This window comes from Mytilus californianus, unplaced genomic scaffold (assembly GCF_021869535.1).
Source record: "Mytilus californianus isolate M0D057914Y unplaced genomic scaffold, xbMytCali1.0.p SCAF_4, whole genome shotgun sequence".
In the NCBI taxonomy this organism is placed as follows: domain Eukaryota; kingdom Metazoa; phylum Mollusca; class Bivalvia; order Mytilida; family Mytilidae; genus Mytilus; species Mytilus californianus.
This window is the reverse complement of record NW_026262690.1, coordinates 15829128-15901216: the sequence shown is the minus strand read 5'-3', so window position 1 is coordinate 15901216 and position 72089 is coordinate 15829128. Positions and strand designations below refer to the sequence as shown.

At 31.9% G+C, this 72089-nt stretch overlaps 1 protein-coding gene across 1 annotated transcript; it reads left to right on the top strand.

Moving 5' to 3' along the window:
• The first annotated feature begins 43274 nt into the window (after positions 1-43274).
• On the top strand, positions 43275-66675 carry LOC127737566 (acid-sensing ion channel 1B-like). The gene is made up of 8 exons (XM_052248399.1): positions 43275-43613; positions 46199-46748; positions 54453-54551; positions 55019-55169; positions 58144-58200; positions 62303-62453; positions 64718-64812; positions 65850-66675. The coding sequence occupies exons 1-8, from the start codon at positions 43486-43488 to the stop codon at positions 66023-66025; spliced, it is 1407 nt and encodes a 468-aa protein (XP_052104359.1). The 5' UTR covers positions 43275-43485; the 3' UTR covers positions 66026-66675.
• The last annotated feature ends 5414 nt before the right edge of the window (positions 66676-72089 follow it).

The following is a 72089-nucleotide window of genomic DNA, read 5'->3' as shown; positions in this document are numbered from 1 at the left end:
CGGAAGAAGCAATTGTACAGTAACAAAGCAGCGATACAACATCTATGTAACATCTCATTGTAAAACGGAAACCAGTATTTATTAAAAATATTTAAAGGACATGTACTATAAGCTGCAAAAATTTCTTAACAACAGCCGATTTTACCTGGATGGCTGCACGCGCCTAATGATTTGTTTAGCGAAATATAGCGTGAATATATAAAATATAACAACTATTGTCATAACACTCATTAACGTGTTAAAGTTACATTCTTAGGCATATATATTACATCATCTTATAAGTAAGGGGCTAGGAAAGGCTCCTCCTTTTTTTCAATTATTTGGGAAAAAAGTAAAATAACAAAAAAAAAACGAGCTCCAAGGAATTTTACCACGGGAAGTCCTACATAAAATGGCAAATTTATCTTTACCCTTTATATTCAATTTTGATATCAACATCCTAATACAGAGATGACCTTAAATAGATTCTTTTTATGTCCCGTTTAGTCATTTAGCTCCTCAATTATTCAAGTATCAAGAAACTTGTGACTTTTGAAGTATAAGATTTGGGCGTTCTTTATGATAAAGGTAAATCCAGAAATGCGTTTCGGATGCACGAAATTTAGAAAGTTCTAATTTCGTTTTTCTAGATTGGTTTTTAAAACAGATTTCGGATATTTATGAAGGCGATATGCATAGAAAGAAGGTGTTCATGTGAAGACAGACATTGGAAATATTCCACAGTATAGTTTTATTTTCAGTTTATAAATAGGACTTGTTTTGTCATTTTGTCAAATTACTTTCTTGTCAGTCTGCTAGCAGGTATGAATCAAATCGACCGTAGGTAAAATACCAAATTATTTCTATCAAATTTTGAACATATTAGTGCAGGTATTTGCCAATTATAAATACAAAATGACAAATCATGATATGTAAACACAACTTTAATCCGCGGGTGACAAAAACAAATGTGAATGTAACAATAGATGCATTCCCCTCCCTGCAGAAAAATGTAATCGGTTAAAACAAGTGTATACTTACATAGGTAGTTAACCGATATCTATCAAATAGCTAATAGTTATAAGAATCAAAACAGATAAATATTGGACTTGAAAACAAACGGAATCGCATTTAATACATACAGAATGAAACCGACCAGGTTGATGACAGGGTTAGTATCTGATATTAATAAATAGAAGGATCAATGGCAGATCTGAAATATAAAGAATGAGATAAAACTCTGACCCAACTTACTTTTGATCTTGGTATCCACATGACATAAAAATTGCATCTTAGACGACATTCAATTAAAGTGTCACTTTATTTATTACAAACATATTGATTGACCGTTATATAAGTAATTAATATAGATAATGTTCTTCTAAAATAATGTGTCAATATTATTCGCTTTACGAAATAGTCTCGTATGTTTTATCAATTGATATTGTAATTTTACAGCAACTGTTAACTTTGTAGAGTTCTTTTCATTCATGTTTACATTGGCTATCCTCCGGAAGACGGTGCTTTTATAGTTATCGTTTTATCCTCACTACTTGGAATATTTATCAGTTATTGAATTGATTTTCTGGGCAATCTGTGAAGTTCATACCGATTAACCATTTCAAGCCTTTGAGTAAATTGATCATTATAACTTTGTACCTTTTTTTTATTGAAATGCAACTTAAAATGGACAATAAACTAAACAGTGAATAAATTACTTAAAATGTTATTAACCCTCAAATAGACTATTCTAACTTGTAGTTTATGATTACGTCTTTGGCGTGCGTTAATTAGAAAATTTTGCTGTTAAGGCATATTACAATTCTTAATTTTATGATGTAATCACGAGTATAGAACATTGAACAGCACATGAACCACAAGAATTAATTAACTGAATTGTTGCATTGTTCAGTTTCAGTGCCTTAGAGTCGATTGTTTTTAAATTGAAAAAGTAGTATGATATTTTTAACTAAGCGAAATCAACTCGCCAAAATACCAATAAAATTATCAAAAGGAACGAGAAAAGCAATTTGAAAAATAAAGTCAGTTCGGGAAAGGTTTTATCGCATAGCAGGGTTTAAGAACATCAGTTGACCGACCTGCTAGTCAAAAGCGTTTTGTAAAAAACTCATTTGTTTTTTGGAAAATGTTCTTTGTGCTGTATTTATACCCCTCTACTAAGAAATTTGTTTTGCATGCACACGTATAAAAATTGCGTTGGATAAAAACCGCAATTTTTATATATATACAAGTCTAAATTGAAAACAACGTTTAAACCTATGATTGCGTTGGATAAAAACTGCAATTTTTATACGTGTGCATGTAAAACAAATTTCTAGGTAGAGGGGTCTGAATACAGCACAAACAACATTTTCCAAAAGACCAACATAGTGAAAAAGTATATTTTAACAAAACGCATTTGACTAACAGGTCGAACAACGGATGTTCTGAAACCCTGCTAACTGCCATTAGCAATTGCGAAATAAACGGATCACCAGTACAAAATGGATCTTAATATTAATTTAATACCAAACAGAAAACAATAAACTTGTGGAAAAGATGGTTTACCACAAACATGAGGTGCAAAATTTTAATACACCATATCCGGATTTCGACATTTAATGTCTCTTCAGTGATGTTAGGGATCAAACGATATTTGGAAGGCCATATTATTTACCTCAATTTAGGATAGACTCTTGAATTTTAAAGAGTCAAAATAGGATGAACGGATCATATCAACCCGAAGAAAAATATAATACCAGCCCAAACGGGAAAATATAAACAAGTCTAAATTGAAAACAACGTTCAAACCTTTGATTGCGTTGGATAAAAACCGCAATGTTTATAAGTGTGCATGTAACACAAATTTCTAGGTAGAGGGGTCTAAATACAGCACAAACAACATTTTCCAAAAGACCAAAATAGTAAAAAAGTATATTTTAACAAAACGCATTTGACTAACAGGTCGAACAACGGATGTTCCTAAACTCTGCTGACTGCCATTGGCGATTGCCAAATAAACGGATCACCAGTACAAAATGGATCTTAATATTAATTTAATACCAAACAGAAAACAATAAACTTGTGGAAAAGATGGTTTACCACAAACATGAGATGCAAACATTTTAATACACCATATCCGGATTTCGACATTTAATGTCTCTTCAGTGATATTAGGGATCGAAATGATGTTTGGAAGGCCATTTAATTTACCGCAATTTAGGATATACTCTTGAATTTTAAAGAGTCAAAATAAGATGAACGGATCATATAAACCCGAAGGAAAATATAATACAAGCCCAAACGGAAAAATATAAACAAGTCTAAATTGAAAACAACGTTCATAAATATGATTGCGTTGGATAAAAACGGCAATTTTTATACGTGTGCATGTAAAACAAGTTTCTAGGTAGAGGGGTCTAAATACAGCACAAACAACATTTTCAAAAAGACCAATATAGTGAACAAGTATATTTTAACAAAACGCATTTGACTACACTACAAACCAGTAAAAGTCTGAAATGGCCTATATCTGTACTCGACTGTACTGATTTTTACTCGACCAGTCTGAATTGGTCTGAATTTTACTCGACATTACTCGACCCCTGTCTTAACCATACTCGACTGTACTGATTCGTACTTGACCCTTATCTTTGCCATTGAAAATAGTCTGAACTATTACTCGACCAGTCTGAAACAGTCTTAACCCGTTCTCGACCTGTACTCGACCTATTTTTTTCAGTCTAAACCATACTCGACCAAAGGTCTCAACAATACTCGACCAGTCTGAACCATACTTGACCAAATAACCTCTACTTTTTCTAAATTTTAACTGTTAAAATAAATTTCTTTTTAACTGACATGACAACAGCCACAATAAAATAAAGATATATTATAAAAACAGATTTTTACATTCTTACATGATTCTCTGATTTATCAAATAGAGATAGTTAAATCAAATTATCTTATATTATAATTTAAATATATAAATTTTAAAGTTTTAGAGTTTTGTTAAAAAAAGATTTTCTTTTACCTAAAAACCACACCTATACTGAGGGTAATTAAACCTTATTAAGGTTCTTCTTGTTTTGCATGTGTTTTTTTTTAAATTAATTTTCCTAAAATCCTAAATAAAAACTACATAGGTTTCATGGTTACATACAAAAAATGTACAATAGTTATATAATTATCTTTTTAATGAGGTAACAACAGCCAACAAAATCACTGAAATTGTTTTACTTTATTTTAGAAATATATCTATTATTATAATTTGGGATATATTATATACAATATATATCAAAAAGGGATAAAAATTAAAGAAATTAATAAAATTGTTCTTTTGATTAGTGGTGAGTTATAAAGTAATACCTCCTGCTTGGGGCAAACTCATGAAAAAGATCACACCTGGTCAGAGAGTATTAAATTCTAAATAATATTAATTCAAAATTGCAACATCCTGTGAAACTTAAATCGCAAGGCCTTTTGAATTCACTAGATAAGTAATACACGAGTTTAAGAAAAATAGGGCTTTCTTTTTACCTGTAAAACACACATGTACTGAGGTAATTAAACCTTATTAAAGTGCTTCTTGTATGCCATGTCTTTAATTTTGACAAAAATTATTTAAATTTTATTGAAATAAATTTTTACTGTAACTTTGGAACACATTTCCTTTTTTAAAAGTTTATCACAGGATTACTATGGAAGTTCTATTTATATCATGATTATATTAAATTCTTGGTTTAACAAAACGAAGGTGTCATTTTTAAAATTTATTAAGTTGCTTTATATGCTATTTTATATATATTTTAATAAAAAAAATGTTCACTGCATTATTAACTAAACTCAACTGACACCATAAATCTATACGAGGCTTAAGTTAATGGTGAAAATTGTCCAGTAACCATAAAATATATCTGAAACATTCAAAAAATTTTGAATGACATTGAAAATACTAGTCCCAATTCAGTTTTGAGATTATTTGATCAGCTTGTTTTATTTTTATTTTAAAGGTGATATATATGTATCTATATAAGTGTTGATGAATATGGTGATGAAGTTATATTATGTTTAATGTGAAATTTTGGTTTCAATGCTATATTGAATACATTTTTAATTTTAACATTTCTTTTTAACTGACATGACAAATTGTTGTTCAAATTTCTAGCCAGGGGAAATAGCTGTTGTTAAAAACAGTTCCTAAATTGATGAAATACAATAGATAGATACAAAAAATAGGTCTAGGTTGGTTAAGACTTGGTCGAGTATGGTTCAGACTAGGTCGAGTATGGTTCAGACTAGGTCGAGTATGGTTCAGACTAGGTCGAGCATGGTTCAGACTAGGTCGAGCATGGTTCAGACCCGTATAAAATGGTTAAGTACTGGTCGAGTAAGGGTCGAGTACAAGTTCAGACTGTTAAGTATGGTTCAGACTACAGTCGAGTATTATCAAGTAAAATTCAGACCAATTCAGACTGGTCGAGTAAAAATCAGTACAGTCGAGTACAGATATAGGCCATTTCAGACTTTTACTGGTTTGTAGTGCTAACAGGTCGAACAACGGATGTTCTTAAACCCTGCCGACTGCTATTGGCGATTGCCAAATAAATTGATCACCAGTACAAAATGAATCTTAATATTAATTTAATACGTTTATATGGCAATCGCCAATGGCAGTCAGCAGGGTTAAAGAACATTTGTTGTTCGTCCTGTTAGTCAAATGCGTTTTGTTAAAATATACTTTTTCACTTTTTTGGTCTTTTGGAAAATATATATATATATAAATAAATCTGAATTGAAAACAACGTTCAAACCTATGATTTCGTTGGATAAAGACCGCAGTTTTTATTAAATATACTTTTTCACTTTTTTGGTCTTTTGGAAAATGTTGTTTATATATATCAATTTAGACTTGTTTATATTTTTTCGTTTGGGCTTGTATTATATTTGCCTTCGGGTTTATATGATCCGTTTATCCTATTTTGACTCTTTAAAATTCAAGAGTCTATCCTAAATTGAGGTAAATTGTTGGACTTTCCAAATACCTTTTCGATTCCTAACATCACTGAAGAGACATTATTTGTCGAAATCCGGATATGGTGTACAAAAACCTTTGCACCTTTTGTTTGCGGTATATCATCTTCTCCGCAAGTTTATTGTTTTCTGTTTAGTATTAAATTTAAAATTAAGATCCATTTATTACATCGGTGATCCGTTTATTTGGCAATCGCCAATGGCAGTCAGCAGGGTTTAAGAACATTTGTTGTTCGACCTGTTAGTCAAATGCGTTTTGTTAAAATATACTTTTTCACTTTTTTGGTCTTTTAGAAAATGTTGTTTGTGCTGTATTTAGACCCCTCTAACAAGAAATTTGTTTTGCATGCACACGTATAAAAATTGCGGTTTTTATCCAACGCAATCATAGGTTTGAACGTTGTTTTCAATTTAGACTTGTATATATATATATATATATATATATATATATATATACATTTAAAAATTGAAATTATGCAAGTACAGATAGATGAATATAAATACTTGTCAATTACCCTAAATGAACTGGAATGGCACAACGTGAAAAATCAAAAGCTAAATCTTTATGAAATAAAAATAACGAGATGTGGTATGATTACCAATGAGACAACTTTCGACTAGAGTTCAAAGAAAGAATCAATTATAGGCAAATGTACGTCCTTCAACAATGAGAAAACCCCATAGCCTATCTGACTTAGTGGAGCTGTAAACAGAACATTAAGAGTTCCCACGATGTCACAGAAGCTTTGGTTCAAATCCGGTTGATAGAAAGATGAAAATTAGCTTCCAAAATTATGCATATCACTATTGCTTTGCAATATTTGTGTGTGCGAGTGTTTCTGTATGTATGGCAACATGATAACGTAAACAAGATGTTAGATTGATATGCTATGAATATGTATGCTTTCGCTAAACGCTATATGCCAGATGCTACATATGGGTCATCAACTATTTTGATTTTGTCAAGTTTATGACGTAGTAGTAAAAGAACAAATGACAAGTCTGTAGTAATGATACAGAAATCATCCAATTCATTTTGCAATAAATTGAATAAATTTGAAATGTTTTAAAACAAGAAGTTCGATAAAATCGGTGATTTGAAGATTTTAGATGTTCTACATCAGTTATTATTTGTGTGAATGAACAACCCCAGTAATTTGTTCTTTAAACGCAGCCGGAAGTAAGTTGTGTCAATTTAAATAAGGTTAACCGGACTTTTTTTAATTTGCAGTTTTACCGCACTTTCTAAAGTAAATGTCCTTTAATCAAAAGAATCTCCACAAACAAGTAATGATCGTATTACATTGACTCTCTTTGACTGTCCATCATGTCTGAATATTGTAACATTTAGAAATAACCAAAGAACTATAAGTCCAATTCTTTTGATCGTTAATAATGAAAAACAAATAAATGTATTTACTATATTAGAGATCAAAACAATTTGACATTTGAATTAAATGTGAAAACGGTATTTAAAGCATGGTTTTCCAAAGAAATATTTAATGGTAAAGGCAATTTAATGATTTTCTTTATAACTTCTAATACTTAAATGTGAATTTTTCCATTAATTCAAGTCATCGTACAATTGTCCTCAAAAATTAGTGCGGCTATTTATTGTTCTTCTATATTACATTTGAATTTTATAAGTAGGTTATTGAGTAAATCTACCGACTTTATATCAATAAAAACTATGATAAGCATATGTGTTCTGTGCTTATTCATTTAAATCAAGTCACACGATTGTTATTAAAACAGTGTTTATTGAGTGATAAAACTTGAAACAAATACTCTTGCAAACATAAATGTTTTTTATTTCTAAATTTTATAATGCAGTAAAACATCAATATTTCTATGATGGCAGTAAAAAGCGACATATTTTTGTTTTTTGCTTTGTTTAAAAAACCTTAAGACTAATTGGTTTTTAAGTTGATTATATATACCAATACCCATACAGCTCTCCCAAAAAATATTAGGACGTAGTAACTTGTAAAAAGTTAAATCAGAAAATTCTAAACTCCGAGGAAAATTCAAAACGGAAAGTCCCTAATCAAATGACAAAATCAAAAGCACAAACACATCAAACGAATGGACAACAACTGTCATATTCCTGACTTGGTACAGGCATTTTCTTATGTAGAAAATGGGGATTGAACCTGGTTTTATAGCGCTAAACCTCTCACTTGTATGACAGTCGCATCAAATTCCATTATATTGACAACGATGCGTGAATAAAACAAACAGACATAATAGGTAAAAATGCCAAAATAGGGGTACAGCAGTCAACACAGTGTCACAATCTTAATCACAACAAAAAAAAACAAATATTCAACAAAGAAGCACAAAAAAGCATAAATCACATTTAACAACCTCGTTCATTGCTTACTTATTTTTGTATTTTATCTATGTATGCCAAATCAACCCATAAAGGATCGAGGGATTTTAAGCACTGGGACCGAATCGTAATTTTAACATTAACTCTGGCGTAGAATCGCGTGTTTGACGTCAGAATGTAAACGTCACACAAGTAGAGATATAAAATAATTTTGTCGTTCAAAGTATGCAAAAAATATTATAGAACAATAACACAATGGCGGGATGTTTAAAGTACAGAGACACGTCATATGTATCAAAGAAACATAAAAAGTCACACGGACAAAGCACACAAGTAAAAATAAAAAATAATACAAACAACACAATGACGGGAGGCATAAGAACAGAGCCACGTCAAATGTATATCACCAAAAACAGACCAAACAGTAAAAATAATATTAATAAAGACAAATAAAAGAACACTTTAACACGTTATTAAGATGATAAACAGTGTCAGTACGCAGAATCGATACTTCAAGACCATCATGTATTATTTGTGATAATGATACGGAATATTTATCAACAAGGTCTTGGTACCTTCCGATGATCTTTTTTAGTAAATTATCCATCAAAAAGCAATAACAATTTTCGTAAGTTGTTCTATTAATAGTATTCACTAGATTGATTGATTGATTGATTGATTGATTGATTGATTCTTGGTTGCTTCACGCCGCATTAGCACAAAAAGGTTATATCGCGGCGAGTTTTTACTAGACAATAACAGACTGAATTAAAACTGTTAAAAATGTTTAGAATGTGATAAGACACATTCAGTGTTAAGACTGTTAAGAATTTTTTTTTAAGACAAATTCAGTGTTAAGACTGTGAATAATGTATTAAGAAAATTTCAGACAACGTTGAGACTGTTAATACTCAGGGTTAAGAAAATTAGAATAAATAGAAAAAAATTGGGAAAATTTATACTTTTCAGAATGATGATACAAAATACATATAAATTAAAACAAAAAGATGTCATTTCAGAATCTGGTAATTTTTCATGATAGTCCCTAGAATGAAAAAGCACAAATGGTAACTCTTTCTAATAAGAAAAAAACATACTGGGATATCATAATTGATAAATCGGTTGTTGCCTTTTCACATGAAGTTCAATAACATATAAACTCTCACTTCCTCTTTCTTCTGACTGTAGATGCTCAGTTTATTTGAAATATCTTTCCATCAAGGAAGGCATTTTAACACATGGTAGTGTTAACAAAACAAAATTGAAAAGACAAATATTATACTTTATAATTATAATTCTATAATTTGAATATTTATTTTATTAGGCAAAGGAAATAAATGATTTTGGTTTAGTTGTAGAATATATAACCTATTGTTAATGGCTGTACCAAATTAGGAATATGACAGTTGTTTTTCACTTGATCCGTTGATTGATAGCGTTTGATTTTGTGAGTTTTTATGGACTTGCCCTTTTTGAATTTGCCTTTGCGTAAAGGATTTATGTTATACTTTTTGAACAATAATGATGCATACAACCAATGACAAGGAGATGGTTTTCATGCTATATTGCAGACAATTTTGACTAATTATAACATTTGTTATATCTCAACTTTAAGTCGAACAAAAAGTATGAATTTAACTAAAGTTGAATGTATGACAACATTGAGTGTAACAGCTGTACTGTAACAATGTAGTTGTCCTTGTAATGTCCAGTATTTGATACTTTAAACATGTAATGTATACTTTACAGATAAAGTTGACATGTGCTGCAAATAATAATAACTGTATATTGCTAATTAATCATCAAATGGTTACTGCATTGCTTGGCAACGATTTGGTTCAATTTAAATTGCAAAAAGGATAGCTTGTAACAATACACCTAATTGTTATGACTATGTAGTGGATTCAAATACTAACAAAAATTATGATATATTAGATTTCATAAAAAAAAAATTTCTAAAGAGCACAATGTTTAAGCATCAATACATTAATTTATCCATACATCAAAAAGTAATGAATTAGTCACAATACTAATTCGGATGCCCTAGGCCTTTGCTGAGAAAATTCCAGGCTTTCTTGGCGTTAAAGCACGGATGACAATTTTTTTTAATTTGATCCCATTTAACATGTTTGTTTTTCTTTCTTTTACTCAAATTGACCATATTTGCATAGTCTGCTTGATTGATTCTTTAGTTTATCGGTTTTCCTAACTTATAGAATTGCATTTCATTATAAGTAATAACATAGCAAATATTTGCAACTTTCCATTGACAATGAGAAATGTTCTCTAGCTACTATTGTAAATATTGACAAATTAGATAAAGGGTTCTATACGAATTAATTAGAATATAGAATCATACGACAGAATCCTAGACATAACCATCCAACTTGAGTACAGAAAATAAAGCGTCGTAGAGAAAACAATCCTATTCTAAACAGGTGTTCAAATGTTTCTACATGTCATCGGCTTCCAAAAGATGATTACCCTCTGCTGTATTGGACATGGAACATCTCCCTTTGCCGACCAATAATATTGAGCATATGTGGCTTCAAAACGTTAATCCGTGAATTTTCCGAAGCAAATCCTGTAGATTGAGCACACTGATAAGCCGCTCTTGAACTGGAGTAGTGACGCATGGCTATAACTTATATGGCGAGCTGGAGCTAGTCCATTTTGAAAAAAAGACGTGAACGTTGAATTGTCGAGCGATATCATTTTGAAATGACGGTCAAATTGTATTACGTGTAGCGAAGTCAAATCTTGTCAAACCGACATTTCGGAAAAGTAGGAATGAAAATCGCGAGTGATTTAACCACTCGTTTCCCGTGGAATAAATGAGAAGTTTTTCCTGCAATTTAACTGCAACCTTTACTTTTCAGGTTTTGTAAAATACACTTGTTCGCACCGGCATTTTGTATATTAAATACTCCTTTAATAAATTATTGCTTCAATATTTTATTGATTAATATTCATTTATTTATTGTCAATTATTTAAAAAAAATCATGTTTCGCTAAGCTGGGCATTGTAAAGTAAAACAGACCGAACAACACAGTTGCAAACTCAAAATAGATGCTCATTCTAGTCAATACATTTTACACAAGTCAAACAAAATACTCAGTCCGGTGCACGTGTGGACGAAATTTAAAGGATTAATAAGTACAACCTTTACTCATAAATTAGACTTTCTAAAATATTGTCTAGTCTAAGCTGTTAAAGCATAAATCAGTCTGAGGTCATGAACCAATTAGTGAAATATTCAAGGATCATTTGTTTAACCTTCACCGTACACGGTTAACCAATTCGGTATCAACAAAGGAAAAATATGCCACTATATGATATTGAATATGTGAAATAAGTGACCAAGTAAAATCCTTGAAATTTCAAATTAATTTGTATAATCACAGAATTGATTAGCAAATTTATAAAATTTCTGATTGGGTCTAGGGACTCTTTTAATTCCAAAAATATTCCAGGAGGTGTATAAAAATGCATTCTCTGGTTTCATTCAGGAAATGTAGAAGAAAAAAAAATAAATGATTTCTTTTATTAACAGTTTAACATTATTTATTACAAAATTCTAGTTTCTTTTTTACTTGTCCTCCCAATTGCAAGTTTGGTTTGCATTAACTTCCACCTTGCTTGTAATAGTTGATAAAAAAAGTCTTTGAATGTGGTCCTTATATTTTGCTGCATAGAAAATAAATATTGATTCTCGCACCAAACAAATATAGTAATGAAAAGGCAGCAGATTAAATGAACCAAAATACTTTGTAATGGAAAAGCATTTATAGACTGGTGATCATCCAGGTATCGTTTTGTTTGTATCTTTATCCAGCAATGGTTTTATTCTTTTGAATTGTTTCAAATTATGTTATCCAAAGGCTTTGTTTAACTTTATTTTTTTCAATAAGGTATTAATTTTGTACTTATTGAAATCCATGCCTGTTTGGTCTTTGATGTTTATAAAAGTAATCATAACACTTCCATTTTTTATATTGAAAGTATGCAGGTCGGACATTTGATATGTTGACTTTGTTTAAAGCCATATTTTAGATACTGTAATATTTAAAGTTCTGAAACTTTAATGGAAGAATATAAGGTCTTAAAAATGTACCAAAGATACTAGGCGTATGATTTTATACGTCAGACGCACGTTCGTCTACATCAGATTCACTAGCGGCGCTCGAATAAAAAACAGTTGGAAGCCAAAAATGAAGCACGAAGTTGAAGAGCATTAAACACCGAAAATTCCGTATTGTTGTCCCATATCGTCTTAAGCAACCTATGCCTCGGGGAAAAAAACACCTTAGTGTTTTGAATAATTCAACATTGTCTAAACAGTAAATTTACAGAAAATTAACATATCAAAGATATTTCATGTCAACACAAAAATGCTGAATACGTAGCTAGCCAAACGTCCTCCAGCAGTGGCATCGGCCCGTTTGTAAAATCTCATCAAAGATACCGAGCTTATAATTTGGTTTTGTCTACATCAGAGTAAATAATGACGTTCGATCTAAACAGTTAGAGGGCTAAACCATATACGAAGTTCAAGCGCAAAACGAATTTCAAGAGCAAGATTGTCGAAATTTTAAATAATATTCAATGTTTGAACCTCATTGGATGAAAAGAAAGATACATTAATCAGAGAATTTGATTTAATATAAGTATTAATTTTTGCTATGTGAAGATGTATGAAAGAATATTAATGATCAGAGTTTATAAGATGTAGATATCAAATATGTGGTAGATATTTACATAAGAAATGTAGTAAATTGTACAGAAAATTTGGTCGGTTATAGTACAGATGAAAATGGTCAAGGAGGCTAATAAAAAGTCATCTAGTTACATATATTTTGAAAGCTTTACGCATGCTATTTGTATATAATATATGAAATGACCATAACTGGTAATTTTTTTTTAAAGAGAATAGCTCATAGATGTTTTACTAAATTAGAAACATACACTTTCTGATAGTTGTTTATGGATTTAACAGTGTCTCTACAGTGTCTCTACAAGTCAATATAGCAAACAAAAACCGAGGGAATCGCATGGACTACAAAATGAGAGAGTATAATACGCCATGTCCACCTAATGTGTAATGAAACTATGTATTTTGAAACTAAATCATTACTAAATTTTAATGATTCTGTAAACTTTGATTTTGTAGTTTTCTGTTTGTTAACTTGAAGTGGTCAATATTCAGACGACTATGATGTTTGTGAATAGATGAAAGTCCAGTTATGAAGAAGACATTGTTTTAATTTAGTTTCTTTAATTCTTTATCTTATTTGCATAGCTTAAATGCAAAAGCTAGATTACTAATTATATGATTTGCATATCTACAAATTTTCGCATAGTATTGGTTCCTTTAGAAGTGTTTACACTTCGATAGACATGGTTTACTAAAATTATCCTTAATCTATGTAGGAGTAAATTCAGTAAAATAATTCTCATTGTCTTCAATCCAAACCTATTTCTTGAATTAAATTTATACCTGATTTACCTTTAGAATTCAGAAGTTTTCATATATCTACATCAAAGTTCAAATATAGCCATATCTTTTGAAACTATAAAAACATAAGAGTCATGCAGAATTTTGGGCCATTTACATGGCCTTGTGTACAAACACTGTATATTCGCACTAAATTCCTACACTGATCCCATTACTTTTCAACCTTGCAGTAAAATAAAAATGTACATTCAACATTCCTTTTTTTTTTTTTTTAACCCTAGTTTTGATCCATCTATATAAATATTTATTCAAAACATTTTCTATCAATCAGTGGCGCACAGGACATCTGTGTTATACAGAAAGCTCTCTTCCAAATGGGCGGTTCTTAATGACGTTTATTTATCTATTGAGTTTACCCCTGTGAACAGTATGTCGATTTCACTGTTATCTATTCATGTTATTGATGTGTAAACTAGGCTGCTGACTTTACATAAATTGGACTTTGATTCAGTTTGTGAGTTAATCGTCCCGATATACATCTAGCAAATTAACATTTTGCCATTGGAGTACTTTTTTGCACTCAAGTGTGTTTTTTTCAAAGAAAATCCGTGTTTTTGAAGAATAAGATAACATTTCTTAATTTGATAAAAAAAAAAAAACGTTTGGCCGTTCATTTCAATATCTTACCTTTTATTCTTATTCGTTATTTTTTACACGTTATTCAATATTTTCATTTCTGCCGACGTAAATTTTACTTTTGCGTCTTTTTGCCAAATTATATTAAGACAAGTTTTCATAAATATCAATGTAATAAATGGTCCATGTGCAGCGTTTAATGAATGTAACATCTGATTATAGATTATTCATTTGTCCTTGTTAGATATAACTGTAGATACCCTTAATATTTGTAATTGATAACTTTGATGGTCATAATGACAATGATTATTTATCAAATGTATACTGCATCTGGTGAAGAAGTCAAGTTAATATTCTACAATAGATGACGCCCATAATTAATCAATATCGTCATTGAATTTGCTTGTAATAGAATCTACATCTAAAATATAATTGAACGATGCATGTTATACAATAAAATTGAGAATGGAAATGGGGAATGTGTCAAAGAGACAACAACCCGACCATAGAGCAGACAACAGCCGAAGGCCACCAATGGGTCTTCAATGCAGCCAGAAACTCCCGCACCCGGAGGCGTTCTTCAGCTGGCCCCTAAACAAATATGTATACTAGTTCAGTGATAATGGACGCCATAATAAACATCACATTATACACAAACCTGAAAAAAATGAAAATAACTCTTTATAAATTTGTTTTGTCTGAAGCTGACTGAATGAACGTTATCTGGTAATAACACAATTGTTACTTTTACATTGTTACACCCACAAAATTTTAACATTCGGTATCCCCGTATCACCATCTTATTTGTAAATATGATGTTGCTCTAAATAATAATATTCGCATTTCACATGTATGACAGTCGCATAGAATTCCATTATATTGACAACAATGTGAGCAAAACAAACAGACATAACACTTGAAAAACAAGGACCAGTAAAAACAAACGTTTGTAATATGTGGCCGTTATTAATAAAAAGGTGCAGTACTTTTAAGTATTTTTTTCTGGTAAACGAACGACAACTCAAATCTATATATATCTCATCACCCATTAGAAATACATGTTTTCTGCTCTTTGGTTGGGTTATTGTCTCTTTGACACATTCCCCATGTCCATTCTCAATTTTATATATCTAATATTTTAATTACATAGTAATTGTAAATTCTATATTTGTGCATTTTTATTGTTTTCTTTTGATTTTTGTATTCTGTTTCTGTACATTTGTAACATATTTTAACAGTTTCTATTCTACTACTGTAATGACATTTGTACCTGATATACAAGCGATCGAAGCAAGCCTTCATTGTAGAGATTACATAAGCTCAATTATTCGTAATTCATTTTTTTTCTTGAGGACTACACAAACTAGACAAATAAGTATCAATTCCCGTTACTATAAAGGTCAGCGCTGAATAACAGCCAACACAATATAGATGGTCATGCGGCAAAAAATTGACTTAAAATGCAGTTGAAAAACACCGTTTATCTTTTCGCTTAAGGGGAAAGGCAATTTTGTAATGGCTCTTACGTACATAAATTGAATATATTTTGTACATTTTATGAAAATGAATTTAATTTTCTAGTTTTTCAACCTAAATGGATAAGCTTTCGAAAAGAAATAATTTTAACCCTGTATCATCCAATCAGGAGCCTCATAAGATTTTTTGCTGAGTACCAGCTAGGGGTAAAAAGCTTACCGGAAAAATATATATACGTTTTATACGTATATTTCGGATTCATTTTTGTACCTCTTTGTTACTTTAGATAAATACCACCCCTTCATAAACTTGGACATGTACAAAATGTTTACACTAAAATACTTACATTAAAACTACAAGCGAAGAATCATTTCAACAAACAAAATCTTGTCCTGAATCATGAAATCAAGCTATTACAAACAAATTTTGATGGGGAACCTTATCCGTCACTGTAATTTATCCTTTAATGTAAATTCAATAACGTAAACATTCCTTTACAACTGTTGTCTTTAAGGTTGTAATTACAACAGAATAAGCACAACAGAGGGGAAAGAAATACACACCGCTTTGGGAGCACGCTTACAATATAATCCACTGTAGCCAAAACTCGTGCCTGGTGTATTTTCAACGTTTGCTTTTGGAAAGGAATGTCTTGGTAAGACACATATGATGCTCATCATACGCGCCAAACTAAAGCAACGGCATGTTTACCATGCGCGAAACATTTATACACCAACAAGGGTGTGCTGTAAGATCAACACATCATTTACATATTGAACTATAACCTATCGAATAATAAGACCTGAGCTTTGATATTGGTTGGAATTACTAAGTAATTGAAGGGAAAATTCACAGCTAAAGATTTAATATTCGATAGATAGATTAGATTAGATATAAGATTTTCGATTTCAAATTCCATTCAATATTCAATAAATATGTATGCATTGTTTTGTTCTTTATGCACGCAAATACACAATGTTGATAAATGAATAAATCAACTAGCACTGCATAAAATTAACACTCATACTTCGAATGTCATACACTGTATCCCGAGATTTAAGTAACTGCATAACCTTCCGAAGCACACGAGTAAACTACTATTTTTGCTACTTTTTATCATATAGATCTTCGACTGTTTTGGTTTTTATACATCCTTGGCTTTCAAATATTCGGCTTTGGGCGTTCCTGATTAAGGTAAATCAAGAAAAGCGCTTTGGTCGCATTAAGTTTCTAACGTGCTGTTATCATTTTTGTCGTAGTGTTTGTGGACTGCATCTTGTCTTCCCTCTATTGGCCATGTTGTTGCTTTCTTTTTCTACATGTTGCTTGGATCCTCTGCTACTTTGTGATGTTTAGATTTCATTCATGGTTTCAAAGTATAACGCAATAACGCACTTGGTATGCATTGTCCATTTGCACACTTATTTGAGATGGTATGGTGTCATCTAGTTGTCTCATAAACACTATATATCAATAAAAAGATTGTGCCTCGGCAATGGTTTGTATGCTTTATTTTTCACCTTGTTTTTTTAAGTCTTTCTGTTTTACCCCCTTAAGTGCCAGTCTGTCTAAGAATCAGGCAGTGGTGAAAGCATGACAAACAAAAACCTGCTCATAATTAAATTAATTTAAGTTCAAAATGTATAATGATGCACGAACATAACATTCTTTTCCTCAGAACGAGAGTAACTTTAAAATAGGATGGTTAGGTCAATTGGTTTTTCCCGACCATGTTTTGAAATTTTTCTAAATTACCTGATTCATACAAAGACTGGCACTTACGCTTTGTATTGAACTTTCTTCTAAATAAACTCATCATAGATACCAGGATTGAAATTTTGTATTTGCGCCAGACGCGCGTTTCGTCTACAAAAAACTCATCAGTGACGCTCGAACAAAAAATAGTTAAAAAGGCCAAATAACGTACGAAGTTGAAGAGCATTGAGGACCACAAATTCCTAAAAGTTTTGCCAAATACAGCTAAGGTAATCTATTCTTGAGGTAGAAAAGCCTTAGTATTTCAAAAATTCAAAGTTTTGTAAACAGTTTATTTATAATCTAAGTAATCCTTAATATCACGACAGCGCTAAATGAATCGGTTAGTGTTACTGTTTCATCCCTTTTTTTTTCTTACAGTTTGAATTACAGATTGATTATTTAATTCTGTAGAAATAATGACTGTTTGTTGCAAAATCATTATAAATACATAAATGTATCATGTTTAAATACAGATTAAAGTAAAATTCAAGGGTCCAATTTTTAAACAACATATTGTAAACTATCATCTTTAGATTGTATTTGATTGATTTTTTGTGAACAGAATCAGTCAACGAAAGGTATCCCCCCGATGGCTACCTTGATTCACTTTTCAATGTTGACACTTTTTTAACAATAAACATGCTTAGCCGATGCGCATCCCATCACCATCTAAGGATTCAACTGAAGTTCGTATGATTACGGATTCATATGAGTAGAATTATTAACTTGCAAACGATACGTCATCTAACTTCTGGCTAACTTTGACAAAATTAAACCAAACTGACTGCTAATAGCGAACTATTATTTCACAAATCCACTTTAATATATGTTTGAGACAAAAACAAAATCATATTTTGAATTCTCGTCAATTTCGTAGCTAATGACTCTTTAAGCTGTATCCAAGTTAATCAATATCATATAATTAAAGACATGCTTTGCTAAAGATTTACAAAAGATATTTGTTAATGGGACATATATAATATATTTCGACAACCATTTATCACGATAGTATATAAGGCAACTAGTAAACTCGTTAATGTACAGATTTTTTTTATCAATATCAAAAGTTATAAACACTTCTTTGCAAGTTCAACCAGATATATAACAAATTTTAAATTGGTTTATGTTTTTCATTCTGTGGTATACTTATCTGTGAAAATCGGTAGAGTTTTTGATATCATGTTCATACTTAACTTGTTAGTGTATGCGTTGTCAAACTCGTCTGTTTTTTTTAGCTTGTTAAAAATTCGAACCTTTTATAATCATGTAAATATCCACAATGAATCCACATTGAATAAATCACAAAAGTTTCTATAACATTTAGATCAATTGGTTGAAACGTGTAGATTTAGCTTCTTTTAAAAGATAATGTAAACCTGATTTGTATTCGCCAACATGTTGATGTAGTATTTCGTCTAGTCACGATATTAGTTCGTGTCCATCAATTGTAATTCTTTAAGGTAATTGGTAATTACAGACTAGGTTAAAAAAATGACAGAATGTCAAAGTAAAAATTGAATGAATTGACATGTATTATGTCTATAATCTAGGTACAGTTGAAATGAATTGTACAAACTAATCAAAGATACCAAGCTGCTGATAAGTTAAGTAATTGTGCAGTCTCTTTTATGTTTAAATATGTGTTCATTGAAACATGCATTTTCAGCAATTTAGAAGAAGCTTTAATGTAGTGGTGATGTTATAAATTCTAATCAACTGCAAAACATAGACTTAAATGATATCTTTAAAGGAATAAACATGATACATTTGTTCTACTATTTGACCATATTTTTGTAAATATATGTGACTTCTTCGAGTCAACGATGATATTTCTACTAACGATATTGTAAACAATGCGGAAGATATTGACAGTTCATCTGAAATATAAGATACTTTTAGTACCTATTTATACAAAAGGGAGAACAATCTTCATAGATGATTCTATGATTTGTCTTTAAAAGACATGATTTGTCAATATGACAACATAGACTATTTTATATATCTTACAGTAAATACTAAAATTAGGAATTACATGTAATTCCTGTAATTCCTGATGCACTAAGTTGAAACACGTAATTCTTGAAACTGCCCAGTAATTACTAATTTTTAAATGAAGTTTTACACCTATTTACTAACTGTTAAAACAGTGTTGTAATGTAGTCAGCTGATCAAAAGTTAGAGTAAGAAGATCAGTGAGTACTATTAAAAACTGATCATCCTAAAATATACCTTGAAGTTAAACTGTTTTAAACATATTTGTCGAAAATTACCGATGAGAAAGAAACAAATATTTACGGAGGAGTTGTTCAAATTGTACAATGACAAATTCGATATAGTCTTAATGCCTAGCTACTTCTCCAATAGTCACTACCAAATGCTAGCTTCTCTGTAGTAGGATGAGGATCTGAATTTTGAGATGACCAAAAAATATCATGGATCAGTTTCTCAAAATTGTAACGAGGACTTCGTTGCAAATGTGTTAAGTCAAGTCTACCGTTTGGTGTAACTCAAGATGTCACACAGTTTGCCATTTTCTACATAAGGAAATGCTTGTACTATGTCGGGTATGACAGTTGTTTTCCATTCGTTTGATGTGTTTGAGCTTTGATTTTGCCATTTGATAAGAGCCGGGACTTTCCGTTTTGAATTTTCCTGGGAGTTTGGTATTTTTGTCATAATAAGTAATTTGCATTCATTTTGTAAATAGGCATTTATTCCATGTTAATTGGTGACAATATGCATGTTTGGTTAAGATATTTTGGGAATTAAACATGGACGTTGCATAGATTTATATCATTGTCTTGCATTGTGTAAATAAGCATTCATTCTATGTTAATTGGTGACAATATGCATGTTTGGTTGAGATGATTTGTGAATTAAACATTGTCGTTGCATGGATTTATATCATTGTCTTGCATGTTGCAAATGATTTTCAGTGAGTTTCAAAAATAATAAAACAATCATTTTCCAGTTTCAATACACAAACTGTAAATAAAGAGCATGCAGTCTTGAAGGACCTTTCGTTCCTTAATCCTAAAATAACCCTACAATCCCTACCACTTTACTCTATTATTTTGGTTTCTTGAATTATGTCTAAAATTTTGAAACAAAGATATCAAGTTGGTAAATAGCTGTAAAACTGACAAAAACATTCAGTGACTACCTGTAATCACTGAAACTATCAGTAAATACGTTATCAATAAATTGATAAGTAATTACAGGTATTTACTGAATTGTTAAGTAATTACGTGTAATTCCTAATTTATATATAATTTCACCTTTTTACTGTAACATATACATGTATTGGAATACAAAATGTATAAATATAGTCAACAGTAGCTTACCGATGTTCAAATCCCTCATATAGATTTAGAATACAAGTGAAGGTAACAAACAAAGCCTGGGGGAATCGCCTGAACTTTTTGCTTCTTAAATCAATTAAGAGAGATGGTATCAAGAGTGCATTAACAAGTTTTAGAGCGTCGTCGACGCAGCCTTGGTCATCGTCATCATACACCACTGTTTCTTTTTCTTCTTTAATGATCTTTTATCTTTTATATAAAAGCCGTGGGGAATGTATCACATCCGCATGAAACTATATGCACTTTCTAAACGGATTTTTTTTATATAGATTATATTTGGGAACACCCGTCACATTGTCAATTATAATGAATACAAACTAACTAATGTCGTAACTACAATCCCGTTCCCTTTTCCCGAATATGACCTACCGAATTAGACTTATTATCGGGTTTGTACTAACATGAGCAACACGACGGGTGCCACATGTGGAGCACGATCTGCTTACCCTTTCGGAACACCTGGGATCACCCCCATATTTTAGAGGGGGTCATGTTGTTTCTATGTGGTGTGTTGTGTACTATTGTTTGTTGGTCTTTTTATTTTTTTAGCCATGGCGTTGTCAGTTTATTTTCGAATTATGAGTTTGGATGTCCCTCTAATATCTTTCGCCTCTCTTTTACAGCTATCATCTTGAATTTTGTCCATCACAGTCTATTCAGACCAACTTGCTTTTATCATAAATAATTTCAGAAAATATTTTAGAGAGGAAATTATCAATCATCTCTTATACTTATACATCACCTATTGAGACCAACGTTTTAAAGTACAAACATATGTTGGACAAACGTTATATTGACATCTTTAAGTCCAAATCACCTAATTGCACCTTATTAAGTCCTCAACTCCTATATATTCTGACGGGTAATGGTATAAATGGTAACATTAGTGTTGTCAACACTTCCTAAATATCTTAAACAAAGGGCATACATACCGTTAGCCCAAATTTAGAAACTGGCAACACTTTCAAATACTTATAAATTCCATAGAAGATTATGACTGACAACTTTTTTGGTCTTTTGAAAAAATGTTGTTTGTGCTGTATTTAGACCCCTCTACCAAGAAATTTGTTTTGCATGCACACGTATAAAATTGCGGTTTTTATCCAACGCAATCATAGGTTTGAACGTTGTTTTCAATTTAGACTTGTTTATATTTTTTCGTTTGGGCTTGTATTATATTTTCCTTCGGGTTCAAATGATCCATTCATCCAAATTCGACTCTTCAAAGTTCAAGAGTCTATCCTAAATTGAGTTAAATTACATGGCCTTCCAAATACCGTTTCGATTCCTAACATCACTGAAGAGACATTAATTGTCAAAATCCGGATATGGTGTACTAATTTTTGCACCTTTTGTTTGCGGTATGCCATCTTTTCCGCAAGTTTATTGTTTTCTGTTTGGTATTAAATTAATACTTAAGATCCATTGTGTTACATCTGGTGATCCGTTTATTTGGCAATCGCCAATGGCAGTCAGTAGGGTTTAAGAACATCAGTTGTTCGACCTGCTAGTTAATTCCGTTTTCTTAAAATATACTTTTACATTTTTTTGATCTTTTGGAAAATGTTGTTCGTGCTGTATTTAGACCCCTTCACCAAGAAATTTGTTTTGCATGCACACGTATAAAAATTGCGGTTTTTATCCAACGCAATCATAGGTTTGAACGTTGTTTTCAATTTAGACTTGTTTATATTTTTTATTTTGGGCTTGTATTATATATTTTCCTTCGGGTTTATATGATCCGTTCATCCTATTTCGACTCTTTAAAGTTCAAGAGTCTATCCTAAATTGAAATAAATTATATGGCCTTCCAAATACCGTTTCGATTACTCACATCACTGAAGAGACATTAATTGTCGAAATCCGGTTATGGTGTACTAATTTTTGCACCTTTTGTTTGCGGTATGTCATCTTTTCCGCAAGTTTATTGTTTTCCGTTTGGTATTAAATTAATAGTTAAGATCCATTTTGTTACATCTGGTGATCCGTTTATTTGGCAATCGCCAATGGCAGTCAGCAGGGTTTAAGAACATCTGTTGACATGCTAGTCAAATGCGTTTTGTTTAAAATTTATTTTTTCACTTTTTTAGTTTTTTGGAAAATGATGTTTGTGCTGTATTTAGACCCCTCTACCAAGATATTTGTTTTGCATGCACATGTATAAAAATTGCGGTCTTTATCCAACGCAATAATAGGTGTGAACGTTGTTTTCAATTTAGACTTGTATATGTATATATACATTTACAACCAAGTCTAAATTGAAAACAACGTTCAAACCTATTGAAAATACAAAATGTACTGTACTACAAAGGATTTCCTATCAGTAATTAAATGCTTGTTTCATTTATTAAGATCATGTGCTACAGGATGGCAATTAGAAACCAACAGTAATATATCTAATCGAATCCATTTTTTTGTTGTCAGAATAGACAGGATAACAATAGTAAGAGGTTCATATACAACAAAAACGTCCTCTTCAAAATGCCGTGTGCAAATATAAGAATTGAAGATATTGCTTTTATTCGCAAATATGAAAATTGATTTTGTTTCTTTGTACACGCCAATAATGTTACAACCTTTCAGAACTAGTCGTTATCTCTGTACTAACGTAGCATTGTATTGTCTTTTTAATACTGCTTTTTATAATACATATCATATAATGAAACTTTGGGAAAACCTTATAGATAAGTACTGAAATTTCAATTTGACTGCATTTCTCTGTAAAATTATTGTGTAAGAACATTGATTTATGTTTCTTGGCAGAATCATCTTTTTAATCTGATTTAATTTACGTTCCCCGTACCATTAATGAGTTCTTAACTTCAGTACTTTTATTGGCACAAAATATTATTAACTGCCGTCTTAGTACAGCTTTAACGTAGTTCTTCACAATTAACGATAAAAAAGAGATATTGCATATAATGTAATTAATTACTGATTGTGCATTAAGTACGTTGGATATACATGTATCCTCTATTGTCTTATTGTTTCTGGGTTGTTAGATAACAAAATAGCATTTTAAATATCGAATCTGGTATCAGTACCAGACAAAATAAAAACAGGACGTTTATCGTAGTAAAATAAAGGCAAAATGATCAAATATTGTAACAGTCCTAGTAACACAATGGTGCTAGGAAAACAACGTAGCTACTTCTTAAAACTACTTCAGCACCTGCGTGATCCTTGTTTCAATAAATGAACTTAACTTTTACTTGTTTCCACTAGTCATTGCTTGAAGTATATCATATATAATGTTTACATTGCAGTCAGATTCATACCTTTACTATCACTCTACTTGTTCATTATGCAATGATCAATTTCGATTTGCTAAGTAAACGTAATGATTGTTAAGATACACACTAGTTCGTTTCCATCCTTTTTATTTGCCTTGATCAGACGTTATTTGCCTTGATCAGACGTTATTTGCCTTGATCAGATGTTATTTTCCTTGATCAGACGTTATTTGTTCCCGCTTTAATGGATTTCATAGTGAGATTGTCGGGATATAGCATTATTTGTTAGATTTCTTTAACAGATATATTTTTTTTATTTACCAAACAGCTGTGTTTTAGTTAACAGATGTAGCATGATCGACATCCAGTTAAAGAAAGAATTCAATTCAAACCCGTGCTAGGGGCAATTTAAACCCGTGCTGGGATCAATTTAAACCCGTGCTGGGATCAATTTAAACCCGGGCTGTCTTGAACATGCAGTGAGGAAATCTATGGGTTTGATAAATATTCACTTTGACTTTAAGAAGAGGAACAGCAGTATGACCACTGTTTTTTGCCTTGGGTTTTCCCATGTGTTTTTAGTATTTTTTGAAATTTAATAAAAGATATATGTACAATATTCCATTTTTACCTATTTTCAGTGATACGGATCTGTCTTAAATTATAGAAAAAATATTACATCACTCAAAATGTAGTAGCCTTAACAGAACTTAGTATGGCGTCCATTTCGCTGAACAAGTATACAATATTGTTTAGGGGCAAGCTGAAGTCCGACACTGGGTGTGGGATTTTCTCGCTGCATTGAAGACCCATTGATGGCCTTTGGCTGTTTTCTACTATTTGGTCGGGTTGTTGTCTCTTTGACACATTCCCCGTTTCCATCTTCTATTCTAAACAATCAGCTTATGTTCAAGGAAAGACAATCCATGCAGGTTTTTTAAAAGTCTTCCTTTGGGTATATTGCAACAAATGGCAACTCTCTTTAAATACAAACAAAACAAAATCCATGATTTTCAGTCAGTCCAAACAAAATGGTGAAACATCACATATTTACTATGAGAATGAAGCCATAGAGAGCGTATCAGAATATTCATTTTTGGGAATGTTGATAAAATGTAATGGAAATTTATCACAAAGTACCTTAGAGCTGACAAAAAAGGCAAAAAAAGTATTTTTTGCAATAAAACCCTATACTAAATCATTGAATAATATACCTATAAAAGTAGCAAATAACCTTTTTGATTCTTTAGTAAAATCGATTATGACCTATAATTCAGAAGTAACATATTTGGATACACATATTTCTTTTCATAGAGCCAAAAACAGATCCTTATCTTCAGGAAAACAAATTAATCAACTTGATTTTACAGACAAAACCCCTATTGAAAATATGCATCTTAAATTTTGTAAATCTACTCTAGGAATACAAAAATATGCATCCAATTTAGGAGCAAGAGTTGAATTAGGAAGATTGCCTATAGAATGTTTTATTAAAACACAAACCCTTTTATATTTAGCTAGACTATATAATAATAATATTAATCCATTGATAAAGGAAGCTTTTTCTCTAGCACAGTCTCTAGATTTGACTGGAACTTATTCATGGTATACATATGCAAAAATATTGTTGAAGAGACTAATATTGACCTTAATATTTTTTCTAATTGTAAGGACATAAAAGATGTAAATAAAATAAAAAACGATATAAAGTTAAAAATGAAAATTAGATATGAAGATTTAATTGAAACTAAATTTGAAAACATTGATGATAAAAGTAAATTTTATCTATATAAAAAACTTAAAAAGGATTGCAAACTAGAATCTTATCTAAATATATCTAATTTTCAGATAAGGAGATTGATCACTAAATTTAGACTAAGTGATCACTCCTTCTTAATTGAAAAGGGGAGATATTTTAAAATCCCAAGAGAGGAACGACTTTGTCATAAATGTAAAATACTAGAGGATGAGAAAAGTTTTTTACCTTATTGTGATTATAATAAAACACTAAGAAATGCCTTTTTTGAACACATAAGTACTGAAAATAATAACTTTAATAATTTGAATGAAGAAGAAAAAATTCATTATTTACTAAATCCATCAACGCCTTTACAAACAAATAAGTTAGGATCCTTCTTGAAAAAGTCATTAGAACTGAGGGCAGGGGACTCTTAACAGTTTGTTTGTTTTTAAAAATTTTGATGCTGTTTTTATTGTGTTTGTTTGATATGTATGTATATATGTTTATTGTGTTAATACATGTTGGTAACAAACTGTAAAGTTTATACGACAATAAAATATTTGATTTGATTTGATTTGATTTTGGTAAAGTCTTTTTCCATTTACTTTGAAGCTTTTTGATAAGATTATAAGCAAACATCAACAATAGTTTTTGCGTTCAGTAGTGGAGCTTCCATGAAGAAAATTAGGCATCTAGTAAGTGTTCTACTACTAATCTGTCAGTGCTACTAACTACCTCCCGGAACTTGTTATTAACTTTTTTAATAAAGCTTATGAAAATAATGGTATTAATTATTTTTGGAGTGTTAAAAATTCATTAGATGTTTTAGATAAAATACGTGCTTTTGATGGTCCTTTTAATTCTGTTGACAGTTATGACTTTCAACTCTCTACACTACACTCCCACACAATCTTATCAAGAAAAAGTTTTCATATTTAATTAAATGGTCTTTTGAAAAATCTCATTGCAAATTTACTTGCTGTAACTCGTTTAAAGCCCTTTTCTGTAACGAAAAAGGAAAGTATGCTAGATACGCTTACTGGAAATGTGAGGATATGATTGAAGCTTTAAAATTTCTCCCAGACATCATATATGTACGTTTCGGCGATAAAATGTATCGACAGGTAGTAGGTATTTCTATGGGCACTAACTGCGCTCCTTTAATAGCAGATTTATTCCTGTATTGCTATGAATCTTAGTTTATGACCAAACTCAGTAAAGACACGTTATTGTTACATATGTTTTCGTTAAATAATCCAGAGTTCTCTAAATATACTACCGAAATTTATCCAAAGGAACTTTCTTTAAATAAATCAAACATTAATAGCAGTATTTGTCCTTTTCTAGATTTAGACATTTCAATTTTTAAAGGGAAACTCCTTACTACAATTTACGACAAAATAGACGATTTTTCATTCCCTAATGTTAATTTTCCCTTTTTAGACAGCGATGTTCCTTTGGCTCCATCATACGGTGTTTATATATCCCAACTCGTTAGTTATGCCCGTGTGTGTAGTGGTGTCATAGATTTTAACGAACGTAATCTATGCATCACTGGTAAATTATTAAGTCAGGGATTTCGTTACCATAAATTGCTTAAAACTTTTACTAAATTCTTTCATAGATACAAAGACTTGATTAGTAAATTTGGCTGTACCTGTAGAAAACTTATTAAAAATGGTATTTCACATTCTAAATTTTACGGTAATATTGTACTAAAAACGTTGAAATCACTATGCGATCCGTGTAAACTCATCGAATCTTTAAACAAACTTATAAGTAAAGGTTATCTTACCAAAAGAGGGACGAAAGATACCAGAGGGACAGTCAAACTCATAGATCGAAAACAAACTGAAAAGGCCATGGCCAAAAATAAAAAGACAAACAGACAAATAATAGTACAGATGACACAACATAGAAAACTAAAGACTAAGCAACACGAACCCCACCAAAAACTGGGGTTATCTCAGGTGCTCCGGAAGGGTAAGCAGATCCTGCTCCACATGTGGCACCCGTCGTGTTGCTTATGTTATAACAAATCCGGTAAATAGTCTAATTCGGTAAGTAACATTCGTGAAAAGGGAAGGGTATTGTAGTTAGGACATAAGGAACATATCCGATATCATCTGTGAAACGGTTATTCCATAACGGTCAACCAACTCGTGATGGCGTCCGTATAATTTACGAAGGAATGATTTCAACTTCACCATTTGGAACTCTTGGTTTAATAGCTTCCTTGTGAGCAGCAATCCTCTATCAAGGAAATCATGATAGGAAACACAAGCCCGGGAATATCGTACCAATATATGTTGTAATTAGATCTTTGAATATAGTTTACAATGGCACAAATATCTATTTTGTCATCAGCAGATTAAAACATAACTAAATTTGTATTCTTTTCAAACGGGTTTTTGGGATGTATAAATACACATCCATGTTCATTTTCTATATAAAAATTACTCTATCTATATATTACATTATACGTATTTATTAACAGGTTACCGGTAACTCCTAACTATCCTACTGCCCGTCGATACTTTTATTTTGGAATTGCACAAGTCATGTCTTCTTTGACTGTCCATGACGTTAAAACACTAAATCCCTGGGATGCGTTTTAGTTGATTTTAGTCTCTGATGCATGATTTTTTATTAGTAATTGTTTTAGGCTTTTAACTAGCTTTCAGTAACTGCGAGTACTCTCAAATCGTACTTTCGTGTTAGTTTGACCTGTTGATACAATTTGTAATGTATTTTTGTTATTTAATGTTAACTTATTCAGTGTTATATCTAGTGTCACTATTTTTGATATATACCACCTTTGATAAGTTCAAACCTATTGAAAATACAAAATGTACTGTACTACAAAGCATTTCCTATCAGTAATTAAATGCTTGTTTCATTTATTAAGAGCATGTGCTACAGGATGGCAATTAGAAACCAACAGTAATATATCTAATCGAATCCATTTTTTGTTGTCAGAATAGACAGGATAACAATAGTAAGAGGTTCATATACAACAAAAACGTCCTCTCCGAAATGCCGTGTGCAAATATAAGAATTGAAGATATTGCTTTTATTCGCAAATATGAAAATTGATTTTGTTTCTTTGTACACGCCAATAATGTTACAACCTTTCAGAACTAGTCGTTGCAAATATGAAAATTGATTTTGTTTGAAATTTAATAAAAGATATATGTACAATATTCCATTCTTTCCTATTTTCAGTGACACGAATCTGTCTTAAATTATAGAAAAAATATTACATCACTCAAAGTGTAGTAGCCTTAACAGAACTTAGTATGGCGTCCATTTCGCTGAACAAGTATACAATATTGTTTACGGGCAAGCTGAAGTCCGACACCGGGTGCGGGATTTTCTCGCTGCATTGAAGACCAATTGATGGCCTTTGGCTGTTTTCTACTATTTGGTCGGGTTGTTGTCTCTTTGACACATTCCGCGTTTTCATCTTCTTATCTAAAAAATCAGTTTATGTTCAAGGAAAGACAATCCATGCAGGTTTTTTAAAAGTCTTCCTTTGTGTAAAGTCTTTTTCCATTTACTTTGAAGATTATAAGCAAACATCAATAATAGTTTTTGCGTTCAGTAGTGGAGCTTCCATGACGAAAATTAGGCATCTAGTAAGTGTTCTACTACTAATCTGTCAGTGCTACTAATTACCTCCCGGAACTTGTTATTAACTTTTGTAATAAAGCTTATGAAAATAATGGTATTAATAATTTTTGGAGTGTTAAAAATTCATTAGATGTTTAAGATAAAATACGTGCTTTTGATGGTCCTTTTAATTCTGTTGACAGTTATGACTTTCAACTCTCTACACTACACTCCCACACAATCTTATCAAGAAAAAGTTTTCATATTTAATTAAATGGTCTTTTGAAAAATCTCATTGCAAATTTATTTGCTGTAACTCGTTTAAAGCCCTTTTCTGTAACGAAAAAGGAAAGTATGCTAGATACGCTTACTGGAAATGTGAGGATATGATTGAAGCTTTAAATTTTCTCCCAGACAACATATATGTACGTTTCGGCGATAAAATGTATCGACAGGTAGTAGGTATTTCTATGGGCACTAACTGCGCCCCTTTAATAGCAGATTTATTCCTGTATTGCTATGAATCTTAGTTTATGACCAAACTCAGTAAAGACACGTCATTGTTACATATGTTTTCGTTAAATAATCCAGAGTTCTCTAAATATACTACCGAAATTTATCCAAAGGAACTTACTTTGAATTAATCGAACATAAACAGCAGTAGTTGTCCTTTTCTAGATTTAGACATTTCAATTTTTAAAGGGAAACTCCTTATTACAATTTACGACAAAAGAGACAATTTTTCATTCCCTAATGTTAATTTTCCCTTTTTAGACAGCGATGTTCCTTTGGCTCCATCATACGTTGTTTATATATCCCCAACTCGTTAGTTATGCCCGTGTGTGTAGTGGTGTCATAGATTTTAACGAGCGTAATCAATGCATCACTGGTAAATTATTAAGTCAGGGATTTCGTTACCATAAATTGCTTAAAACTTTTACTAAATTCTTTCATAGATACAAAGACTTGATTAGTAAATTTGGCTGTACCTGTAGAAAACTTATTAAAAACTGTATTTCACATCCTAAATTTTACGGTTATATTGTACTAAAAACGCGGAAATCACTATGTGATCCGTGTAAACTCATCGAATCTTTAAACAAACTTATAAGTAAAGGTTATCTTACCAATATATGTTGTAATTAGATCTTTGAATATAGTTTACATTGGCACAAATATCGATTTTGTCATCAGCAGATTAAAACATAACTAAGTTTGTATTCTTCTCAAACGGTTTTTTAGGATGTATAAATACACATCCACGTTCATTTTCTATATAAAGATTACTCTATCTATATATTACATTATACGTATTTTTTAACAGATTACCGGTAACTTCTTACTATCCTACTGCCTGTCGATACTTTTATTTTTGCATTGCACAAGTCATGTCTTCTTTGACTGTCCATGACGTTAAAACACTAAATCCTGGGATGTGTTTTAGTTGATTTTAGTCTCTGATGCATGATTTTTTATTATTAATTGTTTTAGGCTTTTAACTAGCTTTCAGTAACTGCGAGTACTCTCAAATCGTACTTTCGTGTTAGTTTGACCTGTTGATACAATTTGTAATGTATTTTTGTTATTTAATGTTTACTTATTCAGTGTTATATCTAGCCTCACTATTTTTAATATATACCACCTTTGATAAGTGTTTAGTATGACGATAAATTTTCACTTTTGTTTTCGTACTAGGAACAACAAAATTATTTATTTTGTAAAAATTATTTCCGTACTCCATGTATATCTTACAACAAAATTATTTTTATTTACCTGTGTACGTTATTTTATTTGGCGGCATTTTGTCCAAGGTTATGGTTGTCTTTTTCATATTGTAAAACATTTAACCCCCTTGTTTTATTAATTTTGTATTTGAATGTCCTGTACCAAGTCAGGAAAATGGCCATTGTTATATTATAGTTCGTTTCTGTGTGTGTTACATTTTAATGTTGTGTTTTTGTTGTGTCGTTGTTCTCCTCTTATATTTGATGCGTTTCCCTCAGTTTTAGTTTGTAACCCGGATTTGTTTTTATCTCTATCGATTTATGAGTTTCGAACAGCGGTATACTACTGTTGCCTTTATTTACATTGTGTCATAGATCAAATTTATTCGTTCAGTGTATGTTCACTTGTTTTTGTTAAAATGTCTTTTGATTGAGTTAAGCCATTTCAATTGATATGTTATAGTGTGTCTTTCTATGTTGTGATGTTACACTATTGTTTCAGGTAGGGTGAAGGTTGGTGCCTATTCACACATTTAAACCGGCTGCATTTGTTTGCACCTGTCCTAAGTCAAGAACCTGATGTTCAGTGGTTGTCGTTTGTTGATGTGGTTCATAAGTGTTTCTCGTTTCTCGTTTTTTATATAGATTAGACCGTTGGTTTTCCTGTTTGAATGATTTTACACTTTTTGGGGCCCTTTATAGCTTGCTGTTCGGTGTGAGCCAAGGCTCCGTGTTGAAGGCCGTACTTTGGCCTATAATGGTTTACTTTTACAAATTGTGACTTGGATGGAGAGTTGTCTCATTGGCACTCATACCACATCTTCTTATGTCTATATATGGAGGTTCATTGCTAAATTAAACGAGGTCATTCATTCATTCCTTCGTTAATTCATCAAAATTAGAATCATTTTATTTAATACCACGAGTAAATAACATCTTATGTTTTATTCAATTAAGAAAGCAAAGTTTTAGTTACGCAATATAAATTATTACGTTTTGTTGAAAACAAAAAATGTATATCAAACGGATGAAGTCTCCTGAAAAATGTTATAATTATTCTAGTAATATTATAATACATTGTATAATATATAGATTATCATGTCAAATTAAAACTGGGAACAGTATATCAATATATATATGTTCCTGATTAAAACAAGGAAAAAAAACACTCATTCGACCGGTATCAATTTCATGTATAATATATAAATATAAAAAGGCCCTGGTTTAGTTTGATCAGTAGCTAAGTCAAATGATGTAAACATGTTGTGTGTCCACTGCGTCAGGAACCTAAGGCATCAACTAAGTCCTCTAATAAAAAAGCTTGAACCCAACGAAAAGGACTAATTATAAAATAAGCTTGCTTGCCTCACGATGGATAATCCATTGGAGTTATTACAGCGAGTTACTCGTTTTTCTATAATTTAAAACTGAAAGTTTGGCCGTTTGTATTTGATTATATTTTTTTTAATTATTTCGATTTCATCAACATGTTTGATGTTTGAATAACGTTAATACCTTACGAATAAATACAAAATATAATTTCGTTTTCGCAGAGTTCAGTTTCATAACAGAATGAGCATTATTTTGATGGTATGAACACACTGTAGCATCACCACTGGATATAGGTACCCCTGAAGCGGTGGAAAAAACAAAAGTGAAATCAGATAAGGTCAAATTCATCTTATTTTCATTACATTCTACGCTTTGCTGACAAGTAAAGTTTTGTGATACTGATTCCTAATAATGTAGCTACTTTTTGGTGCTGATTTTGATCCTTAATTGACTTTCTCTGTCTTCAATTCGTAAGAATCGGATAGGGGGTACCTTTTCAACGAAGCATGTGACGAGTTCAAACTTGTTAAAACATATTTATCCTTCAACTATTTGCTTGACATTTTCATAGAACAGAGGTATGTCATATTTAAGCTTGTCGAAATAATTTATTGTTTACACAGCATTTCGTCGGGTGTCATAAGTAAAGCAGTAGAGGCTAACTTTATAAGTATACCAGAGATTGAGTTTGTAGAAACTAATAATTTTATTTTTCTGTGAAGTCTTTAGTAGTCAATTGTTGTTGATTTTTTTTCTTAGTTTTCATTTTGACCATGGTTTTGTCTGTTTTTCTTCGACTTTTGATACCTGTCCCTTTGTTTTTTCTTTTTCTTCTTTTAACATGCATGGGTCTATTCCCGAGAATTTATTGGATGAATCATTCCATTTATTATCATATTCTAGATACATCAGTCTATTAACTAGTATATTATATGACTCATGCCATTCATTGGCTTATTCATCATGCACCAGTCTATTCAGGAGCCAAATATACACTCATCAGTTTTTATTAGAATGATTATTCCTACACCAGTTTATTTAGTGGCTTTTTTACATGGACCAATTTATTCATGAACCTATGGTTCTTAAAAAAAAAGATGTGGTATGATTGCCAATGAGACAACTCTCCACCAGAGACTTGCATCAATATATTAAGGAGCCCATTGCACATGCATCAGTCTATTCAGGATCCTTATTTTCATAAGTCAGGTTATTCGGGAGCTCATTTTAATACATCAGTATGTTCAATAGCCTGTTTTGTACAGCTCATCAATAGAACTATAATGATAACATTACAGTATATGTTGGCCGGTTATCTGATATGACATACAATCATCACAGTTTCTACTAATGAATTAGTAAAAGCAAAAACCATTATTGATTATGATAATATAATCAATTTTATCAACTTTATCGCATTATTTAAAAAGAGTCCCATGATAATTGCAATGGTAAATAAAAGCATTTAACTCACTGTGATTTAACTGTTTCAGTGGAATACTTAGATAATTGTCCTGGTGTATTTATCAGTTTATTATTCCTATGAATCACACATTTAACACATTAATCATATTTTACAATGGTATCGATGACACTAAAGTGCACTGTTTCTTTTATGTATTCATAGATGTCCGGAAAACAATATACAAATAACACATAGCTGAGAGGGTGATAGAGCAGATTGTTACCCCGAGAAAACACTGTCAACTGAGGCGAAGCCAAGGTTGACAATGTCTTTTCGAGGGGTAACAATCTGCTCTATCACCCTCTCAAATATGTGTTATTTAATCTATTATACTGAATGTTCTGTTATTACTGTCTATCAAATTTCAAATTCAAAGTAATAAACTATGTCGTCTTGAACATAACAACCATCAGTATGTATTAAAGCGCACACTTGAGCAAGCGTTTCCGTGAAGGGCAATATAGTATTTGCAATGGGATAGAGTTAATTGTCTCCCTCGTATTAACCAATAAAAATCTAGCATTTTGACATGAAGTATAATAAAATAAATTGTCTCCCTCGTATTAACCAATCAAGATCTGACATGAAGTATAATAACATCAAATAGACAAGTGTCAATATAATGTAATATAAATAGAGAATATCACATCCGTATCAACCCGAGACACCAATATAATCCCAAGAGCTCTGCTCGAGGGATTATATTGGTTGAGGGTTGATACGGTGCGTGATATTGAAGAAGCCATATCATATACACTTTATTATATACCTCAAATAGATGTTTTTCACGTGACGTGACGTAATACAGATTAGGGGTTTGATAAAGCCTTTGCAACAGTGACTGATATTGATGACGTGACGTCATACAGATTAAAGGTGTGATAAAGCCTTTGCAACCGTGACTGATATCGATATCATCACGGATGGCTGATACAGCACGATTGCCGTTGACCGTATTAAACATACAATTTATCGGTATTTACTACTAAGTATAAAATAACGACTTTCAATTGTCAAAATAAATCCCATATCGAAATTTAACAGTTTTCAACTAATATAGACAAATGTCAATTCAATATGCCAAGCTCTAAATTGAAACGAGGCGAACATGTGTGACAATATTTAGAAGAGTATTTTATCATAATATCAAAGATTTGCCACCAACTTCGAATTTCCTGAATAAAAAAAAAACCATAGAAATAACTACTTTTTTGTTTTAGGGGCCAGTTGAAGCCCGTCTTTCAGGTGCGGGATTTTCTCGCTGTGTTGAAGACCCATTGGTGACCTTGCACTGTTTTCTGCTCTTTGGTCGGGTTGTTGACTCTTTAACACATTCCCCGTTTCCATTCTCAATTTTATTCAATGTAGTTCGTAACTTAACATGCACATGAACATGAGGAGATCAGTATTACACTATCTTTTTTTCCCAGAGATCTCGTTCCACGCCTTGTTAATCTTGATAAGTGGAATTACAAAAGTAACATTAAATAACGTACAATATAAAAACTTAAAAAAGATATTGAAAAACTTGTAAAAAAATCACTGAACTCTTTATACCGGTATAAAAGATAACAAAATCACTGGATAAGGACAACAGAAACAAATCATTCAGTATCGAATATACGTTGTTATTGAAAGCAAGCTTAAGCTGAAAGTACATTACAAGCAGATCTTAAATCATACTGTCTTAAACTGTAATATTGGCTGCTGTACATCAACGACGTACGAAGGCAAGATCATCTAAAATGCCAACGACTGTGACTAATCGCCGAATTTGAAATACTTGCCATAAGTATCAGGACGGGTGCTTAGTACTTAGTAAAACAGGATCTGCTTACCCTTCCAGAGCACACGAGATCGCCTACAGTTTTTGTAGGATTTAGATTTTAGTTTTTTGTGTAGTGTTTGGTCGAATGTTGTTTGTTGTATGCCGTTGTTTTTATTTTTGCAAGGATATTGTCTGTTGTTTTTTTTTTTCGACTTATGTATATTGTCCCTTTCTTATCTTCCTTCCTCTTCTTGAGTCCGTAATGCTATATTATGCATTGAAACACGCACATGCGAGTTAATATAAATACAAATAACAGACTAAATTAGGCAAAGTAATCTTACAAATATATTGTCAAAATTTACCTTCTGTCTAATGATCACTGTAAACCAACTAAATTTCACGAGCGATTTTATTTTCGCGATTAGAAAAATAATGCGAATATATTTCGTCGCGAATATGTGAAACTTTTATATCAATAAGAAAAATCGCGATAACAAATCTCTTAGAAGTCTGTTTGAAAAAACTAAACGCAGAATAAAGCATCCAAGAAAAACATTAGGTTTACAGTATTAAATTGCATTATTTCGTTTGAAATTGACAAACGTTCACTCATATGAATAAAATATCTACTGCGACATATATTTTATATGTATATGTCTTTTGAAATTTTGTGAATCAGAATATAACAGACACATAGGGAAGTTAGACAGGCTAGTATTGGAAGTCACTCGTTCATTCTGAGTAATGAAAAATCAATTGTACAAATAATACAGGTTTAACGATGCTTCTAACACTTTGCGTTGTTCAAATTAACATTATAAAATATCTTAATTAAGAGTAAAGAGATAATCTTGTAAATCATAAATATCCTATCATTTCCACGAGTCAAGTAATATTCCGATTTTTTACTTTAATTAGTATGGTTAACCATAAATACTTGATAACTTTTCAGTATTTGTACCTACACACACGAATGCCATATACCACTCCTTTGCTATTTATCTCCTAAAATATTAGAGGATATTGAGGGAGGAAAATAAAAATAAATCCCACCATCAAAAGACGAACAGATAAATGTAAATACCTAACCTACAAACCATCACACAGCAAACTGTAGACTGAACAACATTAGTTCCACATAGACCTGTCACAAGTTCTTCCTCCTAAATTTTCACCTGTCGATTGCGTGTGTTACCTTTATAAATAATAAATAAGATTATCGTTTTTGATAACCTAGATGAATTCTTAGCGCTCTTCTGGTTTACCTCAATACTGAAATATTAAAAGCAAAGGAAGTATAGATTCTAACATCGGACTCGGACTTCTTTTTAACTGATTTTGACTGTGCGTATTGCTTTGTGTTTGTTTATTCCACATTGCCTAGATATATAGGGGGAGGGTTCAGATCTCACAAAACATGTTTAACCCCGCAGAATTTTTGAGCTTGTCCCAAGTCAGGAACCTCTATTTGTTAGTCTTGTGTGTGTATTTTTTTTATTTTGGTTCATTTGCACATGTATGTTTCGGATTTTAGTGTGGCGTCCATTTCGCTGAACTAGTATCCATTATTTTTTACAGATAATATAGCGCCTGAATATGTGTAGGTGCTGTTTAATTTCTGTCTACTAGTGTTTTTCTGTGTCTTTACGACCAAATATTGTGATTCATATATAAGTACAAGAATAAAAAACAATGTGAGGCACACTAAGTCCTCGCCGGAATACTGATCACTAAACGTTATACTTTATCTAAGAAAATGAACATAATATCATCAAGTAAGAACTTAATGACTTTAATTTTGTTTTCTTTGTTGGGTTTGTGTTGTTCAGTCTTTCGTTTTCTATGTTGTGATTTGTGTACTGTTGTTTGTCTGTTAGTCTTTTTTTTCTTTTTTCTCCATGTTGTTGTCAGTTTATTTTCGACCTATGAGTTTGAATGTCCTTTTGGTATCTTTAGCCTCTTTTCTGCATACCAAATTAGTGTATTTCTTGTAAGTTTTATCGGGAAAAAATCGTAACAACTTCAACAAATGTAGTTACGCCCAGATTTTTCGAAATAGATTAAGAAGTTGTGGAATTATTGTCAACAATTAAAATATCAATTAACGAATAAAGGAAGAAGACATGTTTTTTGTCAACATATAGGGATAGTGAACAGAAAAAGCAATCTTACTTCCAAAAAATACTTAACCCATCTGTTAAAATAAGTCGACTTTAACTGCATTTTTACTACAAAGCACAGCTACAAATACTTTTATCTGATACATTGAAAATGCAGTACACATTATATAAGAGCCAGAACAGTCATTTCATGAATGATTGAATGACCAACGTACTGACTTTGACGGTAAGACTGACCTTCCCCTAGGTCATCTAGCCAAACGAAGGGCAATTTAAACAAACTGACTATACATGTAACTAGCATAACCATTACATAAAATTGAAGGAATTAAAACATGTTCGTTTGCAGAGACAGTTTGCTTTGGAATAAATTAAGAACGTAAAGTGAAAAGTAAAGCAGTATCCTACCACATGTCTCAATATATATATTGAAAGATTGACAAAGATAAATGAATTTGTATTTTTTTTCTTTAAATTCAATTGAAGATGAAATTTATTTTCTGATGGAATGTCCAGCATTCAAACAACAACGACAAGTAATGTTAAATTCTGCTTTGAATATATTTAATAATTTCAAAAATCTAAATACAGAAAACAGATTTATTTGAGTTTTCTCTTGTGAAAATGACGAAATATGCAACAACTGTGGTTTTAACTGCTATAGTTAAATCCATATTATCATAAGCATATCAGTATTGTTTTTTTTTTACTTATGCCTATTTGTAATCATTATATGTAACATGCCCTTTATCGGCCGATAATTGGTTTAATACAGTATTCGTATCCGTACATGTAATCACCGAAACGTGGAAATTTTGGACTACATTTTCGAAACTTACCTGTTTAAAATGGTTTAAGATGGGAGAATGAAAAAATACAAGTCAATAATAAGATAGTCAAAATCAAGAGACAACCAAAGAATTCAACTGTATCAACCTTGGAAACGTGCATCGATCAACGTAACCCAGGTGGATTACTGTGGATTACCAAATAGCGGTAACTGCATATATATTATAGAAGGATCATAGTTCACATTCAAAAACGACAAATAATAAATAAAAAAAAACAATATGCCATTTAAGAATCTGAAAAAACTATGGGTAATTTCATTGGTCGTATCCCAAAATGAAAATAACGTCACGTCATTGGATTAATTTCAATTGTTTGGAGGGATTTTAGCCAATCATAACATTTAAGTGTACGCTTTTGAAAATATTACGAAAAATGCATTAGATTCTGAAACGGTGAAATTATAATTGATATATTGACACCAAGATTGAAGATATGAATATCTGTTTTCAATAATCGACGACATACTAATAGAATGTCCCCTTTGCGCGATCTTTAATTTGTTTATAGCACTATTGTTGTTACTATGTCAGCCATGGTTATCTAGCAAGAGTTGGAACTGGTTTGAGGAACATTCTATTAATTGATATATAATAGTAAAAATGAGTTTGTGTGATGTATTGTTATATATGAATACAATTAGGTGAATTTTCATCTCAAACTTTATATATATATAGTGCGGAGTTGCCACGATGTCACAAAAGAAAGTTCAAATCCCGCTGAGTGAAGAACAAAAATTTGCAAACACAAATTTACAGATCTAACATTGTTGGGCTAAATTTGAGACGAATAATATATATATTATGGTGTTAGCCCTGTATAACTACGGGTTATCCGATGGAGAATGTCTGTCTAAAATTGTCACATGTTTAGACGTATATATATATTATAACAAAAATAAAATTATAATTTGATATGACGGTATGGTAATTAATTTACATTATCATCCTTTACACGACGGACAAACCATCTGAAAGATATACTATCCTACTTGCCATTATACACCATGTACTGTGTTACAGCCCTAGATAAAGGCGACGACGAAAGGCATTACTCGACTAACGAAAGCTATATTTTTATAGTGGTCTAGGGCGCTGGACACAGTGCAGGCGGAGTAGCGACGATATCACAGAAGCAAGGGTTCAAATCCCGCTGAGGGAAGAACATTGTTTGGCTAAATTTGAGACGAATTATATATATATATATATGCATGGAACGCACTGGACGTCCCGTTAGTGTAACTCTTAGCGCTTTCGGTCAATCGTTCGGATTTTCCAACATTTTATTTAACAAAAATAACGACTGCTTGATTGCTTGATTGGTGTTTAACGCCACTTTCAGCAGTGTTGGCTACTTAGTGGCGGCCAATATTTATTAGTGTAGGAAGCCGAAGTGCCCGGAGAGAACCATCGACCTTCGGTAAAAAAAAACTGACGATCCTAGACAATTAAGATTGAAATCAAAGGCACCTGCCACCTGCGGGACATGAATTTACAATCTCAGTGTTGACAGGCTAGTGATACAGTAGTTGGAGTACTTAAACCATTTGGCAACCGAGACCCCAACAAAAATAATGGAATACAATACTAGGGGCGTGTTTTATTGGTCTCTTCTGCACATCTCCAGAATGTCTTCTGGTGAAGAGTCCAAAAAAATGAATCTGGACCTCTTCTGGAGATATTCTACGGAAGATCAATAAAACAAAAATTCAATTTGCCGTCGAATATAGCAGATTTTTTGTTATTTTGGATGACATATTAAATGAAATTTACGATGATTTTGTAGAAAATTAAGATACGTCCGGTAGACATGACTGTAAAAGTGTGCTCTGTTCGTGACATTTTTCTTTGTTCTTTCCTCTAACTCAATTTTGCTAGACAAATCAGGCGTAAACCCCCACTATTTGATTTTTAAGAATAATCTTAAACTGCACAAAAATTCGTCAATGTTTGTCTCGAATATGATCAAAAAGGACATCTTGTCTATCCATTTTTTTTAAAGTAACCAAACTGGATTATTTTTGTATAAAGCAAAGATATCGGAAAGTTCTCAAAATCATTTTTCTCTGGTGGTCCTTGAAGTGAAATCTTCTGGTCCTAACTATTATTTCTATTGCATAATTTCGATGGTCAAAACCTTCGGACCACCACTTTTCAAAAATTTTCATTGTATATGGATCGATATGCAAGTATACAATGTATACCAGACATTTCTCAGACTGTTTTTTCTTCTTTTTATTTTTAATAAATCCGTTGGTTCACCGTTGTGTACTGATTGATACTTCAGTCTGGGAGAACAAGATTTATTTCAGTACTAATAGTTGTAATTAGCTTTGAACAAACTTCCAGTAATTGCAAATACTCTTATTTCGGTGCTTTGTGTCTATTGGCTTAATGTAAGTTTTTTTTTCTGTGTGTCTCGTACCGATCCTTTGAGTTAATCTAATTGCAATTGATTTGTGCAGGTTGTTCTTATATTGTACTGTTACACCACTGTCCCAGCTTCAGGGAGGGTTGAGCGCTCACAAACATGTTATTATACTGTTACACCACTGTCCCAGGTTAGGGAGCTGGTTGGGCCGGATCCCGCTAACATGTTTAACCCCGCCACATTCTGTATGTATGTGCCTGTCCCAAGTCAGGAGCCTGTAATTCAGTGGTTGTCGTTTGTTGCTGTGTTACATATTTGTTTTTCTTTCATTTTTTTGTACATTAATTAGACCGTTAGTTTTCTCGTTTGAATTATTTTACATTAGTGATTCGGGGCCTTTTATAGCTGACTATGCGGTATGGTCTTTGCTTATTGTTGAAGGCCGTACGGTGACCTATAACTCTTAATTGCTGTGTCATTTGGTCTCTTGTGGAGGGTTGTCTTATTGGCAATCTTCGTTTTTATATCAACATTGCCATATTCTTTGTGTGACTGTCCCAAGACAGGAGCCTGTAGTTTAGTTGTTGTCGTTCAACTTGGTTCATGTCTCGACTCATATTTGATATTTTGTAAATTATTTTGTTATGTATAATTAGGCTGTTAGTTTTTTCATTTGAATTGTTTCTCACACTTTTCACGTCGGGCCTTTTGACAGTATCGGGTTTTGTCATTGTTGAAGGCCGTAATTACGGTTGCCTATAATTGCTTACATCCACTTCATATTTGAACTCCGGTGGATAGTTGCCTCATTAGCAATCATACATTTCTTCGTCTTTATTTATGCATATTTGTCACTAGGCGTTAAAAATTAGCAACAAACAATCAATCAATTTAAACTTGTGTTAAATAAGAAGAAACCCCATTTGATATTCATTCATTTACTAAGTTGGCCGGGTGGGGGGCAGGAGGATTTCATATATGAATATGGTTGGCTGGTAAGAGCTGATAAATAGGCATAATTAGCGACAGATTAAAAAAGTTAATAATGCCCTCTTCCCTTCCCCATTCTTCATCTATAAATGTAAACTGACCACCACGGAATAGCCCTACTTAATGTTGAAAGTAGCGTTAAACACCAATTAATCAAAATCCCTTCCCTAGAATATCAAATAGTCGTCCCTTAAGTGTTATTGTCCGTGTAGTTCTTATATTTATCCAGCTTATCGTGCTACAGGGATGTCCTACTAAGACTGTCATACCATAAAAACGTTTATAACACAGCTCACATTCTAATATATCTGCATTCATAAATTTATTAATGTCATTTATACTAAACGACGCCATGTTTGTTATGTATCTCTGCCGTCTAAACTACCTATCAAAAAAGAAGAGGTGGAAGAGAGCCAGAAGATCTTCCCTATACAAAAAAACAGAAATGGACCTCTTCTGGCTCACTACCGAAGAACAAAAAAACACGCCCTAGGTGTTTATGTTTGAGAATAGATTATTAATAAGGGTAAATTTTGCAGTCATTTAATAGAGGCATTGACAAAGAGAAGGCTAATTGTATATATATGAGAGAACAATTTTCCTTTAGGACTATACGTAAGTTATAAATTATACCCCGATAAACATCGTTTAAGACCTTGTTTTTTTAACTTATTTTGGTTTATTTTTATTTTATTTCACCTACTACATTCACATTTCTTTTTATTTTATCTTATTTGGTTTTCGTTCTATTTCACTTTCCCTCGATTGTAAAATATTCTTCTATCTGAAATCACTTGAAATGATGATTCTGTGTATATCATTGACCATAATTCAAAGTGTTTACTTTGTTAATTACACTAACGTTTCATTTAATCTATACTTTTAATGAAATATTTGGTTTCCATGATGAGTAAGATAAAATAAACATAAAGCCTTATTGATAATTTAAAACTGTCAATAATTTCTGACTGTGAATTAACAAAATCTAGTGTTATCCGGAACGTCATTAATTACTATAATAGCTATACTGGAAACGATTGCTTGTGCATTAAGTTAAATGCAAAGCTGGGTATGTTTAAACATTCACGTTTAACTATAATTTAACTTGTACTTAAAGCACCTGACCACTTCCGCCATTTTTGAGACATGAATAATGATATACTAGTACATAATTGCGCAGTTGAATATTTCCAAACTTTGAAAAATTTCCTGGAAAGAAAAACATTTACATGGAATTCAATAAATAATGTCTGATAAAACGGAAACGCAAGAGAATCTTACAGCTGGAAAAATATGGGAGGATTTTATTGAAACAACTGGATTTCATGCAGTTAATAAAATTGATTTCGGAAAGAAGCATCCTCCTGGAAGAACGTAAGTCTCTTTTTAGTATACATATTGAATAAACAAAGATAGATTTTCTCGCTGCATTGAAGACCCATTGGTTGCCTTCGGCTGTTTTCTGCTCTATGGTCGGGTCGTTGTCTCTTTGACGCATTCTCCATTTCCATTCTCAATTTTATACATACTTTTTGGCATATCTAGCTTTTCAAATGTATTTATCGTACTCTCTGGTTGTCTCAAGATTGCGAATAATGTTTAAATGTTCGTGTAGATACAGTACATAAGAAAATAGCGTAACAAAAATATTACCTTTACGTGTAGTTGCTAACTTCCACTAATTTGGTCTCTGGTGGAATATTGTCTCAATGGCAATCATACCACATTTTTTTTTAATTTTTATATTTGTTAGTTTTCCTTTTACTGGTAGTTTAGTTAGAACTTTTCCATGAAAGGTACAGTTAGTTGTTGGTTTCCTGAATGTACCGAAGTCCCCAATTTCAATGACAGCTGTATTTAAAATAATGTTTTACTCCAACTGTAGATTAATAAAGACATTACAAATTGGTTAAAAAAAATAAATTTTGGAAAAGTTTATCATTTATTTTGTTTATTATTGAGTAAGGTTATGAATAATAGTATATCAAAAACTTTAATTGTTTACCTAATTCACATTTACGATTCTATAAAAGATTTGAGAGATGGCTTTCTTTTTCAAAATTATGATGATTATATCTCATAGGATTTTATAAATTTGTTGTTGTCAGTAGAAAGTTGTTTACCTGGTACTAAACAATGATCTTTTGTCAAATCTGGTTACGGCAAGTAGTATACAGTGTTAACAATCGAGTTTGATTTAGTGACTTTCAATTAGCACAGAGTGATGTAAAACTTCACCTTGATTCGGAATGTGTATATATATTTTGTGTTCGGTTTTGTTAAGGGTTAATTATCATGAAGGTAATCAGTAATCAGGCGCGTAGCAACCCGTACGCAAAAACGCAGTTGCGTACACATCGGAAATTTGACAAAAATAAAAATATGGCAAATCTAGTAATAATAAAACTAAAGTAATAGAATTAATTAAAAAGTATTATAAAAAATATGCTAATAATCACTTTGTAACTATATTTCGTTCCGGAAACTAGTCTACTTTTTTCATGTACGGAACAAGCATCGTGATTGTGTTGCTGATGCAGACATTAAAATAGCTGAGTCCTCGGGGTGTCAGAACACAATTGTTACGGCTGCAATGCCTCTTTAACCTGACATTTCTGAAGATTTCAAAATAACTGATAAAATAAAATATGACGTTCTAGGGCAACAAGTCATTCTTATGATTATCCTGTGAGATATGTATAGTCTTACATACGTCGTCATAACAGATTTTTTTAAACAGTCCAGTCAAACTTAATATAAACTTAAGATTGTTAATGGTAATTTTCTTACAACGTCTTCGCCGTTTTTTTTTTTATTTAACGATCAACGTGTTTTTACTTTTTTATTCTACGTTCGGTCGTGCAAGACGGGTGCCTCGTTCAGCATGTTCCTTCGATTTAACTACACATGCCTCGAGATTAAAAGTGCTTATTCTCCATGTTCATTTAAAGTGCTTATTCTCCTTGCTTGGTAAAAATAAGATACTCTCGTTTTGTAGATAAATAGAAATCGGAAATACTGAATTTGGTGCTTTTCCTTGTAGATTTCGGGACTTCAAACGTATTTATATATAGTTAAAGGTTTCCTAATTATGATATTATAAACAAGGATTTATACTCGGGAAACTTTAATATACTTAACGTATATGCATGTAAGCCGGTCTCGACGGCAACGACAGAACGATCTTTTGGTACCATGAGAAGACTAGAGAAATACAATGAAACCAATCGTTTATCTGGGCTTGGTCTATTGAACATATACCGTGAAAAACAAATTTCAACAGACACGGTTTTGGACATCTTCAGTAGATGAAAGGAAAGGAAATGGTCATTGACTTTCAGAATTAACTTTGAGAATTAAAAGCTAAAAGAAAGACTGTTTGTTCTCTTATAAAATAAAACATAGAGAAATGTAACTCCATTTATTTATATATATTTTCTCCAAAAAAAAATTCACTTAAGTTGCACGGTGTTGGCTTAGAAATTTGAATTTTCTAATGTATTGTTGGTTGAGACTGATTAGGTAACATTAAAATATATGGTAGTGGCACTATATATTTTAATTGTATCTATTATATAAAGAAGTTCTACCTACTACACATTAGAAGTTTGCTTTGTCTAATTAATTTTTTTTTTTTCAAATTTAATTATTTTAAAAAGTTGACTTGTTACTCATTATAATATGAGGTCGTTTTGAGTCCAAGGAAATCGCGAGAATGCAGGATTTTGCATCATTAACTTCAGAGCTTCTGGTGGCCTTCAGCGGCCCCCAGACACTCGCCGTATGACTTCCTTCACAGGCATTGAGTACACATCATGTGGGCCTAGCTACGCCCCTGGTAATTATCTCTTGATTTCTAGTAACAACTGATAGCAAAGTCATTTCGAATTTATATATCTTTATAAATAAAGTTATGATAGTTTGTATTATTTTATTTATAATATGATATTTCTTTTCAGTTTATTCTGGATGTGTATATGGTTGTTGTCAGCTGGTTACCTAATATTTACTGTTACAACTGAATTAATATCATACTACAAATACCCAACAACAACAACTGTGTCTGTGAAGAATAATGATGAGCTCGGTTTTCCAGCTGTCACCATCTGTAATCTCGCTACAAGGAACAGAAGCATGTTCACAGAGAATGACCAAACGGATGCATATTACCTAGGAATATCCGCTCTGTACGACACTGCACCAAAAGTAAATTGGAGTGATCCATTTTACTCAACAGAAGGATATTTTAATGAACGCACTCTCGATGATCTTTACATGGAATCGAAATCTTTATCTAAGTTTATTACATTTCACAAGTTTGACCTGAAACACTTTTATCTGAATTATACACCAGTCTCAACAGATCTTGGACTCTGTGTAAGATTTAACATGGGCAGTCCTCCAGAGAAAACTGTCATGCACGGAGGAGTATATAATCTACAGATGTACATAGATCTTCGTCTTGATGATGATTTTTTTGCTGCAACCTATCTTTCCTCTGGATTAAAGGTATTTAAGAAAGACCTGTTCATAATTGCATTTTTTGTTTCGTCGGGTTTTACTGATATGTTTTTGATGATAAATAATATTTTTTAAAGGCTTCAAATTTCAAGCAGCTCAACATTATCAAAAGGATATAGAAAAAAACAACTACTAGTAAACAAATATCAAATTTCAGATCCCTACAGTATTCATTTATGTTACTAGTGATTCTCCCAAACCATTTGCTCAACAGCATGCTAGAAAGCAGGCAAAGAACCAATCCACTGGATCACACACCACCAGGATAAAAAATGTCAAACGGATGTTTGATAAGATACAACCACTCCAAATTCTATCTCTATGATCATCTTAAAAGAATGAATATGAACCTTGTACAGTTTTTATATTCCTCATAGTACTACAAAACTTCAGATGAGATTGTTTATATTAGACCCTGTATTGTATATCTTTCAGAATATATAATATTGCTATGACTTGCAACATTGTTCATTTCTAAATGTAGTCGTAAAAACTGTGGTATTGTCATTACGGATATGTGTTTTCAAAGTAAGTTGACTCCAAAATATTACAATACACGTAGCCCTTAAAGTAAACTGCCTCTGATATTATAAGTTACATAGTGTGCTACTGACCTAATACGGTATATATGGGGTCAGTAAATTCCATATGGGGTGAGAGCGAAGCTCAAATCCCCATATGGAATTTACTGACCCCATATATACCGTATTAGGTCACTAGCACACTATGTAACGAATTTATCTTACCGACTATCTTAACGTGTGAAATTTAGACTAGTGACCTATCAAATGAGCAAGTCTTCAATACTGTTAGCATTAAGAAACTATTTCCATTGATCCTACAAAAACAGATACCAACAATAACAACTTGTTAGGTTTAAATGTGTTTTATGAATTAATATCAATCTTAATCATCACTTTCTTCGTCTGTTGAAACCTTTACGATTTTTTCTCAGTACCGTTTTGTTTTTATAAAGGGACGTAACACCACTACTAACCGTATATGAAATAAGCCCCGCCTCCCTACTACCTTATAAGGAATATAAAGGGACGTAATACCACTACTAACCGTGTATGAGATAAGCCCCGCCTCCCTACTAACCTAATATGAAATATACACGGTCTCCACGAGGGCGCTTTTAACCAATCACATTCCTAGAAATGTATAGGAGGTAAGATAATAATTGAGATATTGATGTTCTCTAATGGACTGATCTTAGTCGGCCAAATACGATAAAGACTAAACGAAAGAATGACTGATCACCGGTCTAATTTTAATGATCTTGATAACAAAACAATTATCTATAACTACTTTATCTAGCCTGACCATTTCATTCTTTCTATGAACGTAAGGATTAAAGAGAAAATATATAATTTAAAAATGACTCTTTATTTTGTACACCATATTCCTTACCAAAAGGTAATTTCTGGATTTGGAATTTAATAAAAGCTATTATTTACAAATGAAACAACAAAATTGATGGTGTAGGTATTTTGTATAGTTCTATGTTTTATCAACAAGTTATAACTATCCAACACCTCTTGACGCAATAGAAGTCATGGTCATCAACAATATACATCCCCTATTGGTCATACCGTGTCTATTGATTTGTTTGTTATTTCCATAGTTTTCATTAACTGTTTTCAATTGTTAAAACTCTATTTCAATAGGTCAAAATCACTTCTGCTTTACATATAAATTCATATAAAGAAACTGGTTGCAAAAATTATTGACATTTGCCAATCGCAGGCTATTCAAGTCCATGACAACTACTTCCAAAAATGACACAAAATTCTTTTTTTTAAAAAGAATTTGCTTATAATAATAATGGATTGGAAACTGTCAACATTAGTCTGACTAGAAGACCCCCGCGAGATCGCGGGGTCAATTGGGCAAGTGTTGAAACAAAGAGTTTTTAAATTTCGCGGGCAGTACGTCGACTGAGCATGCGCGAAAGCGTATAAGACACGGATCAATAACGGTCTCCAAATTTGGATATTTTCTCAAAAATTGGCATTCTCTGTAAAAAAAAGATCGTTTCAAAGACAAATTTAGGAAGTACAAAACACTACATTTATACGTCATATCACAAATATTTCCGACTTTGTATGGTTTCAGAGGACTTGCGGCTCAATGAAATCGGTCTCTTTCTTTAAGGTGCGTTCACATGGTACGATTTTTCCATTCGATTTTCATTCGATTTTTACCTATGCACCTGCTTTCGACTAAAATCGTACCGTGTGAACACTAAAATCGGCAGTCGAATTTCATGTCGAAACGTCGTTTTGAAATCGAAAGGTACGCTATTTTCATTCGACTTTTTGACTGGAATCGGATCGTGTGAACATAACGCTGTACGATTTACCTGTGCGACGGTATCAAATCGGATGCAAAATCGAAAGGAAAATCGTATCGTGTAATTGTACCTTTAGAAGTATATATATTTCCACCACAAATATGTACAGAGGACAATATCTGATTACGTCATGGATAAAACTACACTAATATGAACAGAAAACAATATCTGATTACGTCATGGATAAAACTACACAAATACGTACAAAAAACAAAATCTGATTACGTCATGGATACAACTTCACAAATATGTACAAAAAACAATATCTAATTACGTCATGGATAAAACTTCACAAATATGTACAAAAAACAATATCTCATTACTTCATGGATAAAACTTCACCTGTCATTCCATATACCTACACCAAACTCGATACATCTAATATTTTCAACCACAAATTGATATTAGACACTGTAACCTTGAAGGATGTAAATCCTCCCGATTGCTCTAGCTTATTCTTTCCAAAGAAATATAGTCCTACTGGCCGGACACCTTTGCATCGTAAAAAAATTAGAGAGTCGTAAGCAAAAAGCTAATTAACTGGAAGAAGAATTTAAGGTAACTGATGGATGCAGTTGAGGACTATTACAGAAGAGGGTAAAGCACAAGCCAGATAAACATTAACTGGACATTTCATCTTATCTTAACGGATCACAGCTGTGCAGTCATGCATGCAGAAGCGCATTGAAAAACTAGAATGTGCCATGTGCTCATTGGTTTCTACCCTATTCGAGAAGCCCGAGTTTGTGGATGCTTTTTCCTCCATTCACGATAAATATGGTGTTGATACAACAGACAAATCCTCAAATAAGTGTTTTATAATGCAAAAATCATTATTTGGAATGTTAAACTAAAGAATGAAATTCGACGGACATCTTGAAATCCTAAACATGCCGCCACATCACAAAAGATTAGCTTTAAAAAATCACAAATCCATCGTTCTATCCTTATGAAATAACATGCAAAGGTCGATGACAATCTCCCATCATTATACAGATTAGCTTAACTTCATTGACATCCTTTTTAAAAACGATATATAGATGAAGGCAACAGTAGTATACCGCTGTTCAATAGTCAAATATCGATTAAGCAAAAACAAATCCGGATCACACACCAAAACCGAGGGAAACACATCAACTATAAGAGGGAAACAACGGAACAACAGAAACACTGAACTGCTACAAAACAAACGCCAATACACATAGAAATGGACTATTTGAAAACAACTGCTATATTCCTGACTTAGTACAGGACATTTTAAGAAACAAATTTTAGGTAGAACCTGGTTTTATGGCTAGCAAAACCTCCCGCTTGTATGGCAATGTTAAAAATACCTCTAAAATGACAACATAACGTGACAAAAATACAGTACAAATAAACGCAAGAACACTCAGGACAGATAAATACATAAATAAATAATGTAATAGTAAACATGTAAACCACAGAATAACAACGGACACCTTCCATTAATTTACGACAGTACACCCGTACACTACAATAGAATTATGAACGTACTTCACACGAATGAAGCAACGCCACAAAAAGTGACGTCACAGGTAAATTTCTAAAATAGAATATAAAATTGGGATTAAGTTTGTAATGGTGTTATTTTATGTATTTTCTAACCATTACAAGAATATTAATATAGAATTGTGTTAGTAATGGTGTAATTGTTTGTATTTTCTAACCATGTCGGTTTTTCTTCTAAATCAAAACTGTGTAAAAACAAATAAATCCTGCATATAGTTGCTTAAACTAAAAATCATATAAATGAACTAGCTGATTAGTTATCTTAACTGTAACATACATAAAGAAAATAAAAATAGAATTCAAACAACAAACGATAAAACATAACACAATATCTAACCAGACTTACATAAGAAACATCATAACTAAATACATGAATGTTGGATGTATAAATACTGAGACACGTCTAATAGCAATGCGAATTCACACTCGGCAAAACAGTCATATTCCTGAAAACAGTCATATAGCCAGGTTCTGTAGATTTCGACGAAACTTCCTTCTAAAGTACTAACTATCATTCTTTCAACAGGAAAAGATGGATTTCAGAAATATATTTTGATGAGGTATATTTAACCAGTAATGTCAATTAAATGTTGATCCTTAAAACCTGTTATGATCTACCCCGAAATCTTCAATCACAATATTTTACGATGTTGCAGTCATATCAAAAATTTTTAATCGTTATACATTTTACACAACATTTCCCATGCTCAATTAAAAGATCACTTAAATCGTGTCATTTAGCAAAAATCAGACTTTTACTTACTAATTCCTTCTTTTCGTCATGAAAAATCGAACTTTGAGAAAAATCAGTTTGGTTTTAATAGCAAATACACCTAAGACGAAATCATAAAAACACTGTACTATTTTTATTGAAAACATATTTGTTGTGTTTGGTGGATTGTTATTTCAACAGACAGTCGGTATAGCCAATGGGTACTAATTGAAATGAGAATGGAAGCATCCCTAGATACTGGCCGACTTGTTTTTCATACAGAGCCTTCATGCTAGATGAAAAAGCATCTTGCAAAGTTTTTTTGGTGTATTTTTCCTTCTGGTATATTGATGATGTCCGGTCAATTATCCACTTTTCAGTAGATGCTTGCTTATTACTTACTCCAATGAATTTAATGTTAAGGATACTACCGTAAATATAAGGTTTCTTTTATATCTTGATATTTTCAACAAACTAGAATCTATGCCAAACCTTATTATTTTAACTTTCAAATTGTCAACTTCCCATTTCATACACAGGGACGTGCACCTGAGGATATTTCTTCGACAGAGTTTTGAGCTTATATGACACTCACGAATTGTTTTTTTACCGATACGACGTGTCTGTGTCTCAACTCACTAGCGACACGTTTTCACGGTCTCTGATCTTTAGATACAAAACGTCTCCTGATTTGTATATTTACCAATTGTGTCCTATTACCGATTGTGACGTTTACTGAATGTGGATTACCATGGCCGTTGATGCATACATAGCAGGAGACGCCTTCTCAATCTTCTTACCCGGTCTTGTTCCTTTTTGAGCTCATGCGATTACCTAAGCTTTTACCTTGGATTTATTAGATCTAAACATCGGAAAATAACTCACTGTTGCTTCTAGTTTAGACGTGTTTTGTGTACTTAATAGTTTATTTTCAATAAATTTCTGCATTATAAGTTATTATGTACCCGTACTTTGAGATAACATGTCTGGCAATGTCTTTAAACGCTTTATGACTTTCTTTCTATTGTTTTATTCCTATATGTTCCCTTCGAGAGATATTATTTCTTATAATTGGTTCGATAAAACAAGCTGTTTTTTGTATTACAATTACAATAATTACATAATAGTTTCATTATAATACGTTATTTTGATTGGCTAACAGCAATCTCGCGTCATTCTGAAATTAACCTGCATTTCAAAATGAAATGTAACATTCATGATGACATGATCTTCCACAATAAAGTGCACAGGTAAATAAAAGAAAAACTTGATAGAAATCGTGTTTTCATGATCCTAGCAAAAAAAGTTCTTCTTTTAGTAATTTTATAGGGTTGTAAAAGCGTTGACCGTGCGCACATTTTTAGAAGCGCTTCATACAAAATGTACTTCGGTCAACGTTTTTACACTCCAATAAATTTACAAAAAGAAGCATTCAATTCTTAAATAAACCACGAAACGGTAGAACGTACAGCAAACCCAAACCATTATTGGTGCACAGCTAAACAATGGGTTTTATGCATAGAAGTTCGGGAGAAACGTAAACAAAATAGTATTTTTAAAAATCACATGAAAATATTTGAATCACCCCTCGTGGGAAAGGGAAAAAGTCGAATGAACGGAGTTGCATAACACTGCTACTTTTATCCCAAAAAAAATGAATAAGAAGATGCTGAAAGCAAAATTTCTGTTTAGCCTTTAATTGTTTATCTCACAATATTTTTTAAATGATTATATTATATTTATCTATAATCATGAATTATTATTTTTTCAAATTAATCTGTCTATAGATATTTTTTTACAATTTGATAAAGATATGTTTTGCTTTAAAGTTATTGAGCGATTCGCCTTTTATTAGAATAAAGTTAGACAGGTTGTTATGTAGACTATGTAACAGGTCAACAGGTCGACTAGTCGACAGGTAACTGGTCAACAGGTCAACAGAAATTTTAGAAAACAATTATAGAAAACATGAAACGAATTGATATATGAAATAGTTAATATTTTCCTGTCAAACTGTAAAATTGTTGTCGTTCTGATTATTTGAATGTTTGCCAAATAATTATAGAAACAAACAAGAAATGAATTGGTGTAATTTTTAATTGATATTTGTTCTATTGACCTGTCGACCTGTTGACCAGTCGACCTATGAACCATCCGACCTATAGACTTGCTAATATGTCGACTAGTTAACATTTTAACTGCTTACCTGTCGACTTGTCGACTTGCTAACATGCCGACCTGCTAACCTATCGACTTGCTGAGATGTTGACTAGTTAACCTATTGATTAAACGGCTAGGCTGTCGACTTGTCGACCTGTTGATCTGTTTTCAGGACAATTTTCCGCCAAAGGACTTGTCGACTTGTTAACCTGTCAACCTGTTGGCCTGTTGATCCGCTGATATACCAATATGTTGACCCGATGACCAGTTGAAAACATGTTCTCCGTAGTTAATTAAGCGAAAATTTAAAAAGTAACTTGAAGTAAAGTTTAGAAAGCGTAGTAATTTGTGTTGCATATGCGTATGCCGGAACTATATAAACATTTACTATACTTGGCCAAATTTTTGCTGAATGTGCTCACAAATTGTCACAAACGAAGGTTGACTTTATTAGAAAGTTAAATCCTTTGATTTTTATGCTGTCAAAACTATATAGTGTTACTCAAAACTTGTTTTGTAATGAGTAGGAGTAAGGGGCTTAGCTTAATTATTTTATCGCTGTGGCAGTTTTTCTCAAAATCTAATTACAAGTACATATCATTTTTATATACCGGTACCCATCTGTTGTTTGGGCTTAAGGATATAATCATTCAGAAACATTTGTCCGGCCTTTTTTTGTATATACGTGTAATGTGATTACAAATCAAGTTCGCTTGGTTAAGTTTGGGATGACCTTCTTATCGGACAATAACATCTTTTGAACAGCAGTCGGGTTCATTGGTATCGTCGAAACAAATCACATTTATCATGTCAGATGATGGCTGGTTTGTTAGCCATCTGTTAGAAGATTTTATGAAATCCTGGAAATAAAAAGAAATGGCCTTATAATAAAATAGTGTAGCTTATATATTAGTACTATTTTTCTATTTACAAGGTTGTTGTGCATGACCAAAGCGAGGTTGTACTGATGGCAAATGACGGTTTTGTTGTACCTGCCGCTTCTGAGGCTTTAATAGAAATTTCAAGAAAGGAGGTATGTTGTTTTATTCATGACATACAAGTACTTGAATATTTATTTTTTAGTTGTTCTACAAATGTGAAGTTCTAGAACTCTTCGAAAAACACTCATAGTACACTTTGAGTAATAATACAAATATTATAAAGATCTTTTCATATTCAATTTTAGTATAATTCCAAAACTTGAGGTCATCTTTGGGTCCAAAATCCCTAACAATTGATTTGTGTAAGGTTTTTTAAGATGGTATTGGTAACGATTTATGTTGTGTTGAAGACCGTGTGTTCATAAGGTTTTCTGTGTTGTAGGGTGGCTATATCATTGACGTATACCCGACTTTTCCTTCATCCTTTATCATCTAATGTTATGGATTATTTTCTTTAATATCTGATTTTTCTTCTCTCCAATATGTTGGTGTATAGCACCAAAAGGAATTGATTGTATTGTGCAGCAAATTGATTTTGTTTCAATTTATTTTTTGACAGTACAAATACCTACCACCTCCATTTATGGCATTTGAAGATGACACATGTGAAGACAAGAGATCCAACTATAGTACATCTAAATGTCATCAACGCTGTTTGCGAGATTTCCTACTACAACAATGCAGTTGTGTTGGTTTTATGTTTAACAGTCGTGAGTTGATATCAGTATCCAATCTTTTATAATTTAGATAGAACGCATATTCATTCTCACGTGTACATTGTACAAACATTAATTGTACGTTGCCATTACAATCTTGTTGACTTTGTTTTTGCATGATACATGTATGTTATTCTAAGCATAACATCAATTTAAACGACTTCAGATCAATCAGTAATTGTTAAGACTAATTACCTATTAATTATGTTATTTTTAAAGGTGTAATTATTAAGAGTAATTATTTATCCATTATCTTATTTTTAGAGCTAGTCATATATGAAGTTTTTTTTCATCTTTCTGTGTAAAGAACGTTGGATTTTGGTCTTTTAATTTTTCTTCTGTATTTTTATCTGAAATATTGCTTTTGTTTTGCAACATGTTGACAATGTATATTGTTTATGATATGGTTTTGAATTTCACATTTTTTAAACAAACTCTTTTCTGTATAAGAGTCAGCTCTTTGTTTACTCTTCTTCTTATTATCGCTTGTTTTCGGAATCCGCAAAAGATATCGCTGAATTTTGTTCTCGGAAATATTCGTTACTTTGTCAAAATGATCTGTTCAATTTGAACCAAAGAGATCAGGTTGGGTATAATTAGAGTTATTTTCTTTTTTTCTGTTCGACATAAAAGTATGCCGATGCAACTCATAAACCATAAGTCATATAGAGACCGATAATTTTAAAAATGAGGTCATTTGTCCATAGGCAGGACATTGCAGTCAATAATCTTAGCTTCTTATCGCAACTCCCAAGAAACCATAAAATTTATCGACACAAGGTTTTATCAGATTGTTATTTACAACTTGACGCATACATTTGGGTAGAAGTGCTTTGGGGACTTTTAAAAGAAGTTTTATCCCCTCAAATATTAAAAATAAGCGGTTTGGTAGGTTAAGGATGTATTCTTCTGACGTTTCAGTCTCGTTGAAATCTCGTTCTGGAATTATTTCCAAAACATGTGATACAAGTGGAAAATAGCAATGAATTTAATAAATATCATAATCAAACTAAACTCTGTGAAGTAGTTTTTGAGTAATAAATTTTTCAAATTTTATTACCAATCAAGGCAGTCTTTTTAGCCAAAATTTTGAGAAAATGGGTAAGGGGTACAAAAAATGATTTTACCAGAAACATGTTCATCCCATATCACTTTTTTCTTTTCAAATTTCTAAAATATGTATTGTTTTAATCATTTATAACAAAGAACTTGAATTAATATGCATTTTGTTCTTAAAACAGAGACAAATTTACAAAATTGACAGCATGGTAAATTTGACAAGAAAAAACATCATAATATGATAAAACTTTCTTATATTAACACCTCCCTATAGTTTTTTATGTTAAATTTATTCAGATTGGTCCAATTCATCTTTATTGAAAGTATGAAAAAAAGTTTAATTGTGGGACTGTGATTTTTTTTCACGATAATAGCCCAAAATTGGGCAAAACCTGATGAAAAATGGGAAAATCATAAAAAATTGGTACTTTCAAAGAGCCGTAGCAAAAAAAGAAGTGCACCACCATATGATTTTTTCTTCACCAATTATTTTTTTACAGGCATATAAATCCAAAAATCAGGTTAAGAAAAAAAGTTTAATTCTAGAAATTTTGGGCTCCTCAGAGGTGTACATCCTTAAGTTCCAAACCATATATTTTAGAGACTTGAGGTCATTTGATTTGAGATACCTAATTTTTTACTATGAAATTGAGGTCAATGTCAAAAGACAGGCGAAAGATACCAAAGGGACATTCAAACTCATCAGTCGAAAATAAACTGACAACGCCATGGCTAAAAAAGAAAAAAAGACAAACAGACAAACAATAGTACACAAAACACAACATTTACATTGTGTCATAGGTCAAATTTATTTGTTCAGTGTATGTTCAATGGTGTTAATATGTCCTTTGAGTGAGTTAAGCTATTTCAGTTGATATCTTATAGTGTGTCTTTCTATATTGTTTCAGAAAAAGGGTGAAGGTTTGGTACCATTAAAACGTTAAAACCCGCTGCATTTGTTTGCACCTGTCCTAAGTCAGGAATCTGATGTTCAGTAGTTGTCGTTTGTTGATGTGGTTCATAAGTGTTTCTCGTTTCTCGTTTTTTATATAGATTAGACCGTTGGTTTTCCCGTTTGAATGGTTTTACACTAGTAATTTTTTGGGGCCCTTTATAGCTTACTTTTCGGTGTGAGCCAAGGCTCCGTGTTGAAGACCGTACTGTGACCTATTATGGTTTACTTTTATAAATTTTGACTTGGATGGAGAGTTGTCTCATTGGCACTCATACCACATCTTCTTATATCTATAGAAAACCAAAGACTGAGCAACGCAAACCCCACCAAAAACTGGGGGTGATCTCAGGTGCTCCGGAAGGGTAAGCAGATCCTGCTCCACATGTGGCACCCGTCGTGTTGTTCATGTTAGTTCAAACCGGTGATAAGCTGAAGTCTAAATTGGTAGGTCACATTCGGGCGAAAGGGGATGGGATTGTAGTTACGACATTAAAAATTCATTTTTTTAAAGTTTTTAAGTACCGGTATTCTAATACTATTTAAATATTGTAAACCTTCTAAATTGAAACTATAGTAACTTATTTCGATGGAAATGCATGTGAAATCTCTCTCTCTCTCTCTCTCTCTCTCTCTCTCTCTCTCTCTCTCTCTCTCTCTCTCTCTCTCTCTCTCTCGTCAACCGTTACTTTTCCTTATTATATCGACGAAATTCCAGTCCGCGTTCATATGTGTTATAATAATTTGAACGTAGCTATACTTACGCGGTTTTTTTGTTTTGGTAGTAACTTTGTCAACTGGTAAATTTGTAGGTAACTTTTTATTTCATATATTTCCAATTATCATTATTTTAATGATATTCTATTTGAAGAGCCTTTTATGGGTTTTTTTCCTCTCAAATTCTGATAACTAAATATCGTTTGATATTTCAAGTTTGTGGTTTTTTTTTTTTTTCAGCCACTGGAAAATATTGTTCAAAAGAAAGATTTTCAGAGTGTTTTATGCCGGAATTTTGTAAGTAAAACCATTATAAAGAAGAATGCAATCTACATCGTTGTATGAGAAACATTTTATACTAGAAAGTAAAGACGATCAATCTCCCAGAACTACCTACATTGTCACACTTCAAATTAAATAGTAAAACTTTCAGAGGAGATTTGTGTAGGGTTGTGTCAAGGGTATAGTGAAATGCATAATATAAAAATAAGGAGATGTGGTATGATTTCAAATGAGACAACTATCCACAAAAGCTCAAATGAAGTGGATGTAAGCAATTATAGGCAACCGTACGGCCTTCAACAATGAGAAAAAAACACAACCGTATAGTCGGAAATAATAGGCCTCGACATAAAAAATATGAAACAATTCAATTGAGAAAACTAACGGCCTAATTCATAACAAAACAATTTACGAAAAACAAATATGACAGACATGAACCAACGACAACCACTGAACTACAGTCTCCCCGACTTGGGACGACAGGCACATAAAGAATGTGGCGGGGTTAAATATGTTTGTACACAAAATAAAAAAATTAAAAAACAATTGGTGTGTCAGAAGCGCATTAACCCCAAATTTTGAAAGTAAAGGGTGTATACGTGAGAAGCGCTATGAAAGAATGGATTCCGCAAAGAATAGCCAAATTCATCAACTTTGCCTTAAGGAGTTGGAATCTTAGTTTCTTCAGAATTCTAAAATTTTGAAATGAAACTTGTGAAAAGAATGTTATATATCATGTAAGTACCGAAATACCATTTTGAGATAAGTATTCTCTCCGTGACTTACAGTCCTCCTGGAGCGCTAACAACCCTGTGTTAAAAATTGAAAATAACACTTCATATATTTGCTGCTTCCGAACCGGTTTTCTGGATTAAGGTAGATAGGGTGTCTTCCTCCATCTTGGATTTTGAAATACCAGAAAACAATCGGTTTAAATCTTTAATAAAATGTGCAAAATTCGAGAGTAGTAGTTAATTCATGTGTAAGAATTTTCATTTCAAAATAGAAAATGACATGTTTTATCATATTTATGGTTGTATTTTACAAAAGACAGAATACTTTTGTTGGATTCAATTTTTTCCAATTTTGCAACATAAGGGGAGGTAATTCAAATGTAAGGGCAGATAATTCAGATAAAGTTACTTTTATAATAGAATGTGTTAGGATTTTTCCTATTTTATTATGTAGCAAGAAAACGAGTCCCGTGACCCCATTTTTTCTTTTTCTTATCTGAAAGCAAAATATTAGAGCTATCTTCTCATATTTTATCTCAACATTCTATGGTGTAGTTTTCGTTTTATGGTAGAAAATTGGGTTTTCCATGCATAATCTATTAAATCTGTCAATTTTGCTCAACCTGTAGTGTGAAAATAAGTCCCGTGACCCATCTTTTTATTATTTTTTTTTTAAAAGAATGATATAAACTACATTTTGGCAAATTATTAAAAAATTCTATGGATTATAATTTAGACACCCCATCTACCTTAAGCTTCATCAGAAACTACGAGAAGCATATATGCTTATTTTGTTTGCACTTTAGACCATAACCTGACTTACTAGATGAATTCCGAATATGACGTTTTATTCTCTTGAATGCGTGTTACGTTGATTTCTAACCTTTCTTAGAAATGTCAGAAAAATCTGTCTTAGACTTGTAATGAAGAACAGTTCAACCTAGAGCACTTCTACCCTAGAGTGGAACTGTCTAAAGCTGTTCCAAGGTAAACTGTGTAAATCTGTCAGAATCTGCTCTTGGGTAGAACAGTTCTGAATGACGCAAATGAGACTAGCTCACTGATCTAATTAAGAATAGGGGTAGTTAGCTGGATTCTACCTGTGAGTCATGTTTCACATTAGAATTCGTAAAGGGTTACGTGGAACTCTGTTTCTCGCCTGCTGTTTCTACTGCCAGTTTAAAAACGTGATGCTGACTGCTAAAGCTAAGTGCATTTATCAATAAAATACGGAGGGGGAGTATAACTTTTTGCTTGAATGGTAATTCACGAAGAAGCGTCTATACAAGTTTCATAACATTCCATGAAGGTTTGCTAAAGTTATTGACGACTAAAAAAAATAATCGTAGACTGTATTTAAATGTAAGCTGCAAACCAGCTTATTCTATTTATCGGTATAAAATGGAGAAATAAAAATATTTTAAAAATTACACCAGACATTATTTCTAAATCATAAAAAGCTTCTGATACTGTATATTTATCTTTAAAAACCTTTCCCAAGTTTAGTTTAATTACATTAATGTTTGACAAAGTTGTTGATGTCTGGAACACTTAACCTTGGACTGCATCTCAAAGTATAATACAAACAAAATTCAGTCCATTTATCACAAAAAATCGAAATATGGAAAAAAAAATATTGTCACAATTTTTGATATCGTCTTTTGATAATAAAAGAGCTTCCATCCAATTTTCATTAAATTCCATTAGGTTTTAACAAAGATAATGATAATTAAAATAACTGTAATCACAGTTTGACACCGCCTACTACAGAACGAAGGATCGGTGTGTCTCACTTAAGGGACAAAATATCGCAGGCTCGACAACAAGGATCAAAACAAGGATCAAATAGGAAAAATAATTACAGTCTTGGATGTATGTTTTATTTCTGTTGTTTCTTCCTGTTTATAATATCGATAATTAAAATATATTAATTTAGATATAATAATGCCAAAGCAGTGAGGAAATAAACTTATTATATTCCGTAATTATTATGAAAACTAATAGTAATACATTATCTTTAGAAAGACTATGATATGAGCACTCGATGAGGTGTCTATTACCTGTAGAATATGTACAAATAAATGGATTACACAGTGACCAATTTAGTCTGTCTGAGCGTGTTTATATCTAAGTCTTTCTGATATTAAAAAATCTTATGTAATGACACAAACATGTATGGTGTTTTGTATGTTTAAAATTGAGAATGGAAATGGGGAATGTGTCAAAGAGACAACAACCCGACCATAGAGCAGACAACAGCCGAAGGCCACCAATGGGTCTTCAATGCAGCGAGAAACTCCCGCACCCGGAGGCGTCCTTCAGCTGGCCCCTTAAAAAATATGTATACTAGTTCAGTGATAATGGACGTCATACTAAACTCCAAATTGTACACAAGAAACTAAAATTAAAAATGATACAAGACTAACAAAGGCCAGAGGCTCCTGACTTGGGACAGGCGCAAAAATGCGGCTGGGTTAAACATGTTTTTTGAGATCTCAACCCTCCCCCTATACCTCTAGCCAATGTAGAAAAAACAAACGTACAACAGTACGCACAGTAAAACTCAGTTTAAGAGAAGTCCGAGTCCGATGTCAGAATAGGAAACAAAAGAAAATAAACAAAATGACAATAATACATAATTAACAACAGACTACTAGCAGTTACTGACATGCCAGCTCCAGACCTCAATTTAACTGATTGAAAGATTATGTCTTCATCATATTATTTATATTTGAAGAATTAATTGACTACACGCGAATTATCTGAACATTTGTGAATTTACCGCAATGGGTTAGTCTGAACATGACTGAACAATTCATTTTTCATACTTTTCAAATGATTTTAAGACCAAAAGGACCGTTTAGGACAAACATTTATCTACTAGTGATCTGTTCTATGTCAGAACTGTCCGCAACTGTTCTGGGCCTAACTGCCACAATCTGTTCCAGGTTAGAACTATCAAAAATTGTATTAGGGTAGAACTGCTAATGTCAGAAACTGTTCTTAATGTGTTAGGAAAACTGTGTAACAGACTGTTCTAGAACAGTTCTCCTGACAGTTCCCGACAGATTTTAAGAGAGGTTAGAATTGATCTGATCCCACTGGTAAATTACAATTTGGCAGATACGATCTGGATAAATGTAAGGACGTACACCAAATGTTTTATAAGACAATCATAGAGATTAAACATTTATATTTCTTGCTACAAAATATGAGTTGTGTACATTGATTTTTTTTATATTATTTACCATATTTTGCACAATCGTGTTGTCTTCAATTATAATAAGTGATGGTGTATTTTAGCACTAACCATTTCTAGTTATTTGCTTACTTTTTTACACGACCTGAAAATAAAACTAAGTATACACACATTTATTTTTCAGGGAATTTTTTGAAAAAAGGCGTCAATTGTAGTTGTCCATTCCAATGTCAATATACAGAGTATGATACAAAATTGTCATTTGGTTTGTTTCCCTCTACATTTATGTTGAAATCATTGGCAACCGTGCTCAATGAAACAGAGGATTACATCAAGTATGTTTATGTATCAAATAATTCAATCAATAAATTATTTGAGGCTCAATTAGACATGTTATAAGTTTTTTTTATTCCAGAAATTATGGAGCTGGTTGGTTTGATTTGTTGCACTTACGAAAATTTTTACTAGTTCGTGTTATAATTCATTTATACTAAAAATCGAAACGTTTAGGTAGAAGTATAGGCATCCCTTCAACCTTGTGAGTGTTTGGTTCTTATAATATTCAGGTTTTCTGCATATTCATACAGTTAAGGTCTTAATATGCAGCGTTTGTCGAGTCAGCGCAACGAAAAAGTTCAAAAAGGCATCTTTTGTGTCGAGCAGATGATATTTTACAATATCGATATTATCATAAAATTTTGAAAATCTACTCGTGATATAATTGTATTTGTATGGGATAGAAATGGCCGCGTTTCTTTGCTAAAGAAGCAAATATACGACCGTTATAAATTAAATATAGATCATAGTTATTAAGGTCGTTTCTAACATATCTAACATTACAAATCCTTGATATGTAGCTATGTGAAGCGTTAAACAGAGTGACACAGTCACAAAAAAGACCAATACAAGTAAAAGAACATTCATTTCAACAATATTTCAATCTAGCGCCGAACGAGCATTTTTATTTGAGTAACATCCTTTTATGATAAACTATTTACAAATTTGAATCTACCTTGTACCACTTGATTAATTTTAAACAATTTAATAAAAGATTTAGAACAACATAACTTGTACTTGATTTATGAAAAATATCTCTTATCTGCCCACGTGTGTTTTAACAAAACAGGCCAAATAGAGATTTGTTATACAAGAAAAAGGTTAGACATTTCACGGGAATTGGATATTGCTTGAAATCAATTTTCTGTATTTAATTTCAATAAAATTAATTTTTCTAATTCCTCATTATATTGAAATATCACGAGGTTTAATTGTAACTCGTTATTAAATCTATAAATATATTACTGAGTTCGAAAATGAACTCTGATGTTTGTCTGTTGTCCTATTTTCATTATTTCTCACACATAGGGTTTGTTTTTAAATCAATGCAAACACTCGAATACTTCATTATATCTATACGATGTGTTTTCCCAACTCTCTAGCGACATGTTGTGTTTGGTCTTAGATTTTTAAGATGCCAGATTAATTGTTTGTCCTGTAAAAAAGTATAATAAAAATACCGAACTCAAAGGTAAATTCAAAAAAGGGGAAGTCCATAAAAACTGACAAAAATCAAACGTCATACACCATCAACCAACGGAACGAGCGGAAAACAAATGTCGTATTCCAGACTTGGTACAGGCAAATTTCGAAGAATATGGTGGATTAAACCTGGTTATATAGCTAGCTAAACCTCCCACTTGTAAGACATTTACTTATAGTTCCGTTATATTTGACAAAATTGGGTGGAGCATCCAAACAGACATGATGGTTTTTAATTTACCGGTGGTGCTTTATTCGCTATTGTGACAATTTGACTGAGTATGGATTTGAATAGCAGGTGATGTATGCAAAAATGTGTTACAAAAATACCGAATCGCTCCTTTTGGTGTTTCCTTCAGGTCTTGCTGTATACCTTGATTAACAAATATAGAAAATGACTGTGTTTGCAGGAAATTTAAAAAAAGCACTTCAAAAAATACAAAATCAGATTCGTTACCAGTATGATTTTGGCCATTCCTGTCCATACAGCAGAAAAGCCTTCATTCAGTACATTAAGTGTCTCTTGATCATATTTAGTAATCTACCAGTATGTTTCCTGTTCATACTTTGATACCCCTCCAGTCATTCTGTTGTTTATCACACTTTTGTACTTGTCCGATTACCTACCCTGTGTTATCATAAGTTAATACTATTCCAGTTTCTATTTGTGTTTTGGCATTAATTTACATTAATTCCGCTTGTCTTTGTCCCTGATCGGTCATAGAAAAATAGAGAGAAAGGTGCTTTCGATTACTACTAAATATAATACTCTTTGAGAAAATGGAATCAAATTACGTTCAGTGCGAAATGGCCTAATGGCCTACATGAATCATGATGGACATCTACCAAAGAAGTCTGCTTAAATGCGTAATAACGGCACCTTTAACTTACGGTGAGTAAAGAGTTATTGTTCAATATTGACTGTCTCATTTTGACTTTTAGGTGAATAATTAGCTTTCCGTTGTTGTTTTTAATGTGTTGTAGTGTTTCGTGATATGAATTAATAAAACTCATCCATTCTTTGCGAGTTAAATAGTAAAATGTTCATTTTCTATTTCAGAAATAATTATATCAGTCTAACATTGTTTTATAAAGATTTGAAGACTACAATTACTGAACAGAAACCAAAGTATGAGAACGTTGGAGATGTTTTTTGTAAGAATTTACTAGATCTTATCGTTGAATATGTACAAATTCTACACGACCTCAGCTAGCATCCGTGGTCACCCTTATGCTTAATAAAGCCATTCAATTGCTGTCCCATATATGGGCATTCATTATCAAAATAAGAAGATGTGGTATGATTGCCCATGAGACAACTCTCCACCTGAGACCAAAAATGGTTTATTCAAATTGATAATAATATGGAAACATACAGAAACAGGTCACACATTTATCATGTTTATATTTCCTCCAATGCAATACATTAACTATGATGTAAACAATTAATATATAACAAGAGGAAGGTTTGGAATAAAAGTGTGATATCCTACAACTTATTTATAATACAAGATTTGATGATAAGCAAAACAAGGACACAACGTTTTACTTGGAAATAGTTTGACATACGTACACTAATTATAAAACCATCACGTTTTGGTATCTTTTTTATTTTTACTGCCTCTACCCCCCTTGCAATGCAATTTTGTGTTTGCACTCATCCGCCTCTATTGTTTATACTGGATCAAACACTATAAAGTAACATCAACTCTCCGATATTAATATGTCAGTTCTGTTCCATATAAGTCTGAATAAAATACAGATCCTGTGTCCGAGTTCTGCTGACAAGGATCATAAAACACTCCGTTCTACTTTCTGTTTTAAAGAACTTTCGGGACTCTCTGACGTCGTCGAATATAAACACACTTTCAACAATTTTAAGGCTGAAATTCAATTGGCTGATTGAAAAATTACCAGAACAGAAAGTAAAACGGAGTGTTGTCATATCCTTGTAATTGTAAGCAAAGCTTTGACACAGGATCTGCATTTAGATCAGATTGGTTCATTTTTGCATTCGTCGTACTACGCATACACAAATCAATTGAAAAGATTAATAGATTATATATCTGCTTAAATTTGCCTGCTTAGGTCGATTGTATGAATTCGGGTATGTATTATATTAATAAGACTCTAGATATATGGTGGCCCGAACCTACGAATTTCTAATAGTTGACATTTTTACTCTGTTTTAGCTAATGTTGGCGGACAAATGGGATTATTTCTTGGTGCAAGCATTCTAACCGTTACTGAGCTGTGCGAATTTATTTTGTTTGTCGCATGGTATTTACTTGTTCATCTTTTTAGAAGAAATGTAGTTGTTCAAAACGGAAATAAAATACACCTATCGATTCAAGAACAGAAAAAATAATTATCTTTTCATCTCTATATTTGCTTAGATACAACTTTATCGGCAATTTATATTCTTAAAACTATTCTAAAGGTACTAATTTTCAGTGATTTCGTGGGTTAAAGTGAACCGCAATTTCAATTGATCACCGAAATACATATTGATATAGACTTGTATTGAGAAAATTACGAAAACCACAAAATCATGTATCCACAAAAATGTATTTCTTGAATGCACGAAAAATTAATATCCAAGAAAATGAATGAATCCAAATTATGTTGTTAAGGTATCAGAGATACTTTTGATATTTATTGTAAATACATAAAGAATTTTTATTTACCTTAAGATCAGGGAGTTGTAATGAACAAACTTTGATTTGGAGATAAAATATACAAATTTCATAGATTAATCGCATTTGGTTCATTGTTTTTTTTTTGTTTTTTTTATTTGGTAAATATTAATTGTTGGACATTCTTACTAACAAAATGCTACTATCAGATCAGATTTTTTTCCGGAAAATCCATCACGAAATAAATGCCATATGATAGTCATTGTACAAGAGGAAATATACTTGTTAGTAGATAAATAGAAAATACCAGAAGAGGTAGTATTGTTCGGAGATACATTTTCGTTTGTGTAATACAATTAATAAAGTGAATGTTGAAAAGTAACTAGAGTTTTCGTTTATTTCTTCTGTCTAAAAACGAATTACGTTGAGTAATAGAATAGAAGATTCCCTTTTGCAATAATAATGGAGGCTTATAACAATTACTTCAGCTTAACACTTAAGTTTTCCCAACAGTACATTCTTTCGACATCACAGTACTTCGCAAACATGTATCCAAAACTGCAGTATTGTTTTACTTCAAAGTTTTGAATGATAATTTCATAGATATCCTTGCATCCGTATAACTTTTAGAATAAGTATGTTTTGGATCAAGAAAACATTCATATAAATACAATAAACAAATGTTGTTGGGTGTTCAAGTATATATGTATTCGAATAAGATCGAACAGCATTTCTCTATAATAAACAGTCAAAAAGCAAATGGAAGAACATGTTAACTCAATGCTCTTCAACTTTTTACTTGTTTTGGCTTTCTAACTGTTTCGATCTGAGCGTCACTGATGAGTCTTATGTAGACGAAACAGGCGTCTGGCGTATCAAATCATAAGCCTGGTACCTTTTATAACTATTAACAACAGCAATACATAAATACTGGACATTTAGACAAGTGATCAAATGAATACTACCCCAGCTTGAAATATAACACCAACATAAAAAAAATTAGTCATAACAAACAGGCTATAAACATATAAACAGAATCCCGATTAGAATAAAGGTTGCAACGGTACTTCTTTTCTACAGACGATTAGAGCAGCTTACAATCAGAACATAGTAGAATAAACTAGTTAACAATGTAACCAGCTTATAGATACTTCATAACACTTCCTTCTGTGATGTTAAGTCTTAGAGCTAATACGAGTATCAGTATTTATAAAGATATTGTCAGTAAATGCCATGTGCTTCTTGCTTCGCAATATAACAACAAATAGCTTGAGTTTATGCAACTAATAATTAATTAGTTCCGAGAGTCTAACCACTTCCTTTATATTTATAATTTCAAGATAAATTTTCAGTAAAAATGTGGGGTGACACTAGATGCGGTATCTGTTCATATGGATACAATTATTCAGAAACCGGTATTACGAAACGTTTTCTAAATTGGAAAACATTCCATATAAACGCAAATATGACATGTAAAAAGAGGAAAATTCTAAACTGAAAGTCCCTAAGTAAATGGCAAATTCAAAAGCTCAAACACATCAAACGAACGGATAACAACTGTCATATTCCTGACTTGGTACAGGCATTTTCTTATATATAAAATGGTGGATTAAACCTGGTTTTATAGCTAGCTAAATCTCTCACTCTATGACAGTCGCATAAAATTCCACTTTGATATAATGTATATCTTGCGTTAATCGCCAAAAATATTATACAGGTCAGAACCGGTAACACTATTTGTGAACGGATTAACAATATCAGAAAATTCAAAAAGTAAACCCCTATTGAAATAGAAAATTTTAAATAATGCCGTTCTTTGAATGAAATAGAGAGAGCAATTCATACAGGGAAGAGAGGGATCATTACTTTATTACAGCATTTATAAAAATCCTAAACGCTAAACTACACGTACCACGTAAACTATGACATGACGTCTAAGTCTTGACAAGTCCCTATGTACAGATGTATAAAAGTGATAGACACTTAAAGACTTTTTAACTTACTTATGTAACAGGGTGGCTACTGGCTAATCACAAAAACTAGACATCCTTGTGTACAGGAAATATTTAATAGGTGGTAAGAATATAACCCTGCCATTAACAATATAATATGTATAAACACATGTATTAAACAATAATATCACATTATGCATTAAAAGACAATTGTACACCTAGTCCCTGATAATTAACAGTAAATAAATAAAAGTGCTATTGCAAAGTATCACAAATACATAAGTATAAAAAGAAGGTTATTCTTATATTAAAATAATTATTAGATAGTATTTCTTTATTTATACGTTTATCAAACTGTGAAAGTTTCAAGAATGTAAACATTATACAAACACTGATTAAATACTACAATCAAGATCAATCATTATTTACTCATTGTTTACATTATAACAAAAAAAAAACATTTAATTACCTGTCTATGGGACTCATGCCTCGTTCACACGTACATTTAATTCGAATTGAATTCGAATCGAATGCGAATCGAATTCGCTAATCGCGTTCACACATTCCTCTTTTTTAATTCGAATTGATTCGAATTGGCTAAATCGCATTATCTAATTCGCATTAGAAATGCGTTTTTTTGTTAATACGAATTAAAAGTTAACGTCGTTAGGACAGTAAAGCGAATTTGACGCGCATTGCAATTTGAATAAGAATTTACGTTTCCAAGGACGTCAAACGTTTCGAATGCGAATTAAACTAATTCGAATTAGTTAATGCGAATCGAATTCGAATTACGTGTGAACGCAGCATTAGGTTATAATACCACACGTACAGGTAACAATAATTCAACTGTCAACATTGAAATCTGAAAAATATATAATTGAACAAATTCTCACTACCCTTTGTAATAAGACAATAAAATAATACACACTATGTCTTAGATGTATAGCTATTTTATATTCAAAACAAATATGATACCAGTTACTATAAATTTTAAAAGTAACACAAAAAGGGTGACTTTATACAACTGTCAATTATTGAGTATGGAAACTTCATACAGTTTGCTATTTAACATTTAATCACTCAATACATTATACTAATTATGAGATACAAATATTAAAATGAAGTAATGTTATTAACAACTTCATGACTATGGTACAGGACATCTGATTGTATAATTTTATAGTCTTTTTGAACATCAAGTGTATTTATTAACACAAATATAAATACCTTTATTCTTAAAGACAACAGGAACATTTCCTAATAAATAATCACAGAAATATAATAAATTTCCGAAAGTTACACAAGACAAAATGATCCAGTGCTTTCTCTCAGACAATATCAAAATTTTGTAATTTCCCTCGGTCAAATCTCACCAATCAGAAAATAGAATTAATCCCTTGTGACATAATCGTCCAATGAAACTCCTGTACCAGATCTACATCACACAGATATACGAAATGACATCACAAGACTTACATCACAATTAAACAGTCGATATGACATCACAATAATAAAAATATGTATATAAAGTATTGATCACCTGTATTAATCTACTGTGTATGTCCATACTTTCGTAATAAATCAATACTACATATGTTTTAAACTACAAGTTATCTGGACATGGAAAATAACAAATAATAAAATTTATGTACATTGCAAATAATTAATTTCAATATATAAATGACCCTTTCACACTTACTATTGTTTTTTTCCATAAATATTTGATTATGTGCTTGTCACATGAAATAAGAACACACAAATCTGTAGTTACGTCTTTGAAAGTATGGTAGTGCAACGCAATACCAGTGTTAATATATCTAAATAACGTCATCTTTTTGTAAAATATAAATACAAATACGAGTTAAGCGTGGTTGTCCCACACTTAATCTTTTCATAAAACTTATTTAACTCAAGAGAGAATTATAAATCTGTAATACAATAACAGACAATAGTCCTGCTGGTAATGAGAAAGGTCAAAGTCAGTCTTTATCACTGTGTTCAGCCTCAGATCAAAAACAAATTTGAAATATGATCCCTCGCCAAGTCATTTAGACTTTATAAAGACTATCGACTAAATGTTAACATGATAATCAACAAGAAACTCTCCGGTAATCAGATATAAAATGAAACCAAAGAATAATCTATGAATTCTATTCAATACCTCATCTTACATGATCTTTAAACAAAACCATTTAATATATTAAAGGGGTAATTCCTTGAACAATTTAACGTTTTGAAAGAGATACTAAAAGATGAAAAAAAAGGCCAAGGAACAGAGATAAAGATAAGAGTTTCTATCTCACATTTAAACGATGATACTTATGCATACCATAAATTTACAATAAATCAAAACCACTCTCAGACATCTGCACTGGTGGTTAAAAGTAAAATAACAAAAATACCGAAAAAAAAAATTCAAAACGAAAAGTCCCTTATCAAATGGCAAAATCAAAAGCTCAACCACATCAAACGAATGGAAAACAATCGTCATATTTCTGACTTGTGTAGAAATGAAATTAAGGCAGATATTTTTATGGAGATAATTCCTCCACAAATAGAATATATTTGTCACAAAATGAAAAAGTCATCAATAAAATGAACTCTAAAGTAACACAAGTGATATAAACAGTAGTAGCTATGTTAGAAACCAACAGCATATATATACATAAGTCTTGAGCTGGCATGTCAGTTAACTGCTAGTAGTCTGTTGTTATTTATGTATTATTGTCATTTTGTTTATTTTCTTTGGTTACATCTTTTGACATCAGACTCGAACTTCTCTTGAACTGAATTTTAATGTGCGTATTGTTATGCGTTTACTTTTCTACATTGGCTAGAGGTATAGGGGGAGGGTTGAGATCTCATAAACATGTTTAACCCCGCCGCATTTTTGCGCCTGTCCCAAGTCAGGAGCCTCTAGCCTTTGTTAGTCTTGTATTATTTTTAATTTTAGTTTCTTGTGTACAATTTGGAGTTTAGTATGGCGTTCATTATCACTGAACTAGTATATATATTTGTTTAGGGGCCAGCTGAAGGACGCCTCCGGGTGCGGGAATTTCTCGCTGCATTGAAGACCTGTTGGTGACCTTCTGCTGTTGTCTGTTCTATGGTCGGGTTGTTGTCTCTTTGAAACATTCCCCATTTCCATTCTCAATTTTATGTATATCTTTATTCTCGCAAAACAAAGTACAATGGTATAGAGACATATACAAATAAATTAACATACATAATATAAAATTTAAATACAAATGTAAAGTAGAGACATACAGTTATTCGTATAAATTTGCACAATTTGCTTAGTTGCTATTCATAAGATCTTGAAATTTTAAAACATTTGGTCTGTTTACAAAATGATGTATCAGAGCGTTTGTCTACTTTCGTCTATTGCCGAACATTCTAAAACTCGTCGCTAATATCACCGGAATTAAATAAAAGACAAATACGATTTTTTCTCTGAATCTTTTGCCATCTGTCAATTTTAAACCGAATTTTTTGTGTTCAAAGTTCTAAATCTTCAAAAAGAAGAAAATCTAGACTATCAAAGCAAGCAAATCAACCATAAAGTCCTGATGATAATCAAACTTGCACAACCGGATATTCACAATATCATTAAGTAAATTCTAACTCCGATAATGAACATGTACAGGAAAAGTTCTGCCCTGTATATAATGGTGAAGCAGACAAAGATACAATAGGATTAAAAATATAATGACCACTATTTTCACTTTAGCTGTGTTGTTGTAACAAAATCCAAAGTTAAAGATCGATCCAAACATACATATAATAAAAAAGAATTGTAATGAAAATGAACTGTATAGAGGATAAAACATTACATCCGACA

Coding starts and splice junctions, on each gene's coding strand:
- LOC127737566 (XM_052248399.1), top strand. CDS start 43,486: ATGTCTGATAAAACGGAAACGCAAGAGAATCTTACAGCTGGAAAAATA. Junction 54,552..55,018: donor TAGAAATTTCAAGAAAGGAG/GTATGTTGTTTT, acceptor ATTTTTTGACAG/TACAAATACCTACCACCTCC. Junction 62,454..64,717: donor GAAACAGAGGATTACATCAA/GTATGTTTATGT, acceptor TTTCTATTTCAG/AAATAATTATATCAGTCTAA.